Source organism: Ochotona curzoniae, unplaced genomic scaffold (genome assembly GCF_017591425.1).
Source record: "Ochotona curzoniae isolate NIBS_2020 unplaced genomic scaffold, NIBS_Ocur_1.0 contig_1014, whole genome shotgun sequence".
NCBI classification, from domain to species: domain Eukaryota; kingdom Metazoa; phylum Chordata; class Mammalia; order Lagomorpha; family Ochotonidae; genus Ochotona; species Ochotona curzoniae.
The window spans coordinates 49,499,934-49,568,772 of record NW_024464920.1 but is presented as its reverse complement, the minus strand read 5'-3'; the positions used below and the strand labels follow the sequence as shown (position 1 = coordinate 49,568,772).

The window sequence follows — 68,839 nt, the reverse complement described above, 5'->3', positions numbered from 1 at the left end:
TCACAGTAGCAGGTGTCACAAGGCTCCGAGCCAGAGGCCTTTATGCTAACTGCTTCAGGAAGCAGGAGGGTGGGCAGGAATGCCCAGTGTCACTGCGCTGGCACTGTGGGGCGCAGGCTCAGTGCTCACCATCAGCAGCGAGCCCCACTGACCGAAACAGGAAGCGACAGCATCGTTGGGCAAAATCGAACACAAGTTCATGTTTGGAACTTGCCCAGGCCTAAGGAGCGCGTGCACTTGGCTGCACCTGCTTTCCTTTGCAGTGAACCTTCCTGGTTTCCATGTTGATGGACTTTTGGGTGACGTTCTGAAAGGGGAAGTGTGCTGTGTAGTTTCCAAATGTTTGCGTGTTTTCCCAGTTACCAACTTCTCCCCGTGACCAATTTCTTCTCTGCTACCACTTCCATTGCCGGTTGTCCCACAGGCATGTTATGATTTTAAGTTCTCATGCTTCTCCAGTAGCCCAGCATGATGTCTGCTTGGGGAAACGTTCTGGGGGTTCTGAGGGACTTCAAGACACGCATGGAAGCGCCTACGCTGTGCAGCAGCCAGTGAAAGGCTGACGCCTGTGGTGCCAGAAACCCAGATGGGTTCAAGTCCCAGCTGCTCCACTTCCCGTCCAGCTCCCTGTTCATGGCCTGGGAAACGAGCAGCAAATGGCTGTTAGTGCTTGGGACCCTGTACCCACACGGGAGACCCGGAAGAAACTCCTGGCTCCTGGCTTCAGATTGGCTCAGCTCTTTCTGTTGTGAATATTTGGGGCGTGAACCAGTGGAGGGGAGAATTTTCTCTTTCTCTCTGCATTTAGTAAGATAACTTTTGAAAAGAGAGAATTGACTTTTTAAAAAACATTTATTATTATTATTTTTAAAGATTTATTTATTTTTATTGCAAAGTCAGATACACAGTGAGGAGAGACAGAAAGAAATATCTTCTGACCGATGATTCTCCTCAAGTGGTTGCTGGTGCTGCGTTGTTCCAAAGCCAAGAGTCGGTGCAGGGTCCCAAGGCTTTGGGCCATCCTCTGTTGCTTTCCCAGGCCGCTAGCAGGGAGCTGGATGGAAATGGAGTAGCTAGGACACAAACCAACCCCCATCTTGGATCCTGGCGCTTGAAGAGGATTAGGCAACTGAGACATTGCGCTGGGCTTGAGTTTACTTTTTTTTTTTTTTTTTTATTATAAGAGAGGAGTTTAAGAATTTTTTTTATAAAGATTTATTTTTATTATTTTTTCATTGGAAAGGCGGATATACAGAGAGAGGAGAGAGAGAGAGAGGAAGATCTTCCGTCCGATGATTCACTCCCCAAGTGAGCGCAACGGGCCGATACTATGCCGATCCGAAGCCAGGAGCCTCTTCCGGGTCTCCCGCACGGGTGCAGGTTCCCAAAGCTTTGGGCCGTCCTCCACTGCTTTCCCAGGCCACAAGCAGGGAGCTGGAAGGGAAGCGGGGCTGCCGGGATTAGAACCGGCGCCCATATGGGATCCCGGGGTTGCAAGGCGAGGACTTAACCACTTGCGCCACCGCGCCGGGCCCTTGAGTTTACTTTTGATGCAAAAAATGTTGACATCCATGCAGAGTTTGCCCACACTGTGCATTGCCTAAGAATTTTGGAAGACCTGCACCCATTCTGCTGGTGTTGGGCAACGTGTTATGCAAACGTCAACTGAACCACGTTTGTTGACCAGACTGGGTTCCTCTGCACAATGCCTGGCTTGCCATTGACGTGGTCTCTGAGTTACTGAAGTCAGGATGCTGCTGGCTCCAGGCAGGTGGTCACATGTCTCAGCCCTGAGTCCAGTGTGGCCATGTCTGCCCCACACTTGACTTCAGGGAACCAAAATTGGCACAGCCAAGGACAAGCCCGAAAGAGCAAGGACAGGGGCTTTGTCCTTCGCTGCTGCATCCTCTGTGGGGCAGGCGGCAGCAGAAGACGGCTGAGGGCTAGGGGGACATAAGAGCCCAGCAGCCCCGGGCCTGAGCACTGGCCGTGGGCAGGTGAAGCTGCAATCAGGGCGGGGCTGGCCACCAGGTGACCTGAGATGATCCCGGGGAGAAGTGGGACGGTGGTCAGGTCACTCCCCTGATGCCCACGGTGGCCACAAGCAGAAGGGGCTGGAGCTGGGAGCTGAGTTCCCCGGGGCTCAGGAGCCCATTGAGCCGCCACACTGCCTTCAGGTCTGCAGGAACAGCAAGCTGGCGTCCCCGCCTGGCCCAGTGCTGGCTCCTGCTGTTGGTGTTAAAAGTGAGAAATTGGGCCCAGCACAGTGGCCTGCCAACTGAAGTCCACCTTGTACACGCCAGGATCCCATATAGCCACTGGTTCTAATCCCAGCAGCTGTGCTTCCAGTCCAGCTCCCTGTCTGTGGCCTGGGAAAGCAGCTGAGGATGGCCCAAAGCCTTGGGACCCTGCACTCATGTGGGAGACCTGGAAGAAGCTTCTGGCTCCTGGCTTTGGATCAGCTCAGTTCTGGCTGTTGCAGCCACTTGAGGAGTGAATCATTGGAAGGAAGATCTTCCTCTCTGTGTCTCCTCCTCTCTGTATTTCTGACTTTGCAATAAAAATAAATAGATCTTTTCAAAAAGTGCCACATTATAGTGTCTGTCCTCTGCAGGAGAGGAGCATTTGGGTTGAGTGTTGGGCTCGGTGCGTCGGACTGGAGCTGGCCAAATGGGGCTCCTGGCTTTGGCCTGGCCTCGCCCTGGCTGCGTCAAATATTCGGGGGAAAAGTCAGTGGTGGACAATGTCTCTCTTGCTTTCTCTCTGTTGCTTTCTTTCTTTCATTCACAGATTTATTTATTCTTATTGGAAAGGCAGATTTCCACAGAGGAGTGATAGAAACATCTTTGATATGCTGCTTCACTCCCCAAATGGCCATGAGGGCCAGAGCTGAGCTGACCCAGAGCCTGGAGCTGCTTCCGGGTCTCCCATGTGGGTGCAGGGTCCCAAGGCTTTGGACTATCCTCTATTGCTTTCCCAGGCTGTAAGGATGGGAAGTGCTGCAACCAGGACACGAACTGATGCCCATATGGGATCCTGGTTCTTGCAAACAGAGGATTAGCCAATTGCGCTATTGCGCGGGGGCCCAACTCTGTCTTCCAAGTAGACGAAAATAAGTACATTTTGAAAGTTCATAGAAAATGAAATTAAAAGGTAACTTTATGTGGAAAATCCATGCACAGCTACTATTATAGCATGAATCTTTGACAAACGTGTTAAAGACCTCTTCTAGATACAGGGAACGCAGCATGACCAAGGCCCACCAGGAGGCGTGAAGTCAGCTGCCACTGGCCAGGGAGGGACACAAGGTGGGGTGCCAACAGAGCCCCTTCCTGAGGAAAGAGCCTGCTTAGGCCCAGTGGCCCCAGCACTGGGCAGGGCACTGGCCCCTGGGGAAGGCTGTGATGGTCCCTGTAGGAATGGCACCGCTCAGCCTCAGCTCGCCCTCGTGGGGAAGGCTGGACCCAAAGCCTCTACTGCCTCCTCCCGGTTGCCTGCAGCCCTGCAGCGGGACCCAGGAGCCACACAGCAGCTCTGCTCAGGGAAGTGGTACCCAGCCCTGCCAGTGAGGCTGTGGGCAGGGTCAAGTCGGGCCTTCCGCAGAGCCCTGCCTCTGCCAGTTCTCATTCGTTACAGTTCCATCGGCATCAGGAGGCTGTCCCCCACCCCGCCTGGTTAGCAAACGGTTTTTACAATTACTTTTATTTTAAAAGAAATGAAGAGTGTGGGTGTGTCAGGAGGTGTGGTGGTTTGGATCTACCCATGAGAGTGCCTGGTTCAAATCCCAGCTTCACTCCTAGTCCAGCTTCGTACTAACACAGGTCTGAGCGGTGGCTTGAGTCTTTGGACCCCAGCTGCCAATGTACGTAGGAGACCTGGATGGACTCCAGGCTCCTGGCTCCAGCCTGCCCAACCCTGGCTGCCGTGGACACCTGGAGAGTGAGCCAGCAGATGGAGAGCTCCGTGATTGGGGATAGCCTCCCTTGGCTCTGCCAGCCTGGCATCCGCCCCGGCCCCTGGCATCCGCCCAGGTCCCCTGGCTTCCTCCCCGGCCCCATGAACAGCCCTGGTTTCCTGTGAGGGCTCCTCCCTTCCTAAGGTTGTCTGCCCTGCAGGGTCTGCACTCCCAGCGATGTTCCTGCAAAATGGGAGGCGCCCAGGGGAGGGATTCAGGGTGCTGCACTTGCAGTTAGACGCCCTGCTGTGGCCGGAGGTGACCCGGAAGCCGCAGAACTGCAGGGAGCTGAGATGTCACCCTCTGCTTCCACCTGACCCAGGCCCTTGCTGGCGTTGTCGTCTTCTCTGCTTTCTTCCTCGCCGCTGGGGGTTCAGGTCTTGCCCTGTGCCCTGGTCCAGGCGGGGGCCCCCACAGGGCCCCACGTGGTGTCCCCCAACCTGCCCAAAACTCCAATCTCCCCACCCCCACCCCAGATTGGGACAGAGCAGCTGTCAGAGCTGGCTCTAGCCAGTGAGAACAAGCTGGCAGCTCCTGACCCTCTGTGGAGACGTAGGCTAACCCCCAGTCCGCCCAGGGTATGTGTGTGGCGGGTGTGGGGGGCACTCTGTCGGAGGGGAGAGCGCCTGGGGCTGCAGGTGTCAGAGAGCAGGGCAGGCCAGGGCGCCACCCGGAGGGTGCAAGACCCAGCTCAGCTGGCTTCCCGTGAGTTCTCAGAAAATGGATGAAAAGCCTATTAGATAGACGTGTGATGGAGTGGAGCCGGGTTGGAGACAAAGTGCGGGCTGGATTCGTTGTGGTGGAGCAGGAAAGGGGAGGGGGAAGGAGGAGAAGAATGAAGGTGGGTGCTGGTAGAGAGAGAGGGAGGGGAAGGAAGAAGAGGAGGAAGGGGAGGGGAGACTCCTGGCATCCACCAAGCCTGACAGGGAAATGAGGGGGAACCCCTGGATTCTGCCGATGTGGGGACCTGGCCAGCCGGGCAGCGCACTGACTGCCCGAGGTCACAGGATCCGGGCAGGAGGGGTTTGCTGATCAATCATGTCGGTTTTAGCTGGGCTCCTGAGCCAGGCCCCGGGTGCACCCCAGCCAAACCCCTAGTGAGGGAGTCCCCAGCTGGCAGCTGCTGTGTCCAGGAAGCGGGGGTCTGTTCTCCCCCTACTCAAGGGGAAGGGAAGGGAGGCAGTGCCCTGGAGTCCCAGTTAGGGAATAGGGAATGGTGGCAGTGGGCTCTGCACTCCTCTTATTTGAACGGCTGCTGCAAGGCAGAGGCCAGCCCTACCTGGAGAGGCCAGACCTCCTCCGGCCAGCAGGGCAGGATGTACCGGTAATGCTGGCACCCCAGACTGGAGTGCTGGTTTAAGTCCCAGCTGCTCCACTTCTGATTCAGCTTTTTGTTGTTGTTTATTTATTTGAAAGTCAGAGTTAACAGAGAGGTGTGTGGGGGGAAAGAAAGAGAGAGATTTTCTGTCTGCTGATTAATTCCCCAAGTGGCTGCAACTTCCAGGACTAAGCCAAGAGCCATCCTCCACTGCCTTTCGCAGTCCATTACCAGGGAGCTGGACTGGAAGTGGAGCGGCCAGAACATAAGCTAGCGCCAAATGGGATGCTGGTGCTGCGGGTGGTAGCTTGACTCGCTATGCTGCAACGCTGGTCTGCTGATCTATTTTTTGGATGTGTCTGGGAGGCACAGAACAAGGTTTTAGTCTCTTTGCTTGGCCTGGCTCCATTCTGGCTATTGTGTGGCCATACTGGGGAGTGTGTGTATGTGTGTGTGAGAGAGAGAGAGAGAGAGAGAGAGAGAGAGAGAGAGAGAGAGCGCTTCCATCTTTCAAGTAAACATATCTAAAAAGGAACTACACTGGCAGGAGTCTGGCGGCCGTACCCTCTCCAGGGCCACCGCGGAGTGGTCCAGGGCCCCCATCTGCTCCTCCAGCATCCCTCCATGAGAACGGATCCACTCCTGTCTGTTCTCACACCTGAACTGCACCTGTAGTGTGTTCAGTGAGGCCCGGCCACCTCCGGGGTATGTGGCGGCAGCCGGCCAGGCTGTGGCCATTGTGGGGGAAAGGGGCCTGGGGACACCTTGGGCGTGGGATTGTCCCCTTGGTCCGTGCTCAGAGCTCTAGCTGGGGTTGATCAAGCTTGGGCTCCCTGTGTCTGTGGGGTGAGCTATCGAGGCCGCCGGATGATCCATACAGAAGCCGAGAGGGCTGCTGGCTGTTTGGGACGCTTACTAGCTTTCTAAGATCTTCAAGGTGTGAGAGAAGAGTCGGGGCCTTGTCTTACCCAGCGCTGAGGCCAGGGTCCGCCAGAATTCAAACTAAGAATTCAACTGCGCTTTCTCGTGGCTCTGCCCTTCCATGCCAGCTTCCCTCGTGGCGCCCGAGCCCACCTGTCCTGATCCTGCCATCACTTCTGTTCTTCCAGGCTGCACCCACACACCCTCCTGGCATGTCCTTCTCTCGGTTGAGGGACATCTGGGCTTGCCCTGAGGCCTGCCGGCTAGGTGCCACCTGGGAGGGAATCTGTTGCAGTGCAGCAGCGAGGGTGACAGAGAGCACCCCCTCAACCTGGGCAGGGAGTGGCAGGGGCCAGCAGCCCAACAGGATTCAACCCCACCAACCTGCTTGGCTTCGGGAAATACCTTCCCACTTTTTTTAAAAAAAGATTTATTTATTTTTATTGCAAAGTCAGATATACAGAGAGGAGGAGACAGAGAGGAAGATCTTCTGTCCGATGATTCACTCCCCAAGTGGCCTCAACAGCCAGAGCTGAACTGATCCGAATCAGGATCCAGGAGCTTCTTCCAGGTCTCCCACGCGGGTGCAGGGTCCCAAGGCTTTGGGCCATCATCAGCTGCTTTCCCAGGCCACAAGCAGGGAGCTGGACCGAAAGTGGGGCTGACAGGATTAGAACCAGTGCCCATAGGGGGTCCTGGTGTGTACAAGGTGGACTTTAGCTGCTAGGCCATCACTCTGGGCCCAATACCTTCCCACTTTGAGCTTCATTCCTCATTATAGAGTGGACCCTGCCACCCACACCCTGCAGTGTGGCCAAACCAGTGTCTTCTCCTTGCTCCTGCCCACCCATCAAGCCACTGGCAGCTGGCGATGGGGCGTGGCACGTGCACCCACCTTCCCAAGGCGCTGGCACAAGTGGGTCTGCTAGACTCCTGCAGGCTCAGGTCCTCTCTCACCCTTGCCTGTGGGTAGCGGCGTCCAGCTGCGTGGCACTTGTCAACCACCATTTGGGAGCGTCTTCCTGCAGGGAGAGCCCCGTCCAGTATTTTTTTAAAATGCAGATTCCCGGGTCCAGGGCCCACCTCTCACAGTCAGATTCTGGGGTGGGACCGGGAACTGGCATAATCAGTGTTGCTCTGCCCGCGCACAAGGCTCCGTGGCAGCACGTTCCAGGAGCTGCGGGTGACCAAGTGTTGGCCAGCCCCGGGGGAGGCTAATTGCTTCCTTAATTGGCGAGTCCGCCCTGGGGCTCCCTGCCCAGAAAGTCCCAGTGACTGCTGGCCCGGCAGCCCACGCGGCTCTGGCGGGCTCCGGGCGGTGGCCACAGCCGCCTCGGGACGCACAGGGTCCCGCTGCTGGCCAGGCCTGCCTGACCCTGACCGGACGCGGGTGATCCCCGCGGCGGAGGAGGCGGCGTCCCCGCGCCGGCCGCCAGGTGGCGCCGTCGTCACGGGCCAGCCGCAGGGATGGCCAGCCTGGCCCAGCAGGGTCCTTGCTGGCCCCCAGGCCAGGACTTGATGGCTCTGGCACCAGCCCTGGGTGTCCCCAGCGGGTCAGCCTTGAGCCTCTGCGGCCTGTGCCTCCCTGGGCCTTAGTGCTCGATGCGCTGGGGATGAGTGTGGACCCCGGCGCCCTTTTGTTTTTGTTTTTGTTTTTTTCCAGACCTTCACCAGGTGCTGAAGTCTTGTCTGTTCTGTGTGACCCTGGTCCCCTCTGTAGCCTGCTTTTCTCTGCGGAGTGAGGCTGTGGAGTCGCAGGCCAAAGACAGTGAACCCGTCAGGTCCCCGTCTGTAAATTCCACTTTCCCTGCGTGTGGGGGCCACCCCACCCCTGGCAGCTGGACTGAAAGGTACCTGGCAGATGCGGGCAGGGCTCTCCCAACCGCCTGGGCAGGTGGGCTTCGCTCATGCCCTCCCAGGAGCCGTCACAGCGGGGGTTCCTCTCCCCTGTGGGTGGCCTGTGCTGGGAGGGGCCCAAGCAAGCTGACTGGAAGCCCTGTGGTCAGGTCCTCTCCCGGAGGGGTGGCTAGCACCCAGCTGCCAGCCAGACTGTGGACTACTGGGAGCCAGAGGGAACTGGCTGCAAGCTTGGGGGCTTCTAGAGGAGAAGGCATCAGGGATGGTTCCTCTGGGACAGAGGATTGGACATTCTGGTCTCAGCTGCCAGTCAGTGCACAGTGCGTGGGAGAAAGTAAGTGACTCCTGCTCCTAGGACCGGGGTCTCTCACGCGGGTCCTCAGGCTTCCGGAGCCTGGCCAGGGGCAGCAGCGGTGCCTGGATGGGAGCCAGAGAGCCTGGGCTGAGCTGAAGGCCCCTCACCCATGCTCCCTGGAGCACCGGAAGCTGTGGGGGGTGGTTGATTGGAGGGGATCTGTTCTGTACCCACGCTGCCTGGTGCCCCGCAGCAACTCCACAGTGTGTGTGGAGCCAACTGAGCACAGAGGCCGTGGCCCCACTGGGAGGGTTTGAGTCCAGCGTGGACGGGTCTCTGGGGACACTGCTTCCCCACCCAGCTCCCTCCTACCCCCCAACCTCCACGCTCCCCTTTTTGCCCCGTGCCTCTCTGGGTGCTGTCCTGCGGCACAGTCTTCTGCTGGCTTCTTCTCATGCCGGGCCACCAGACACGGGCTCCTGCTTCCCCACCAGCCTGGAGAGAGATCTCTTGGCGACCCCCAAACCCACCCCTGCCTTCTGCTCAGCCACGGCCGTTTAGGTGACTCCTGTGCCAGGCTCGAGGGGCTCAGGGCAGGTGTGGGGACAGCAGCATGCCCCAGCCAGGCCCCCCTGGGTGCAGAGCTGGCACAGATTGTGCCAGGTGGGAGAAGCGGGGCTGTGTGTTGTCCGGGGAGGCCTTGGAAAGCGCTGGGTGACACCTGTCTGTCCTGGGGGGACCCGCTCCCCCGGGAGCCAGGAGCAGCCTGAGCAGACTATCAGCGTCTTGCGGTGACATCTGCGACCATGCATCACTGTGATGGATCAGCAGTCAGTGGCACCGGGGTCCCGCCTGCCCCCCCGCGCTCTGCTCATTCATCTTCCTTGTCTGGTGGGTGGTCGGCTCCTGCCTGCCGCCCCTCCCCACCCCCCACACTGCCGGCGGCCGGCGTGGGTCTCCGCTAAAGGGAAAGATGTGGGCAAGGGAGTGAGGCTGGACCCCAGGATGCCAGTGTTGGAGGAGGCAGTGTGACAGCGAGGACAGCGACCAGATGGGGAAGCAGCTCCTGATCCCGTGGCCTGGGGGTGGAAGAGTTTGGCGTTGGGGCAGCTGGGGAGGGTTGGGGGACCTGGGCCTCTGCCGGGGGCTGGGCCGGGATGGGCAGCCCCAGGGGGCGGTGGGCTCTAGCTGAGGCTGGGCAAGGCAGCGCTGGGCTGGGCTGGATGCCTCCTGCCCTTCCCCCTCCCTGCCCACTGCACCCCTGCCCCTTCCCCATCCTCCAACCACTCCTGCCCCCTTCCGGGTTGAAGGCTCGCTCTGGGGAGGCGGGGTCCAGGCCCTTATGAGGCAAGGGGAAGTTGAGTGTTTTGGGAATCTGTGGCTTCTGAGAAGCTTGTGGCCTCCCCTGCAGGGTCCCCACTGTCCCCTCCCCTGCAGGGTCCCCACTGCCCACTCCCCACCCCTCCCACCCTGGCCACAACGCTGGCCCCTCCTGCTCTCGGGCTGGTGGGGGAAGGAGAGGGCTGTCCCCCCCATTTGGGAGGAGGAAACAGAAGCTCAGTGGGGAGGGGCCCTGAAGGGGAACTTGGCTGCTCCCTCCCTGAGGTTCAAGAGGAAGGAGGGCTAGACCGTGGCAGCCCCCCGATGGAAAGGCGGTCCCCCTGCCCCGCCAGCCCCTTCGTGGCCGCAGTGCTCCTGGCATTGTTCCTGTCACCCTGGACCCCGCAGCTAGCAGGTAACCTCCCGAGGCAGTGCCCAGCACAGTGGCCGAGGGGAGACCAGCCATTCCGGGCAGGCCCTGGTGCCAGTGGAGGTGCTGACGCTCCCTAGGCCAGGGGACTCCTGGTGAGTGGAGTGGGGTCGGCCTAGAACTCTCACTGCTGGGTTAGCCGGCCTTCCTGCCTGTGCCCCGGGCCCTTAGGGAGGTGGGCCTCATGTGGTCAGGGGGCGGGGGGCGGGGGGCGCGAGAATCTGCCCAGGTACTGTGGGCTGGAGCCGCAGGAGGGGCAGAGATGAGGGTTGGGGCACCCAGTGGAGCACCGTGTTCCTAGGCACCAAACTGTCCCTCTTAACAGAAGGGCCCCCCCGCCAACTTCCTGAAACACACCCAAGAGTCTGCTGATGCTCGGGTCACCTTCCTGGTCCCAGCTGTCCTGGAGACACAGGTGACCTGGATTCATGCCACATTGGGGAATGGTCTGTGGGGGCTTGGGCAAGCTCCTCCTGTCCAGAGAACCCCCAGGAGTGACCCTCCCCAGGAATGTGGGGCTGGAGCCCTACCCCTCACCTCATCCCATCTCATCCTCAGCCTCTCCCTCCCAGCTGAGCCTCTTGCTCTGCCGCAGAGTTCAGAGAGTTCCTCCTTTCTTTATTACCTCCCTTCTTCCCTCCTTCCTTCCTTTCAGATTGTATTTGTCTATTTATTGGAGAGAAAGAGATTTTCCAGCCACTCATTCCCCATATGGCCCCAGCAGCTAGGGCCGGGCCACGCCCAAGCCGGGAGCTAGGAGCCCCATCTGGGTCTCCCATGTGGGTGTTGGGGCCCAGGCCTTGGGGCATTTTCTGCCACCTTCCCAGGAGTGCGAGCAGGCAGCTGGATCAGAAATGGAGCAGCAGGACTCAGCCTGGGAGCTGGTATCACAGCGGGTGGCTTAACCTGACATGGCCCCTCACGTGGCCTTCTATGAGGCTTCTAGAAGCTGCCCCCAGCACCCCTTTGTTAGCAATTTCCCTGATAATCATGAGCTTCACTGAGCCCTTAACGGGCACCCACTGTCCGCCCTCTCAGTACCCCCTGGGGGACCTGCTGTCCTCCAATGGAGGCCCTGGGTCTAGAGGGTGAGCCAAGGCCAGCCTCTCCCTAGGTCAGCCTTGCCAGGGCCAGGTTGCCGGATCCTGGGCTCCTGTTGTCCTTCTGGGCAAGGAGTATTTATCACAGGAACATGCTCCCCAGGAAGGCCAGAGCTGACCTGAGTGGACCCCTCTTGCAGCATCTCCCCCAGAGGTGGCCAGCTGTGTGTAACCCTGACCCGAGTGGTCCCACAGCATCTCCCCCAGAGGTGGCCAGCTGTGTGTAACCCTGACCTGAGTGGTCCCCACAGCATCTTCCCCAGAGGTGGCCAGCTGTGTGTAACCCTGACCTGAGTGGTCCCCTCCCGCGGCATCTGGTGGGCAGCTGCTCCTGACGCAGGTTCCCCAACTCGCCCATTGGCTCAGCAGTCACCACATCCTGTGTTGGTTAGAAGATGTGTGGGAGCCTCTGGCCGCCTGCTGGACCGGGCGCCGGGCTGAGACAGGGAGGTGGGGAGGCCACAGGCACAGCACGATGAAGGCCGAGGAATACGGCATGCTGGCCTGCTCTGAATGCTTCAGGCCTCAGGGTCACCCCTTCCTCAGGGTCACCCCTTCCTCAGGGTCACCCCTTCCTCAGTGTCACCCCTTCCTCGGTGTCACCTCTTTGGAAAGTCAAGTTCATGCCCAGGGGAAAGCAGCCCTGTGGGGTGGACACCTCAGGCCAGGTCCTGTGCGAGCACCGTTTGGTCAGGAGAGAATTGCCAGGGTCGCAGGGCAGCGCTGACCTCGCCTCCCACGAGGCCTCTCCTCCCTTGGGCTTCCACTGCCTCCTACCACCAGACTGGGGCCATCACTCACTGTGTTTCTTGGCCTTGGGGGAGCTGGCGGGAGGCCCCTGGTTCCCGGGGTCTACCCAGGTGCCCGCCTCCTCCCTCCACCTGTCTCAGGGCATCTGTGAGGAAGGGAGGGGCTTAGAACAGGGGACAGGGTGTGTATATAAGGCAGACATGGCTCACCCTCCAGTGTGGAGCTGGTGTGTGCCCCACCTACCTGGCACCTGTGCTGGGTGATGCCCAGTTCCTCGAAGGTGCCCTCTTGCCTGCTGTCAAGGTCTGGCTCGGGGCGGCCTTGTCTCTAAGTCCCTCCCCCAGAGTGTGACCTGCGGTCTGTGCACCACAGCAGAGCCCCCCCCCCGAGAAAGGAGAAATGGGGCAGCTGGCAGTGTACAGGAAGTTCCTGGAGGAGGAGGGGAGGTCAAAGAGGGAAGGTCATCAGGGTCAGAGGTCAAGGCCAGAAGCAGCCAGGGGCCTCTGTTTAGTCCTACGGGAAAGTATCTGCCAGGGCTGGGAGCAGGCAGGAGTGGGGCGGGAGTAGTTGTGGCCAGCTGTGCAAAGGGTGGGGGCACTGGGGGTGGATGAGGGGGGCATGAGGAGGCTGTGAGAGTTTTGTGCCCGCGGGCGCGGGATCTGGTGGAGATTTCAGAGAAAGTCAGGATGAAAGTGGTCCGCCTCGTGCACGGGAAAGAGTGAGAGTGTTGACAGGCGAGCCTGGGTTTTCAAAGGGAGGCGGGGAAGGAGTCGCTGGGGAAGACGCTAAGGCCTGCCAGGAAGCCTCCGGAAGGCTGGGATTTCTCTGTCCTCTTTGTAAACGTGAGCACGTTGGTGGCCAGAAGCCCACAGGGATGTGCCAGGTTTTCAGCACAGTGGGACTCCCCCTCCCGCCTCTAGGGCAGCCCAGCCCAGCTCACGGCTTCTTGGAACTTCACCCAGGAGCTTTCTTGAGCTGCACACCCCTCTCCACACCCTCTCCCCCAACCCTCCTCTCCTTACAGAGCGTGTGAAGAGCTAGGGATCAAAGGGCCTGTAGCTGATGTCAGGTGGCAGAGCAGCGTGCAAGTCCGGCTGCCTTCATGATCCCGCCTTTGGGTGGCTTGGATTTCCTTGGCGAGCTGGCTTCACCTTTATAAGGCTGGAGGGATGGCAGAACCCTGAGGGATCCGACTGGGGTCACCTCCCCTAGAAAGCCCCTGCTCTTTTTTGCTGGGGTTCTGCAGCCCCAGCGACTTCTCCCAGCTGTGGGACTCAGTCTACCCAGCGTGGCTTTGGGCAGGTGGGTGTGGGCTCCCTGTGGAAAGAGGCATCCACCTCCACTCAGAGGCAGAAGCAGAGAGCACTGTGCCCACACTGTCCTCATGCTCCTCCTTGGGAGTGGCAGGTGGGCACAGGGGGCAGGGAGAAGCCAGCCTTCTCATCCAATCTAACCTGTACACCGGCTTGCCAAAGGAGCCCAAAGGGAGGCAACTGTTCAAAAACCATTCCTGGGACCAGACCTTGGGCATTCCACACTTGCTGGGTGTCCCCATCTCGGCCTGGGGGCGTGAGGACAGACGTGGACAGGCTGTGGAAATGGCCCCAGAGCGAGCCACGTCCCTGCGCATCTTTGTGCTTGGGAAGTGTTGAAAGATGTGACAGCCAGGCTGAAGGCCTTGTCGGTGCTAACAGCTCTGTGAGACGCACTGCGCGACGGTGGCTCCCGCACCTGCTGCGCTCGCAGCCGCTGCCCCCTTGGCAGCCACCTGGCCATGTGCCCGTGAGGGAGGCCCGCGCCCAGGGCTGCTGACCTGGGATTCACTCCGGGGCTTGGGAGTAGGACCAGCCCTACTCCCCAGGTGCGTTTCTCGGCAAGTAAGGCACCCAGAGGTGCCTGGGTTCTAATACTTGCTGTGGTCCCGAACCCCCTTGCTCTGGAAAGCAGGTGATGGAGGCTTAGGACCTAAGGTTCCTGCCATCCACGAGGGAGATCTGGCTCCTGCTCTGGCCTGGACCAGCCCCTGCAGTCATGGCCTTTTTGAGATAAATCCACAGATGGGGGATTTCTCCTTGTCTTTCTATCTGTCAAGTAAAATGAAAATAGATACAAATGTAGATACTAAATCAGGGAGGGCGCCCCAGGCCCACCAGGCAGAGCGTGGGAACGGCTCCTTCCAGGGGCTGGGGAATCAGTGTTTTCCTTTAAAATCGACCTCAGCCGGGATGGACGCCTTTGATCAGCCTTCTGGGCCCCTCGCGCCCGGCTGACAAGCCTCCAAGCCTGTGAGCGGAGGGGGCTCCAGGCAGAGTGCCGAGTGGGCTGAGGTGCTCGCCCAGGAGGTGGTGTGTGGACCAGCGAGAAGGCAGTTTTGAGGACTCATTAGCCAGCCTTGTCACGTGGGTCTTGGGGACCCCTTCCTGCTGTTCTGCTCAGGGCACATGACAATGGCAGTCTCTGCAATGTAAAACCATGCGTGCCCTCCAGGTGACCCACCTTAGGGTCTCAATTTCTGACTCCGTGTGAAGGGTGTTTGCCTGCCTTTGGGAGGTTTCTTAAAGCTACAGCTTTAAGAAAATACACCAAGAGGCAGCAGGTGATAGGGTGTGGGTGCACAGCTGGAGAGACCCATCTCCACCGCATTCCAGCTGTGCCACTTGGACAAGCTCCTTCTGGCCTCTGAGCTGCGGTCATCTCACCTTTAAAAGGGGGGCAACCTCAGGGAACACAGGCCTTTCCCATCAGCTGCTGCTGCCGAACCCGGGGGTCACTCGGGACAGGAGCCGGGACCTAGGAGCAGCTCAAGGCCAATGTGACCCCAAAGCACCTGTGGGGAGCAAAGGAGTCAGGGCTAGAGGCCAGTGGGACTGGGTAGTGCAGAGTCTGGATCCTTCAGGCCAGGGATTTGGTAACGGGTGGTATGGAGTTGAGGTATGTGACCCCGGGGAGAAGAAGCCAGCAATCTGGATGACGCAGGAACCAGCAGTCAGAAAGATCCCTATGACATGCCGTAGTTTCTTAGGTTCTTTTTTCTTTTTCTTCAATGTATTTTATGTAAAAGACACACACACACACACACACACACACACACACACACACACACACACACACACACGAGGGAGCGAAAAGTCAGAGCTCCCGTCCCTTGGTTCAATCCCTGAATGACTGCAGTGGGGGGGGGGGCTGGTCCAGGAGAAAGTCGGGATTGAGGAACTCGGAGTCTCCCACTGGGTGGCAGGTGCACCTGCTGTTTCCCAGGCACATCAGCAGGAAGCTGGAGCAGCCAGGTGCTGTGAGAGTTAGGAGAAGCTGATGTGGCAGGTGGAGGCTTCACATGCTTTGCCACAACACCAGCCATCCTTGTTGTATTTCCCAACCATTCATCTCACCTGGACCTTCTTGGGGCAGGGGTGGGGGACCTGAGCAGGTTAGAGTCGAGGTGGCCCAGGCCGGGCAGCAGGGAGCTGGGTGGAAGCTGGTTGGTGGGGGCATCAAGCCATGGTGGGGTGGGGCTGATTGTCAGTGTGGTGGCCCAGAGTGAAGCTGCCGGGCCTTACACACCCTGACCAGCAGGGGTGGGTGCAGAACCTGCTCCCTGCTCTCAACCCTGCAATGCATGTGGCCACAAGTTTGTAGCCTGTGTGTAGCAGCTGTGGGCCAAGGGCTGTTCCTGCACAGGCCTGTGGGCACAGCAAACACGTGACAGTTAGAAAGAAGTGTGGGGACCTGAAATCATGATGACCCGCAGCGCTGGAGGTCATTTCTGTTTGGCAGACAACTGGAGACTTGGGAACTGGGTCCCTCCGCCTGCACCCCAGAAGGCAAGGGTCCAGGGGAGGCTGGAGCCAAGCATTTGCCCTGGGGTGCTCACAGCTCTGGAGCGGGAAGAGGTGGGGGAGGGAGGCAGCCCTCTCCAGTGTGGGCCATTGCCCAGCTATGCCCTCCTTCCCTCCCTGGCTCTCAGCGCCCAGTCTCCAGATGGGGAGTTGTTGTGACCACGCTCAGCCCAGGCAACCCCAGCCAGGGCCATGCATTTTCATGATCCTACCCCCTCTGACCTTAAAATAACGAATCCCAGAAGAGCAGAGAACAATAGCTGCCTATTTTTATGGGCTCCTTCAGAATTGTCAAGATCGACTTAATTACACTAGCAGATTCCTTTTCTAGAAGGAGTCCTGGATCAGGGAGGAGTCCAGACAACAGGATGGATGCTTTCCTGCCAGGACAAACAGGAAGGCAGCTTCCTCATGCAATGTGGCTGCCCTCCCTGGGGTCTGGTGGGGCCCCTTACATGTGCTGTGAAGAGGAACAGCCCCTACTGTGGCCTTCCTTCTGCTGCAGTGTGGGGAGGGGCAGGTTCCAACCCGGCTAAGGCTGAGCAAAGACAGCCCAGGGGCCAGTTGCTCTGCTGCTTCACAATGTCATTGTGACAGCCAGGCAGGAACAGGAGGAGGCACAAGGTGGCCCGTGGCCACAGAGCCAGGTCTGGGGTTTCTGTACGAGCCGACCGGCTGGGGAGATGGAGGCTGCAAGTGGAGGTGGCCCCTGGCGGATGCACCAAACAGGAAGGGGCTTTTGCATGCGTGGGGGTGCTGCAGGCAAAGGGATAGCCATCCGTACTCCATCCCACATTCCCGGCCTCCTGTGCTTCCCAATCCACCTGGTGAGCCCCCTCACACCCTGCTACCCCATCCCCCTTCCAGTACTGGCATTGCTGCACCTTGACTGCAACAAGATCCCATGCTAGTTTTGCATGAAACCAATACAAGCTCCTTGCTTTATGATAAAATGACTTATGTGCATGCTTCCAAAGTTCATGAAAAATGCACATTATGGAAAAACTATGCATGGACTTCAATTTTTGTCTTGACCCCCAAATAAGCATCTTCTAACTTTGTTGTGTGTGTTCCCTCCGAAGCACCAGCGACTGTGAGTGTGAAACACGGCAGCAGTGGTGTGGTTGTATCCAGCAGCTGCCTGCAGGTGCCAGCTCGGCGGATATCCCGCAGTGAGCGCTGTGTGAATTAGATTCTGATTCTCTGGAAGTGCCTGGAGCCCTTGCGGGAGAGGGCCATCCCTTTAGGGGCTCAACAGGAAGCTCTGACAGTAGGCGAGAGCTGCCAGCGATGACCTGGCCCTCCTCATGCTTTCCCAGGACTGGGGCTCAGCCTGGAGCTGGAGAGCCTAGCCTGGCCGCCCACCAGCTCCACACCCCGGGCACGAGGCCCACGCCTGCTTTTCCCCAACAAAATAAATCTTGCAGCTCCTCTGAGCGTCTCAAATGCACGATCTTCTGCCGGTTAACAACCCAGCCTGCGTGTTCTGGCTGCTCGCCGTGACCTCCATTCAGCACTGGCTGCTGTGATGGGGTGGTGGGAGGCAGGGCCCGGGAGACCCCGGGATATTGACGAGGAGGGGGCTTATGACCCCAGGTCAGATTCTCAGCAGTAACATGGAAGCTGGCAGGAGGGTGAGAGGTCCCACGAAGGAGGGCTGTGGATTTGGGGGCAGGGGTGGGAGGTGGATTTCAGGCTGTTTGTGAATTGCCTCTGATGAGCCCAAGAGGCTGGGGCGGGGGGGGTTTGCTAAGAGCTTGAACGTCATGGTCAAGTTGAAGCAGCAGAGCTCCTCTGTGTGGCTGGGAGACTGCTGGGTTGTGGGGAGGGAGTGGGGGCATTGCTTATTCTGTGGAGAAATGACCACTCCCCAGGTGCCCTGCAGCCTGGACTCTCCTGCTGCCGGTCCAGTGCCAGGCAGACCTCCCCCGCTCCCGCCTCTGCTGCCAGGAAGCTTTCTGCCTTTCTCCTTTTGTTTTCCTGCCTCTGTCACCGCGTGTTCTTACCTCTGGGCTGTCCCAGACCTGGGATCTTATTCTTCTTGGTCTGTGGGAAGGAGGAGCAGTGGGGGGAGGTCCTAGCCCTGGACGGTGGAGGGGGTGCAGCTCCAGCAAGTAGCTGTTGAGGGTTTGGGAGTTTGACCTCCCTGACCCTCAGGCTTCTGCCCTGAATGCAGTGAGGGTCTCCCCTTGTCTCCGGCTGCACCGGGAGAAGCGTGGTCATGTGTGTGCAAGATGTTTGTTGCGGCCCTGTGCACGGGAGCACACAGGGGCTGCAGGGCACCTGATCAGAGCACGGGACACAAACACTGGGTGAGCCCGAGGTGACCTGCGGCTCTCCCCCTCTGCAGGACAGTTGGTGACCCACATCGGCCCCCCCATCGTGGTTTCCCTGGCCAACACACCGGTCTCACTCCACTGCAGATTCACTTACCCGTTCACCCTCAAGCTCAAGGACTTCACATTCAGCTACTCCTACATGGATCTCCAGGGTCGCACCGGCTCTGAGAAGCCACTCACCTGCCGACCTGTGCCATCCAAAGACAATCAGACCCACACCCTGGAGTGCAGCGTCACCACCAGGCTGCCCAATGCGTCAGCCACCGGCACCTACTACTGCTCCGTCCATTGGGCAGGCTCCGCTGTGCATGGCCACGGCACCTTCATCCTGGTCAGAGGTGAGGCTTTCTGGGCAGCTCTTCTAGGACCAAGGCTGCAGCAGGGTTTGGAGCCCTGAATATGGAGAGGAGAATGAGTTTCCACAGGCAACATCCCCAGAGTGCCCCTGGCTGGCAGGTGCACCTAGGCTTCCCGCCCTGTGTGGAAAAGCTGGGACATTGGATCCATCTCTCATCACCTCTGACAGGTGACCCGAGAGGATGCGTGGCCCCCAGTCTCATTCTGGGTGGGGTGACCAAGGTTAAGTGCATCCTTCAGGGAGAGAGTCCTGGAGCTCCCCTCATTCTCCTTGGAGTCGGGACTCCGAGTGTTAGGAATGAGTTCATCACCAAGGCCACGGTTGTCTAATTGCTTCTGTGGTTCCCATGGGGAGGGGGCGGAATCCTACAGACCTGAGTTTGAAACCCAAGCCCAGTGCTTGCCTGCAGGTGACCCTGGGCCTAGGCCCTGTGAGGATGACCAAGGCCATGCCCCTAGAGCTGGCATCTGCCCAGGAAGGGCTCAGCCCACCTGAGGGGTCTGGCATGTGCTTCACATTCTAGAGACTTGCCAGCCAGGGGAAGAGAGGAAGGATGAAGAAGGAGGAGAGCCGTGCCCTCACCCAGCTCAGGTGCTGCCACCTGTGGGTCCTGGGCATACCCGGCTGCCTGTGTCATCACCAACCAGCTCCCTGAGGCAGGGCCACCAAAGGAGTGGGCCTCGTGGACTTGGCCTCGGAGAGAATCAGCAGGAGACCTAGCAAGCAGGCGTGGGCACAAGGACCTGGGGTGTGGCTCCGGAGGCCTGGAAGGGTGTGTGGGGTCTGGGGTGAAGGAGAACATCCAGGATGCTGTGCAACAGGGCAGCTCCGCCTCCTCCAGGACCTCACGCCTGTGCTCTGCTGCCCTCCCTCAGACTCAGGGTACCAGGAGCCTCCGCAGAGCCCCCAGAAAGCCCTGCTCTTTGGCTTCACTGGCCTCCTGACCGCCCTGAGTGTCTTGGGCACGGTGCTGCTGCTGCTCCTCTGGAAAAAGGTATGAGACACGTTTGCCTGTGGCGCGGTATCTCTCCACACACCCCACCTTCCGGGGAGGCCTCTCAGGTGCAAGGGAGCTGAGGGTGACCTGTGGCTAGCAGACCCCCTTTAGATGTCATCGCAAGAAACCAGGGCTGGCCCAGGTCTTGGGTCCCTTGAAGAAGGCACTGGAAGCCACATTTTCTTGCCACGCTCAGCGTTTCTAGCTTCCAGGATTAGCATCCACAGCTGGATTTTCTTGACCCAGTAACCTGGCGGGGAAGGAGCAGCTAAGAGCCCCCTGGTGCCAGGCTGCAGCTCTGGCACACTCTGATCTGTACTCCTGCCTTCCCTTCCCCTGATTCCGGAGACACAGCAGAGCGAGCACAGGTGCAGGTGGAGGGGGCAGCTTCTCCACTCTTAGCCTGGAATGCAGGAGTTGGCACCTCTCTGGGCTTGCCCGATCCTCAGCCTGTGCCCTGCTATGGTCCCAGGCTTCAGCACGGGGCCTTACACATAGTAAGGCCTCGAGAATCATGTGCTGTTGGGCTGCTGGGCTTCAAGCCTGCACAGCCCTTTCAGGCCTGTTGCCCCACTCATGTGTTCCTTACTTAAACAGACTGTGGCTGAGTGCCCACTTTGCGCCAGGCCCTGCAGGCCAGGGAGCATATGGTCTGGTGGGAAGGAAGTGGCCGTTGGAAGGAGCTTGGGCTCTGCCTCTTTCTGACTCTAGGAGCTTGTCCCGTGCTGAAGTCCCCCATGCTGGACAAGGCAGGGAGACTGCCTTCCATAGAAGGCAGCTGGTACGGCCATCCCTGCCAGGAGTAGCCCCAGGGCTCAGGTGGGCTCTGTGGGGCAGGCGCCGCCCTCCCCTGGCCTGACACCCCAGGCCTGGCCTCTCCCTTCCCTGCAAGCTCCTTCCCTTGGCTCCAGGCCTCCAAGGCCCCTTCCCTTGGCCCACCCCACAGGCTGCCCTTTGCTGGGGCTCTGTGAGTTGTCAGAGCCCAACTCTATCCTCAGAGTACTCCTCTGCTCCTGGGGTGCCCTACTGGGGTGATGGACAGCACTGCCCCCTGGTGGGCACAATGCCCTGCCCCCCAAGGATGCTGTCCAGCCCTTCCCTGAGTTCCAGACCTCTGTCCATGGGGGCCCCCTGGGCGTCTTCACCCAGGATGTCCGGAACAGCACTGCGTTCCCCGAGGCCTCTGCCTGTTGGCAAACGGCATGTGCACTGAACATTCTTCAAGTTGTGTTCGCTCCTCTCTCACCCCCGTGCCCAGGTCCTGGTGAGTCCTGGCCTCAGGCAGCCCAGGGCCAGTGCCCCTGCCCTGTGTCCCCTGGGCTCAGGGTTCCAGCACCCCCAGGCTGCTTCATTGTGTGCTCACTCTGCTGCCCACTGAGGGGCATCATGTGGCCCAAAGTGCAATCCTTGACGGCCCCGGGAGAGCCTGGCTCAAGCTATGGCGGGATGCAATCACTGCCTGTTCGGATCTGAAAGACACGGAGAAGTGGCTGAGGTGTGAGGTGGGCAAGCTTGCATTATCACTCCGATTTTACAAAGCAAGAAATGGAACATCAAGGGGCTTCTGCCGACAGTACCCCAGGGGAGCAGGGCGAGGTCTTGGCCTAGAGAGCCCTGTCCACTACCTACCCATGAGGAGGGCTTGGGCAACAGAGAGCAGCATGCAGTCATGCAGAGGGAGAAGCCAAGCTGTTGAGTTTATTCATCTGACCATCGCAGTGGGAAGGGCAGTGTTGGCTACCTGGGATGCAGTCCCTGTATGGGTGGACCTGCTGCAAGGGGCAGAGCACCCCAACCCCATCTGAGCTTTCAGAGGAGGCTGCCTCTCTGCCCCCCCGGGTACCCCGGCCCTGCATAGGCCTCGGCGCCCCTTGAATGGACCTCCTCTGCAGCTGGAGGTCCCTGTCCTGCCCTCAGTAGCCCTTGCAGGTGCAGGGGCAGCAAAGGAGCCTCAGGAGATGCTAATCCCACTGGCCTAGGGGACTTTCTCAGCTGCAGCAGGCAGCCCAAGGCAGCCTGGAGCTCTGCCCAAGTCCCCACCCCACCAAGGAGTGCCATGGGGCTAGCACCCTGGGGTACTCAGCGCCCATCTCAGATTGGCAGCTAGAAGGCTGGACCTGCATGTCTGCAGGTGCCTGAAGCTCCAGGGACCTTGATCTGTAGCCTCAGGAGAGCTGACCCCAGGCTGGACCCCAGGAGAGTTCACAGCCTTCACTGGGGAGGTGGGAAACCTCAGCGTAGCAGGCGTTCTGGACAAGCAACCCTGTCAGGTTTGCATTTCTCCTCCATGAAATGAGTTATTCCAGGCTCATCTTCCCTGGCCTTTATTAGAAGCAACTGGAGATGAGCACAAGCCCCACCGAGGGGCACCCCCCCCCGGGACCCCAGCTCCCAACTGTGCACACACTAATTGGGGGTGGGGCACTGCACAAAACCCCTAGGAACTGTCATGGCTGATTGCAATCCCCAGTTCTGATCCCACCTCCCCTGCCTCCTAGCTGGGTGACCTGAGCAAGCCTCCTCACCTCTCTGAGCCTCCTGGCACGTAGAGCAGAGAGCTGATGGAGACCTGTGGGCAGGTTTATCATACACTGGGCCATTGTGATGGCACTGGGGCTGGGGTAGCTGGCTCTTGCCAGAGCAAAGTCCTTCTCCAAGCGCTAATCCTGGGTAAATGGGCTGGGGCCTGGCAGGCAGCCAGAGTGTGTGATCAGCAGAGGCCGTGGTGGCTGCTTCACTCTGCTGTCAGCAGGGTGGTGCCTGTGATGGGGGGAACATCTCAACCATGTCTCCCTGCACACCGAAGCTGCCTGTGCGGTCTTGAGTGTGGCTCAGCCTTGTGCTGGCCTAGCGGGCCTGTGCCGGACGAGCGGCTTTGTGCAGCAACCCCTGTGAGCACTCAGACATGGAGCCACGAGGCAGGCACCTCCTGCAGGAGGACCTCGAACCAACGCAGGCAGGGTGGCCCTTTGCTGGTAGGCCGGTACTTCTGAGGTCCCTGTCACATCTGAGCTGAGGGCCACAGTCCTTTGCATCCTCTGCCGACCCCGTCCACCAACCGCTTGCTGAGGAAACACCCTGTGTGCAGTGCAGCCTCTTGCCACCTCCCTCCCTTGGCTCACTCCGTGCAGGCTGGGGGCTTCTGTGCCTGCTGCCGACACTCGCATCCCTTTTGGAAAAAGTACAAGTTGACAGTACAACATATGGGACCCTGGACATCAGCCACCACTCCAGGCTGGCTTCTAAGTGCCACTGGCACGAGAAATACCTAGGCCCCCATACCATTGTGGAGTCCTCAGGGCTGGGGTTGAAATCTGGGGCACGGGGCAGAGCTAGAAGCAGAGCGGGGTGGGGTGGGGCCTGGGCTGCAGCCTGCTTGGTGTGCACCTGCAGCCCGTGCCCATGCCCTGCCTGGCGGCTCCTGCCTGTGCAGAGCCAGGCCCTGTGTCCTGGGTCCTTTCTGCCTCCTTAGCTCCAGGCACACGACAGGTTTGCAGTAAGGCCTGGAGGCACTGGTCATGTTTCCCCAGAGAAGGGGGCAGCAGAGGCTGGTGTCTTGGAGGGGAGGAGTCTGGGGGCCCTTGGCCCCGCTCTGAGGGCTCTGGCTGCTTTCCCCATGCAGAAACAGATGCAGGTGCCAGGGAAGCGTTCAGATGCAAGACCAGCCGGCGCCCCCAAGCAGCCAGTAGCTGAATCTGTCTACACGGTGAGTCCTGGTCCCTCCATCTGTCCCGGACCTGTGGCACCTGGGCGCTTCCCTGGCTCAGCCACGGGTCAGCCGTGGGAGCTGGGTCAACCTCAAGTTCCCCCACCTTGCAGTCTACAGGAAGGTAGAAAGAGTTGTGTCCCCAGGGAAGGTTCACAGGCAAGGGGCTGCCCCAGTAACAGCAGAAAACACAACAAAGAGGAAAAGGTCACGTCGCCTCGCACCCTTAGCGCCCTAACACTAGCTCTGTGTTGTGTCACAACAGACTGTGGCCCTGTTGCCTCCACCCCCTGTTGTGTGGGAAGCGTTTTCTGCTAAAGCCTTCATAATTGCATGGAGGCTGCAGCCCCAGAGGAGGGCCTCCCAGCACCCTTAACCAGGGCAGGCAAGAACCCACCTTTCCCAGGGATGTTCCATGAGCCTGACTTGGTGCCCTCTGCCCCTTGCCCCTGTGTGAGTCACAGGGTCCCAGGTCAGGGCAGTCAGGGTGGGAGGGTCGAGGAATGGGGAAAGTGGATGAGACAGCTGCCTCCAGTCTCCTTTTTCCTTCTGGTAACTGGGAAGAGTGGAGAGAGAAGAGGGAGAGAGCTGCTCCCAGCAACCCAGCCACATCCGTGCTCAGGAATGGGGGAAGGCTGTCCGATGGCACCCCACGGTCCCCAATGTGGAGCATGTTCTGAGGGTGCTGCTTACGTGGCTTTGATAATCCTGAGGTACTGTTGATTTTGTTACTCCAAGGTTGAACTATTCTATTTCTTCTTCCTGTATCTGAGGGAAGAAGGGAGATAATGGGAGAAGCTGGACCCAATTTCCCAGTCACCTCAGTATCCAGGGAGGAGGAATGGCTACCTGGTAACACCTCAAGGTCCCCGAGGTGGAGTATGCTCTGAGAGTTCTGCTCAAGTGTTCTCAATAGTTCTGAAATATTGTCGATTTCATCAATCCAAGGATGATGAAATCCTTCCAAGGTCAATTTGCTGACACAGTCCATCCCAGAGTCTCCATTCACCATGCTGTGAACTGGCCCAGCCTGGACCACCCCCAGACCCGACCCACATCTATGCCAGCGGGTACCATAACCTGGCGTGGTCTGGGCTGCTCCTAGCCTTGGTTCTTGCACTCACCTACAGGGACTGCATCCTGACAAAGGAGTTCCCCAAGTTCCTCTATCAGGTCTCTTCCCAGTGGCAGTTCTCGTGCACACTGGTGGGTCCTTGGTCCAGACTAACTTGGCCCACCTCCTGTCCTGGCAGGAACAATGGCCTTGCTCAACTGGTCCACACCCATTCTGGCTCTTACCGTTGGGTGCTATAGCCCAGCCACACATGGTCCATGCGCAGGCACAGCTCTCGTGTGGTTCAGCAGGTACTGAGACCTAGCCCAGCCCATCCTACTCCCAACCTGGCTCTCACAAGTACCAGTGGATGCTGGAGCCTGGTCCAGTCTGGCACACTCCAGTCCACACCAATGCCAAGGAATACTGCAGTCATGTCCATTCCAGTTCACCTCCCCCATTCCAGGTCTTGTGCCTACCAGTGGGAACCACTACCCAGATAGGGCATCCCCCTAGCTCCCCAACCAGGCCTGTTCCCAGCTACAGATCTATAGTGTGCCAGTGGTTGCTCTGACCAGCTCAGCATGTAGCCCATCTCCTGTCTTGGCCTTTGCTGTCAGACGCTGCAATCTGGCCTGGCTAGACCCACTCCCAGTCCCAACTCTTGTTGACAGCAGCTTAAGCCTAGACATGCCCAGTCTGCTCCCACCCCTGGCTTATGTAAACCAGTAGGTATAATAGCTGAGCCCGGAATGACCAGTACTCTGCCCTGCTCCTGCACCTGTGAGTGGGCTAAGGTTGAACTGACTTTGCCTGGTCTACCCCCTCCAGAATCAACCCACACACTTGCTGATGGGTAGAACTGTCTTGCCCAACTTGACTAACACCCAGGCCAGAATCACATACTCACCAGTGGGAGCTATGTCCCACCAGGGGAGTTTCCCAAGTTTCCCCATCAGGCCCACTCCAAGACCCAGGTCTCACGTGTTCTTGTGTGTGCTAGGCCCTTGCCCAGCATAGTCTGCCCATCCCTCCCCACATCCCGGCCTTTGTGTGTTGGTGGATGTTGCAGCCCAGCCTGCCTCACATCCTGTTCTTGGGTGTATATGTGTGTGCTGGGCCTGATCTCAGCCCCAGCAGTCATGTGTGTCAGAGGGTTCTGTGGTCATGCTGAGCTCAGCCTGTCTCCAACTCCCAGCTTTTAAGCGAATCAGTAGAAAGTGCAATCCCAGTAGGGTGTGCCCACAAACCCCTGCAGAATCTACCCCCAGACCTGGTTCTCTAGCGTGCTGCCTAGTGTCATGGCCCAGTCTAACTTGACCCATCCCCTGTTCCAGCTCGCACTGGTGGGTACTGTGATCTAGTCCTGCCAGGTAGACCCTCAGCCCCAGCTTTGGTGTAGACTGGAGTGTGGTGGTTTTCAGTGAGCCATGCTTACTAGCTCAGCTCAGGTCTCCCACGTGGGTTGGTGCATTAGTCTGACCCATAAAGGTCCTCCAGCTTCCCCCCTCCAAACCACTCTGTCTCAGCCCTCTTGCTTCCTTGCAGGTACAGTGGTTGATACAAGTCCCTCAGAAGTCCTTCCTCACCTGCAGCATATTCCCTCAGCGGTCCTCCCTCCCACACATCTCCTTGTCCATTTCACTGATCAACCCACAGTCCTTGCACTTGGGAACGCATGGGTTCCCCAGCCCCGCCTTCCAAAGCCTACTCTTTCGGTAGGGTGGCATGCTGGCCTGGAGCTCTGCCCATCCACTTGGGTCCCAAGCTCCTGGCACGTGTGCCGGTCTGGGACCTTACTCCGCCATACACCCAAGATCCAGGCCCACTCAAAGTTCCTCAAGCCCAGTCCACCAGCAAACCAGGCCAGCATGCCAGCCTAAGGGCTCTCCCCTCCTCCACCCCGTCCAGAACCATGCATGTGGAAAATCCCTAGGCTTCTCTCTGCCTGGACATGAGCCCCCAGGTTCCTGCACATCCCCACCAGCACCACCCCTGAGTCTGCCCCGCAATCCTGCATCCCCAGGCCTCAAAGAACCAGCTGCCGGGTCCAGGCACAAGAAGTGGTGGCTGACGACCCTGGGCACCCGTGACGCAAAAGCCGAAATCCCAGTTCTTGACCCACTTTGAGTGCCTCTACCCACGGTTGTCCTGGTCACGGATGGCAGCCACTCCACCTTCCAGCTGCACAGGACAAACATCCTGAGGTTGTCCTTTCCATCTCTTCCAATCCCTGCCCGGCACTGGCCTGTCAGACCTGCCCTAGCCTCTCACACTCCTCTGGCCACTCCACTTCCTGACCCAGAGGCCCGTGCCTGACCTCCGATGTCCCTGCAGAGTTGCCATTGCTGCACTGTCTGTTTCACTCCAGGGATTCCCACCTCACCCAGGTGTGGGCTCCCTCGGCTGGGGTGCGTCCTTCCCGCGGCTGTCCCCGGGCTCTCCCTCATGCCTCTGCTTGCTGTTTAGCACGGCCTCTCCCCATCTCAGCACTGCAGCGCCCCCACCCCATCCTCACCCAGCGTCCCCTCAGGCTTCCTTCTGCTGCTGAAATCACTGCCAACCTTGAGCTCACTCCCTTCCTGCTGCATCCTGGCCCGGTGCACACAGTAGGTGCATAGCCATTACCTGTCCTCAGAAGGGTGCTCAGACCCTGCAGGGTGTCTGGGTCCTGTGGGGCCCGCACCAGGCAGAAGGAACAGGTGACAGGCAAGAAGCATCAGGCTGATGCCCACCTGCCCCCCAGGTGGTCCTAACGCCTTCCCAAGCCTTCTGCTCCCGGTCTCTGCCTGGCCTGTGTTCCCCTTCTTGTTCTCAGCGTCCCTGCCCCCACTCCTTGTAGCCAGAGGAACCTCATTCCTGACTCTAGGCTCCTGTTTGCAGTTGAGCAAACGCTCCCAGCTCTGCCTCCCTGTGCCTCTCAGAGCAGAGGGCTGAGGTAGGTCTTGCCCTTGGCCCAGAGCCGGAGTGCTCCCTGTCCATCAGGTATTGCCCCGCCCTGATCAGCATGCTTCCATGGACCTGCTGGTGCGGTCTAGTCCCCAGGCAGCTGACTCCAGACCTGGCCTCCGTCTGACCATAGAGAGCCCTTGGCACTGACTCCACACCCTTGCCAGAGCTTCCCGGGCAGCAGGAGGGCAATGGGTCTGGACATCCCGGGTCTCAGACAGTCAGCTTTAGCTGAGTGCAGAGCAGGGCCACCCAGCCCCAGCTTGGATACAGCAACCTTGTGGGAACTGCAAAGGGAAACCTCCCAGCAGGTGCACCTCAGGGAAGCTGCCAGGTCAAGCTGGGAGGAGAGCTGCTGACATGGCTGCACCCTGCATTTCACAGCTAGGTGACGCAGGTCACAACCCCAGTGCAAATACAGCTAGCAGGTCAGAACTTGGAACAGGCCTCACTCGGGGCTGCTAATTGGTGTCCTCCCTTGGCCCCAGCTCCCAGCTACTCCTGCGCTGCCCTCTCCTGCCTCCAGGGTCCTTGATTCTGGCTCTAGAAGCTTCTGACCAGTCTGGGCTCATGTGTGCAGGGCAGGGCAAAGAGCCAGACTTGTGGGCGCAGGAACCACCTGCAGGTCCCAGGAGGTTAACCTTCCATGCTGCCACGCAGGCAGGTGCTTCTCTCCTCTCTGCCGGTGACCCACAACGTCTAGCTCTAGGGGCTGTCAGATGGATTAGATCTTGGAGCCATCTGGGGCTGATGGGCTGCCAAAGGACATGGCCTTCCCTGCACGCTGGGGCTTCCCGCAGCGCAGGTTGCTGCTCTCAGACCCCACAAGTTGCCCTCCTCCTGGAAACAGGCTCCTCTTTGGGGAGGAGGCAGGTTGGATGCCCCTCTCCCAAGACCCTCCCTTTTTCTGGCCTAAAGGCCTCTTGAATGGGTCCCCAGGGCCGCCCCATCCTGTGTTTGACACCCCTGAAGCAAGGGTCTCCCAAGCGCCAAATGGTTTATTACACGGGTTTTCATGCCCTGCTGCCTCCCGATGTCTTCCCCTCCCCTTCCATCCCCGCCTCCCCACCTCCTCCCGCCTCTGAGCACCACCTGTCTCTCCACCCTGCACGCGGCAACCCCTGCTTGACTGTTGCCAGGGAAACCGCCTCCTTGGCAACCAGCCGGCATCTATATGACACACACACTTGGGAAGCAGGGGATTCTGCTGCTGGCTTAGGCTGTTGGTAGATTCTGCCCTGAAGCCCAATAGGGTCTGAATGAGGGTCCAGGTTGTGCACACAGGGAAGAGAGAGCGGGCACCCCATCTTCTTGAGTGGTCATTTTACAGGTGTCCATTAAGCACCTACTGTGGGCATGACTCTTCATAGCCCTGCACACCCAGCATCTCATTTAATCCTGCAACGTGGACATAGTCCTTCCCGTTTTGTAGAGGGAGAAACTGAGTCAGAGTGAGGTGAAAGGGTTGCCTGTGGCAGACAGATGCCAGAGCCAGGAGCTCAACCTTGCCTTGTCTGACTTCAGAGCCCTTCTGCTCAGCGTGAGGTAGCTGAGAGGAGCCAAGAGGAGCCCTAGGACACAGCCAAGTGAGGGAGATGTCTGTCCCAGGCCAGCGGGGACTCTCCGGGGCGTGGTTCTGAGCTGCACCAGTGCACCTCATCTGGCCAGGCCCACCGTTCCTCCAGCTTCCCCGGGAGGAGGCCTAGCCTGGGTAGGGCTGTGGTCAAAGTGGGCAGTGAGAGCCTTAGGCTTCCAAGCGGAGAGGCTGGGTAGTAACTGGGGCCCAAGTGGTCAGGGATAGGTGGCTGACGGGGATGAAAGGAAAATGATGGGCAGGGTGAGGGCGAGGGGCATGCTGAGATCCAAGGTTGGACTTGGGATTCCCTCTGCAGGGCCTGGCCTTGGTGGGTGAAGAAAGTGACCCCGGTGAGGGCACTGACTGGATGCTAGAGGGTGTGGGCGGATGGGGCAGAACCTTCACCGTGTAGGGGCTTTGAGTCAGGGATGCCAAGAGTAGCCTCAGGTGGCATGCAACAGGCTGCTGGCTGCCAGGCCCTTAAGGATCTAAGTACAGGCGTGGACCGCAGAAGCAGGCCTGGGTCCTGCCTCTGGCCAACCAGGTGGGGCAGAGTGGTCCTTGGTGGCACCAGGTGGGAGATGGGCAGGAGTTGACTTGGACAGACAGAAAGGGGCGAGTGACTGTGGGAACAGCAGCTCATGCACAACGTAGCATACACAGCATGGCTGGGCACAGGGTCCCACCTCCTGTGGGCTCCCACAGTGTAGGCTCTGGGGCCCCAGGCACTGCCCCCTGTTTACCCCCATCTGACCCCCATGCCCTGTCTCCTACAGGCTCTGCAGCACCGAGAGACCGAGGTTTATGCCTGCATTGAGCAGGAGGCCCACAGCTCACCTTTCTCCTGGAGCCCCGTTTCCCAGGTACACAGGGCTCTGGGCAGCAAGCCTTACCCCTCCTTGGGCCTCAGATGGCATCAACAGGCCCTGCCTGTGGGCATTTCTGCCTGGCTGCTGAGTGCCAGCCCCTTCTGGTGGAAAATGCCTGCTCCAGGCCTCAGCAGCTATGCTGTCTGACCTGGGGCACCTGTCTCCTCTGAGCCTGAGGGTCTGCCCTGTGAACTGAAGAGCTCCATCTTGTAGACCTGCCCAGGGTGGGGAATATGAGGCTGGAATTACTGCCTGGGACCCAGCAGGCACACGGCCGTGTCATTGGTCCTGATTGTCACTGGGCACAGTGCAGGATCCCCAGGCACGGCTGTTAGGTCTCTGAATGCCCCAGGCTAGTGTTTTGACCAAACCTAGGGCTTGAAAGTGGTGGGCCCCACGGTCATGATCAGGACCAAGCCTCGGGGGTGTCACTTAATTATTTTGCTAAGATTTATTTATTTATCTAAAAGGGCAGAATTATGGAGAGAGCAAAGGAGAGACAGAGGGATCTTCCATCTGTTGGTTTAGGGTTAGCCTCCACCCGCTCTACCCCTCAAATGACTGCAGTGGCCAGAGCTGGGCCAGTCCAAAGCCAGGAGCCAGGAGCTTCCTGCAGGTCTCCCTCACGGCTGCATGGAGGCAGAGTGAGACAGGGTTCTTCCATCCACTGGTTCGCCCCCCAGATGTTCACAGCACTGGGGCTGAGGCAGAGTGAAGCCAGGACCAGGAACTCCATTTGGGTCTCTTATGTGGGCAGCAGGAATTACCCACCCAGCTGTCTTGGGCTGTTTTCCCAGGCACGTTAGCAGGGGCAGCTGGGGCTTCAACCAAGGCTCCGATGTGGGATGCAGGCATTGCCAGTGGCAGCTTCATGTGCTACATGACATGTTGGCGCTATGTTTTCTATCTCAAGCTGTGGTTCAGGAGTGTGTCTCAGCCCCAGCCATTGTGGCCATTTGGACCAGAGGATGAAGATCCCTCTCTCTGCCTTTTAAGTAAATGAACAGATCTGTGTACAGTTGGCTCACCTGTGGAATGGGGGATCAATGATGGAGAAACATGAGGGGCTGGGGCTTGGCCTCCCCTGGCTGTGGCTGGCGCTGTTTGTTCAGCCTGCTATTGTCAGGGCCCTGCTAGAGCCAGCCTGCAGGTGGGACCCTGAGGATGTCAGGGGTACCTCAGGCAATGCCCATCCTTGGCAAGCCCTGGGGCATCAGGTCCACCCCTGCCCTCTGGGAGCGGTCCTCTGGAGCTGGGGCCACGGAGGTATTTGCAGCTGTGGTATAAGGGGCAGGCTCTGTGCTGAGGGTGGGCAGGCCAGGCCAGGCTCCCTGGGACAGGAAGATGAGCCCCACAGAACCTGTGGGGAGGGGGTTCTCCCAGCCAGAGGAAGAGCCCGAGATGGGGGACCCAAGCAGGCAAGGAGGTAAGGGAGACTGTGAGGCTAGAAGGCAGAGGACAGTTGGGTGGGGGAGGGGCTGGCCAGGCAAGACTGGGGTCAGAGGGCAGTCCCCCTGGGAAAGCTGAACCCCAGGAAATCTCTTCTCCCCTGGTTGGAGCTGAATCACTGTAAGCCCGCTCTCCTCCTTCCCTAATGCTTTCTTCTCTGATTTGTGATCCAGGGGACATCGTATAGAACAGAGGATGACAGCAAATTCAACCAGGTCTATGAGAATCTCTAGAATGCAGCCGCCAGCTGGGGGTCCTGTCCTGGCTCAGAGCAGCCTCGCCCCCAGAGGACTTGCTCTGAGCCAGCCCCAGGTTCAAGGCCCCAGGGGCGGCAGCCACACACCTTCACAGCAGGGACCTTCCAGCACCTTCCACACCAGGCTCTTCCATTCTTCCACGGGCCCAGCCAGCAAAATGCTACTTCCCACTTGTTCCTGGAGCCCTCCTGCCCCGCTCACATCCCGCACAGCGGTGCCCGTGGCCCTCTCAGTGCCTGCCTCACAGCCAGCTGTCCTGGCAGACCCACAGATGCCCAGCAACTACCCAGCAGGGGTCCCTCATCTGCTGTGTGCAGGAAGGAGCACCGAGGTGGGGGACAAGCAAAGCAGTGACCCAGCGGCCAGGCTGAAAGTACACATCGCCACCGCGGGGTACGTGGTAGGGCAGGAAGGGAGGGGTTGGGGTGGCCAACAAGGGGCTGGATTGAGCCCAGAGACCGATGTGGGAGCCCTAGCTGAGTGCTGGGAGCCTAAGAGCAGGGAGGTAGAGAGGCAGAGGTGGTGGGGATGGGAAGGGAGTTGGCCAGACAGGACCCGAAGCTGTACCCCCCACCACACTTGCCTCTCCTCTTGTGGCCCAGCTGCGCCTCCTCCTTCTGCCCAAGTCCTTGCCCTCTGAGTGTCCTGACTGGGTCACCTGGGCGTTTCTCCTGTCCTCTCTGTCCTTCCTGCCTTAGATCCCGCCCCTGGCTCCCTGGAGCCATGCCCATGGCAGCTGCCTCCCTCCCCTTGTGGTCCAGCTGTGTGACATGGTGCCTGGATGGGCAGATGGGGCCCTCTGGGTGACAAAAGCACAGGGTGCCTGTGCACAGGGATTCCCCGGTGCCTAGCCCTAAGCCATGGCTGCTCCATGTGCTCCCGTCATCACTCGTGTCATCCAGGGACAGCTTGTGGTGTGAGCAGAAACGTCTCCAGGCAGACAGCTCAGGGTCCCCGCCACCCAGGCAGAGGGCTGTGTGCCCTGCTTAGCCCCTCTCCCTGGCCTGGGGCTTTCTTGCTGTCTATATGCTCCTTTGTGCCATGGGCTGGTAAGACCTTCCTCTGACTGCCCCTACCTGTCCTTGTAACTCCAACCCCAGACATACTCAGATATACTTAGGGAATGTGGGGGGACCTGAACATGAGCCACAGTCCCGGTTCCTAGGCAGCCTTGGGCCCCCAGCTCCTGGGCTGCAGGTGGCACCTGAGTTCTACCTGTAGGTCAGGATAGAAAGGCTAGGGGTGGAGAGTGGCACAGGCTGACCTTAAGTCCCCAGACCCTCTGCTAAGGTGGCACGGGCCTTCCTGGACCTTGCTGGGCCTCCCAGCACACACAGCTAGGTGGGCTCTTAGTGGGGAACCCGTGCCTTCCCCACAAGAAGCCGGGGTTAATGAACTCCATGCAGCAGGCTCCTGACTCCTATTACCTGAAGCAGGGAGTGGGCAGTGGCGAGCTGTGAGGACCCCCGGAGAGCAGGAGCCAGAAAGACCAGGGGTGGCCACCTCACTAGCCCCTGCTCCTGGGGCTTCACAGGGACCCTGGGCCAGGCCTCAACCACAGCAGCCTCGCTGGAGCCCTTGTCCCCAGGCTCCTCTGCCAAGTGACTGAGGAATCACAATAAAACTGCCTTTGGATCTTGTTTCTGTTCCTTTCCCCTCCCAATCAAGACTGTCCCTGTTCCTACCTCACTTGGACTAAGACCTCCTCCTGACCCAGCACCCTCTGGTGGACACACACATTGGCCGAGCCTGGTTTGAGACGAGACTGGGAGGGTGCTGGGTCTCGAGTGAGGCAGGAGAGGCAGGGAGGAGGTGAGGGTGGGCAGAATCTTAGAAGGGCTTTGATGTAAGGCAGCTGGGGCAAGAATATCCTAGGTTTCTCCCTGGACAGGAAAGATGGACGCGTAGGCTAGACTGAGCGAGCACCTGCTTGGAAGAGGGAGGGAGGAAGGGCTGAGAAGGCAGCGGACACAGGGCAGGCTGGGTCTGACTCTAGGGGCTTCCCTGTGACAGTGTGGACATGGGCCAGCTGCTCCCCACCAGCCTGGGGAGTGACCATCGAGCGGCTCAGCAAGTCTTCAGAGGGCACAGATCTTGTGCAGGTTGGATGAGGTTATATCCTCTGGAGGAGGATGAAAAGGCTGCCTGGTGCAGAGTGGGTGGTATCTACCACAGGAAGGCAGGGCTGAGACTCTGTACCTGCTCCCAGGGAACCCCCGGGCTGCCCAGAGCAGAGGGTAGGGGTGGCGGGAGCATGTTCAGAGCCAGAGGGGCAGGGCAAGCAGAGTGGGGAGGTGGGGGCACAGTGGGGCCAAGACAGGGAGAGGTGAAGATGACTCAAGGGTACCCAAGGGAGGCTGGAGTGGAACCAGAAGCTGCAGAAGTGCAGTCTTGGGCCTAGGGAGCCCCCAGGCTTAGTGTAGGCAGAATCCTTATCCCTGATGTCCCCATTCTCCCCGGCCAGCCCAGATTCTCCTCCCAGGATCCATTGGTTTTGCCCACCCCTGCTGGGTTAGTCCACTCTCTCCTCTGGCCCAGCCTAGACTGCCCTCCCTCCGCTGTCTTGCTCAGGTCACCTTTGGGGCATAAGATACATTTTGGCCACCAGGCCACTATGACACTGTATAGCATCCTCTCTCACCCTTCAAGCCTTCAAGGGCAGACCCCTGCCGGCCCCTCTTCCCAGTCTGGCCTCCAGCTTCTCCATTGGGCTCCTGCTTCTCCCAGCACTTCTGTGTGAAGATCGTCTCTGGAACCAAGCCCAGGACTCCAAGCGGGTGTGGGAAGTGGTGGCCCCTCCTCAGCAAAAATTTCCAGAGGATTCTGTGCAGCAGGGTTTCCATGGGAACATGTGCAGCTAGGCACGCCTTGGCAGGGCTGGGCCCCTGCACACCGAGATCACGGGTTCTTGGTGTGGGGGCCTCAGCTGGGGCAGCCCTGGCTCCTTGGCCACCAGCACTTGCTACCTCGAAATCAAGTTACAGGCAAGCCCACTGCCTTCTTCCTTTTTTTTTTTTTTTTAGCATTCTAATTTAAAGGCCACGCTGCCTTCTAAGGATGCCTCTGGGATTTCAAGGATGGATTTTTATGTAGTTCAACAGTTTTCTAGGCAGACAGCTCCCCTCGCACAGGAGGCTGCCGCCTTGGCTCAGCCAAGCTGGTGGCACCTCTCTGGCCCTCCCAGATGCCAGTGGATGTCACTGGCCCACCCGAGGGGCTCCTGGAGTTGGGCTCCTTCCTTCCTGGGCTGTGCCCTGGCTCTCAGTCCCTGCTGTTGAGGGTAGCATGTGTTTTGCACATCTGCATCTAGCAGATAACATAACACGTGGCAGTAAAACAAACTACAGCAAAGTGACAGTCCCTGAGATGCACCTGCTGTCTCCTGCCTCCATCCTGTCCTCTTCCCAGAAAACAGGGGAAACCACTTGGACCCTTGGGAGCATTTTCTTCTGCGCTGTTTCACCAGCCCCTGGGTGGGCACACACAAGTGTGTGGACCATGCCGTGTTGGGGTAGGGGTGCTCTGTCAAGCTGTGGTGCCTCCAGCCTGCGGGGGGGTTGTGCTTTGTTCCTGTAGCCTGAGCAGGCGTCCGGGGCTGCTGGACTCTGATTACAGCCAAGGGTTCCTCAGGACAGGGATGCTAACTCAGGCCCCTGGGAGTTGCTGATGTTCTTGCAGGCTCACAGCAGGTGCTGCAGGGCTCAGCTGCATTTGCAAAGAAGGCATTCCTGCGGCCCAGGGTGTGACTGAGGGTTTCAGCCTCTGTGGCCAAGCCCCTGGACTCAGAGTGGTGCTGGCTTGTTCCCCAGACCCTACCATGCACTCTCACATGTGGTCCTGCAAGCAAGCCTGCAAAGTGGGGGACAGTCTCCCTGCTCGTAAAAGGGTAGCCTGGGTAAAGGCCACACAAGCCACTAGTGCTAGCTGGGTCCGCTCTGACTATACAGTCCTCCTGCCCCCATAGGCAACAGACCTGGGGACACACAAAGAACCACTGAAGGCCTGGGTGTCCCTGGGACTAGGGAAGCCCATGCAGAAGGCAGCCTGTCACCTTCATGTGGCTCGCATTCAAGTTCAAGAGGGGACTCTCCTGCCTCTGAAGGCCCAGTGCCTTGGGGAGAAGGCGCAGTGCCTTGGGGAGATGGCGGTGGGTGCGTGGGATCCCAGGCCTCTCTGGAAACGCTCAGGCCCAGCCAACCTAGAGGTGTGAGTACCTCTTAGAAGCTACATGATCTGAGACAGTGCGGTGGTAGTGGCATTGTACTGCCTTAACTGTGTGGACAGCCGTGGGTTGATTTCACCTCTTTTGGAACCTTTGGAGATCCAGGGGTGTCATTTTTTTCTGACTCCTCCTGTCTGCCCCGGTGAGTGCCATGGGCCCACGTGGGCCCCAGCTTGGGCCCCAGCCTCAGACAGGGCTCAGGACCCTGGGCTTGGCCGATCCAGAGGCAGCCTTTCTCCCTTGAGCCCCCTATTCCTCCACTGGAGCCCTCCTCCTTCCAGCCCATCCAGACTCTGTGCCAAGTGGATCTCTTCAGAATGACTACCCCATCTGCTCCCAGAAGCTGGCACTCCCGTGGCCCAAGGTCTCTTGCTGGAGAAGGGACCATCTCTCAACACTCCAACCCTCGCTGGGGTTTCCACAGGTCACGGACTGCACAGAGCTTCACCGCTCAGCCTGCTACCCAGAGCACTCTCCAGCCCCTCACTCTTGGAAAGACGTTTGTCCATCTCCGACCACATGCTAGCCAACAGTTCTGCCCTTACGGAGTTCACCAGCTCATACCCAACCAGCTCTGCTGGCCCAGGGTCACACCCTGCCCCACACATGGTTATTCTTTTCTAAGATGCCCATGGCTCCACCTCTGAATCTGTGCTCCTCCCACTCCGTCTGCTCCAGTCTTTGCTGGAGGAGGCCCCGCTTCAATGCCACCACCTCCATGCAGTCTTCCCTGACCCTCCCCACCCAGCCACTACTACTTCCACTCTTGCTCTGACGCCAAGCGGCAATGTCTTCACACACCCGTCTCCCCAGGAGGCCCTGAGCTCCCCGCTGCTCCCTGCTCTCCCCGCTGCTCCCCGCTGCTCCCCACTGCTCCCCACTGCTCCCCGCCCCAGCCGGTGCCTTTAGTTGTCTCTCTGCTTCACGGTGTGGGCTCAAGGGCCCTTCGCTCAAGAATGAATGAATGCATCTTGTCGCCTGCTGGCATTTCAGGGCCCATTCTCTCTGATAGAGGGAGAAGCATTCTCCCCACCCCCCAGTTTCTAGAAAGTTAGCTCTAATTCATCTGCGACCCATTTCACGTGAGTGAAGATGGAGGAGAAGCCCTAGGCTGCAGCCACAGCAGCTGGAGGGGCAGCCATGGTGGTGCTGGCTCCTGCAGGCCAGGCCCGCACCCCTCCCCGCTTCTCGCCTGGCTGCGGGCGACACGTGCCTGCGGCCTGGGCATCAGGGGCCGCGAGCCTGCGAGGGTGGCTCTGTTAATTGATCCCAGCAGCCCCTCAGTGCTGAGGGATGGCTCGGCCATGTCCTCCTCGCTGTCTCTCGCCTCACCAGATGGCTTCCGTTCCACCCCAGCTGCCTCGGCGCTGGCTCGTACTCCTGCCCTAACCACGTGGGGACTCCGAGTGGCCAGCAACACTCAGTACAGCTGGGGGTGCGGGTTCCCCTTGCTGCCGCTGAGCCAACGCTACACTGAGGCTGACTGGATCCACGCGCTGTGCAGAGCTGCCCACTCAGGTCCAGCCTCAAGGCACTCCTGCCGCCAGCAGCCACAGCACAGACCCTCCTTCCCACCCCCTCCGGCCACCCCCTGCCCGCTGGCAACCCAAGTCTGTGCAGTGCAGTCCAGGCAGGAGGGCACATTTGCAGCTGAGCGACCAGGCCAGCAGTGCATGCGATCAGAACAAGCCCTGACTTGCTCCCGTAGGAGGAGTTGGCCTGCCCTGGGCAGCGTGCAGCACTGGCCCTTGAGCCTGCCCCCTCACCGCCCACATCTCAGTGCAGGCTTCTTGCCCAGCAGGAGCTGGAGGGGCGGGGGTGTGGAGAGAGCTTTAACCTCAACCTGTTGTGCACTGGGGAACTGCTCCTGAGGATGGGGCTTGGTGAGGCGATGAGAACATTCTAGAATCGGAGCATGGTGACCATTGCACAATCTTGTGAAGTTGCCAAAACCCACTGAGCTGTGCACTTGAGGGGGTGGGTTTTAGGGGATGTAAATTACACTTTGAGAAAACCAAAGGAAATCAAACAGAAAACTGCCTTTTACAGTCCCTGTTTTCACCTCTTACTTCAAGGTATGCACAGTCACACACACACTGACACCTGGCCCAGCTCTGCTGTCTGCCCCAGTCTGCCCTGTCCTGTCTCCTTTTCTGCTGCTTCTCTCACCTCCCACAGGGGAACTCCTTGGGGTCTCCCCAGGTCCAGGTTTGGCATGGGATGACTCCTTGGCCTGATAGATACAACGAGGAATCTTCACAAAGAAAAAGTGCACGCATGTCACAAATATTTTGCATCAAAATAAACATTTCAATTTCATTTTCCATGAGCTTCTTGATGTAATAAAATATTCATTTATGAATAAATAAGGAGGGCCAGCACGGAGGCTCATCCTCCACCTGCAGTGCCAGCATCTCATATGGGCTCTGGTTCTAGTCCCAGCTACTGTACTTACCATCCAGCTCCATGTTTGTGGCCTTGGAAAGCACTGGAGGACGGCCCAGGTGCTTGGGACCATGCACCCATATGGGAGACCCAGGAGAAGTTCCAAGCTCCTGGCTTTGGACAGGCCCGGCTGCAGCCATTGCGAGCATGTGGGGAATAAACCAGCAGATGAAAGATCTCTCTCCTGCTCTGTAAATCTGTAAATAAATCTTTAAAAAGAAAGAAAGAAAGAGGGTAAGTAGCAACTTGTCACCTCACTGGGGCTGAGTAGAGGGAGATGGCGCACCAGGTTCAAGCCCCAACAGTGGCTTCAGAATCCACAGACTGGGCCATCTTGTGCCCTGACCTTCTGCAGCCCCCGTCATGGCCACAGCTTCACCCCCTGACCACGGGATGAAGACTTCGCCAATGTGAGGAAGGGTCATAAGGGGGGGAGGTTACACTGGATTATTCTGGTATCACAAATCTTTTTTTTTTTAAGATTTATTTATTTTTATTACAAAGTCAGATAGAGAGGAAGATCTTCCGTCTGATGATTCACTTCTCAAGCGACCGCAACGGCCGGTGCTGCACCAATCAGAAGCCGGGAACCAGGAACCTCTTCCGGGTCTCCCACGTGGGTGCAGGGTCCCAAGGCTTTGGGCCATCCTCCACTGCTTTCCCAGGTTACAAGCAGGGAGCTGGATGGGAAGCAGAGCTACCGGGATAAGAACCGGTGACCATATGGGATTCCAGCGCATTCAAGGTGAGGACTTTGGCTGCTTGGCCACTGCACCGGACCCCTCTGGTCACAAATCTTACAAGAGGAGATGCAAAGGGAGATGGCAGGCAGAGGGCAACAGGACTGCACATCCGCAGGACCCTCTGTTGTGGGCTTGGAAGCGGGAGGAAGGCACCTGGGCCTTTGCAGCTCTAGGAACCGGACAGGGCCAGGCCCCAGGCTCCCCTTTGAGGGCCCAGGGGAGGAAGGGCCCTGTAGACACTGGGATCTGGCCGCTGACGCCGATTCTGGTTTTCTGGCTTCCAGGACTAAGAGGATAAATGTGTGTTGTTTTAAGCCACAAAGCCTGCGGTAATTGGTTTCAGCAGTCGCAGAAGGCGTGCATGCTTTCCCTCCCGGGAGAGCCCGGCTGACTCTGAGCTGATCTCTCCCCGCTGTCCTCTCTCTCCTCGCAATCCAGTTAGTGGCTGCCTCCTGCCCCCTGGGGATGCTTCTCCCGGCTCTCTGCCCGCCCCGTCCATTCCCGGGCCTCTTCTCTCACCCATGGCGCTCATCTCACCAGGCTGGCATCACCCTCCATGCCCAAGGACAGACACCCAATTCTGGGGAGGTGTCACAGAATGGGGCAGGGAATGGTCAAGGTCACTGGGCTGGCATCTGTGTGACCGACAGAGATGACCAAGCCACCCAGATGCAAGGGCTCTAGAGCCAAGTCGCCAGAGTGGCTGTCGGTGGGCTCAGCTTCAGGGAGCCCAATAGCAAATTCCAAACCAATAAGCACCAATAAATGGGGGTGATTACTGACAACGGGAGAGGGTGTGCTGCAGGAGGCTTCCAGCTAGCATCTCCTCCAGTATGTTTTAAGTGCTTTATAGGTCATTAACTATTTGACAGAGAGCCCGACACTTAAAGGAAAGAATTTGGCGCCTCTGCCACGGAAAATCAATCAGAAATGGAGATGGAGTGTGGTGGTGTGAGGAGGTACTGGGTGGCCGAGCGTCATTCTCTCCGTTGTGCATAAGCCAGGCATGCTGTGACCAGGGCATTCACGAACCAATAACCTCTTTGTGGTTTCTGTAATGAAAATATTCCAAGGGGCTGGCCTTGTGGCACAGGGAATCAGGCTACCACCTGCCACACAGGTATTCCACATGTGAGTTGGTTCGAGTCCTGCATGAGCCACTCCCCAACCAGCTCCCTGCCAATGTGCCTAGCAAAGCAGCCAAGGACGGCCCGAGTGCTTGCTCTCTGTAACTGTGCCTCTCAAATACATAAATCTCCAAAGATGTGAAAAGCACGGAGACCAGCTTGAACACGTCAATCTCCACAAACAAAACAACACATCACAGCTACAACTGAAGCACCACTCTTCAAAAACGCTGCTTGTTTCCTTGCTGTGTGTGTGAATCTGGTTGTCTCCTAGCCCCACCTTGTCAGGGAGACCTGAGCTGACCACCCACCCCTGCCCAAGCCATTGCTCCTGCCTCTGAAATTGGAGTGCAATTACTGCCTCTTTAATTAACTTGGTGATTAATCACCAGCTGCTTGTGAAACAGCTTGTATTGTCCTTGTCCAGCCTGCATGTGGGTGGGGGTGGGGACAGAGGAAGAGAGGCAGGCAAGCAGGCCCTTCTCGGGACACCAGGATGGGCAGGGTCAGCTGGGAGGGCAGGCCTGGTATTCAGAAGGCCAGGGCAACTCCCCTCTTGGCTGCGGGGGGTGGGATGGGGGTCCTGAGTGGAAAGGAAGCTGAGGAGAGGGAGCAGCGTGTGGCTGCTGGGCCCAGGCAGCCCTAGGCTGCTGCTCTGGACACCCCCTTCTTCCCCCAGTGCGTGGAATTGCCTGCCCAGAAGCTCTCTGCTGAGACCTAACCCGACACCTGTGAATCTAGCCCAGTTTGCAGACAGGGTCCCCTGCTGGAATGGGGCTGGTGCTGAACTCAGCCCCTGGTGAGTCTGCGGGGACGCCCACAGAATCCTCACTAACCAGCGCCCGCAACCTCCACCTCTGCCTGCCTGATGCTGACTTCCAGGAGGGAGAGCCGTTCTTTCTGGTTGATTAACCCTCTGTGGCCCAGCTCCAGCAGCCTCCCCACCCTACCTTCCATCAGATGCCACCGCTCCACCCTCAGTTTGAGTGGTGGAGGTGGGAGAGGGGCTCAGACTCCCACAGCTGGGCTTTCAGCTCCCCCGGAGGCTTGCGTGTTGGGGTCTTCGGAAGAGAGAAAGTTCAGCAGGTTACCTGGGATATGGGGCTAGAGCTGCTGTGCTGCTCCGACTCTCCATCAACATTTGCAAAACTGAATGGAGCCCCCTGCCTACCCCAACCCTCCATCAGCCTGTCCTGGCAGCTAAGTTCTCCATTCCCTGGTGACGAGGGTCCCCTGCAACCCTCTTGTCCCGGCAGGTCGCCAGCATTAAGTACAGCTTTAAAGAACCTGCAGGTGCAGCTCCCGCTAAATCCACCAGCAAGCACGGGCTGAGGGACCCACTTGTGCCAGGTCTCCAGGAACAGCGCACACCGTGCAAGTTATCTGGAAGAGAAGGACAAAGGAGCTCAGCGGCCACTTGAGGTGCCAAGTGTTGTGATGGGGAACACGCAAGCCGAGCGAAAAGGCTGCGGAGTTCAGGAGGGCCCAAGAGAGCAGCAGCGGCTCAGGCCAGACAAGACGAAGAATGAAGCGTGCGATCGCTCGGCTCCACCGCTTCGGGCCCCCTTCCTCGCCCTCAGCCAATCAGACACCAGAAGCACCAGCCTGCCGGCCAATCAGGAGCTGGAACAGCAGCCCCGGTCGCAGACCACGGCTGCCCAGGAGGGGGCGGTCGGAGCTCGCCGCCCCGCCCCTGCCCCGCCCCTCACGGCTAAGCCCTGCCCCGTCTCTTCCCCGCCGCGGCCATGCCCCGCCCCAGCCCCGCCCCTCTACCGCTAGGCCCTGCCAGGCCCCGCCTCCGCCCAGCCTTGGCCAGCTCGGAGCTCCGCCCCCGCCCCGCCCCGTTGCGGGAAGGCCCCGCCCCCGCCCCGCCCCGCCGCGGCCAGCCGCGCCGCTCCGAGCCCCGTGGCCAGCGGCCGGCCGCTGGGGCCGAGTATTGTCCTAAAGGCCGGAAAAAGCGGGGAAGGAGGTTGGGGGCACCAGCCACGTGGCCGCAGGAGGATTTATAACATTTTCTTTCGCCGCCCCCGACAGCTTTGGAAAATGTGTGAAAGACACCGCACGGCCAGGACAGGAGCCTGAGGAGGCGCCGCGAGGTAGGCAGCCCGTGGCCGGCTTGGGGCATTGGGGCATCCCCCTCGCCGCGCGCTGTCGCGGGCTCCGTGTCCCGACCGCCCTTCGGAGGGTCTCGGGAGCGCCGAGCGGTGTGGACGCGGTCCCGGGCTGAGGCGGTGTAGACCCGGTCCCCGGGCTGAGGCGGTGTAGACTCGGTCTCCGTGCTGAGGCGGTGTAGACCCGGTCCCCGGGCTGAGGCGGCTCCGGCGTCCCCGGGGCTATGGAGGCTGTGTAGACTCGGTCCCCGGGCTGAGGCAGTGTAGACTCAGTCCCTGGGCTAAAGCGGCTCCGGCGTCCCCGGGGCTATGGAGGCTGTGTAGACGCGATCCCGGGCTGAGGCGGTGTAGACTCGGTCTCCGTGCTGAGGCGACTCCGACATTCTGGGGATTGCGGAGGCAGTGTAGACGCGGTCTCCGTGCTGAGGCGGCTCTGACATTCCGGGGGTTGCGGAGGCTGTGTAGATGTAATCCCTGGGCTGAGGCGGTGTAGACGCGGTCTCCGGCCAAGGCGGCTCTGGCGTCCCCGGGGCTATGGAGTCCCCAGACTGATGCAGTGTAGACACAATCCCCGGGTTGAGGCAGCTCCAGTGACGTGAGTACCGCACTGTGAAGTTGGCCCCGGGAGGCGTCTGGGAAATCTGGTCCCCTCAGGCTGGGGTTGTGAGCCGGTCACTGTCCCAGGAGGCTGTGGAGAGGGCACCTGTGGCCCAGGCAGCCTGCAGCGCCCTGCGGGCCAGTGCGGCTGTGTAGACATGTGCTCGTTGAGGAGGTGGCACAGATTGGCAAGCAGGTGTAGACTCGGAAAGTTTGCCAGAGCAGAGCAGAGAAGGCTCGCTGGGGGAGGGTCCCTGGGCATCCCTGACCAGCAGGATGCTCGCCCTCCCCCAGTCTCCTCTGTCTTCCCTGGGCGTGGGGGCCCAGCGGGAACCCCAGCCCCTGCCTGGAGGCCGTGCCCTGGAGCTGGGGTAGCCCTGGGAGGCAGTGAAGCACTGGGCTGGCTGTGGGGCAGAGCAAGCGGGGGAAGAGGCTTTGGGACGTGGGCTGGGAGCCGGCCTTCTCCATCCCAGCACGGGGCAGGGAGCCTGAGGGTGTCCCTTGGCAGGCTCCAGGCACTCAGACAACAGGGCTGGCTCCCTTCCCACCTGCAGGTCTGTGAGGCCGGCAGGCAGCAGGGGTGGGGGCACCCCAGGATCTGCTTCCACTGACTCTGTGGGCTCAGGTGCCTGCCCAGCAGTGGGCAAGGCATCCCTGGTAGTAGGGAATGTGGTGGAGAGAGAGGGGTGCCCAGCTGCTCTGTCTGCAGGGGGTGCTGGGCCAGACGACTTATGGGACCATCCCTCTTACAGGGCAGGTGAGACACCCCCATCTCTGCCCACGGGAGGGGCAGAAAGGTGCCCTGAGACTGGCAGGTGCCCCACTTGGCCAGGCTCCTTCTAGCAGAGTCTCCACCTCCCCTCCCTCTGTGCCTTCTGCCCCGACTCCTGCTCCCACAACCCCCAGTGTCTGTTCTTTCTCGTGCCCCAGGCCTTTGCCGCACCTGCTGCCTGTCAGGAGGATCAGGCAGCTTAGCGGTGACTACACAGGGGACAAGACAGTGAGGGTGTGGAGGGGCACGGGCGTGAAGGTCAGTGAGGCTTCTCTGAGGGGACAGTGGATCAGAGTGCTTGGCATTCATCTTTTGGGCCCAGCACCAGGTTACCTCCTCTAGCCTTGCACAACCTGGCACTTGCACTGTGATAGCCAGGGGTCCAGGTCTAGGATAGCTTCTGGGTGCCTGGTGGGCACAGGATGAGCAGGGCTTACTGAGAAGTCTGCTTGCTGTTCAGCCAGACTGAGGCGTCCAGATGGCAGGGCTGACCCTTTGCCCCTTCCCTGGCCCTGTGCCTGGGCTCCACACCCCACCTGCCATTCACAGAAGCCCAGCAGGCTGATCAGGGAGCGAGCAAGGAGAGGCCCGGGGCAGACAGAGTGCCCGCTGTGGGCGGGTGGCGCTGCCTGGGTTCACGCTCTCTGTGCTCAGACTGGCTTATCCCTGTCCCTCTGTGTCACCTCTCGGAGACCCTCTGGGAAGAGTGACTGTCCCAGGATGGCCAGGATTCAGGATTGCAGTGGCTGCTGGGCTTCCTCTTGTCCCAGGGTGGCGGGAGCCTGCCCCAGCCCCCTGACCAGCGGCAGGCAGCTACTGGGGTGACCCAGCTCATGGAAGAAGATGCAGGGCGAGGAAGCAGGCCCCTGGCCCCTGGGACTGCCTCTTATTTCCATTTTCCATTGCTTCTCAGCGCTGTGGGTTTTCCCTCCCCTGGTTCCGTCAGACCTGTGTGCCTGGCACCTTGCCTGTGCCAGATTACGCTCTCACTCATGCCCGACAAAGCTTTCATCGCGGCCCCCTTCCCCCGCCCCGCTTCAGGGGATTGAGCTCTGCCACGCACGACTAGAGAGCCAGAGAGACAGAGAGAGCAAGAGCGAGAGCCGGCTGCATGCCTTCTGCAGGCTCTGGTGGGGATGGAATAAAAAGGGCCTCCTTACCCTCCCACCCACCCTGCCAGCCAGCCCTCCTGCCTGCAGTGGCTTTTAAGAAAAAATTAATTTGCAGGGATTTACTCCCTTCTGTTCTGTGGGGATCACCAGCATTTAAAATACGTAGTTAAATCAGATTCACCACTCCTGGTTCCATCTCACTGGCGTCCCCCGACCTGGCAGCAGCAACCCTAGATTGGAAATCGGGTGATGCACAAGTACAGGCCAAGTTCTGCCACAGTCACAGTCAGCTCTGTGACCTTGGGCCATTGATTTAACCTCTCTGTTCCTCCGAGGGCTTCTCTGGACACCAGGGTGATTCAGGATAACGCCTCCCTCTCCTGGAGGCTGCCTGGTCCCGACTGTCCTGTAATTAGCCCGGTGTCTGGGCACCCCAGCCTCTGTGCCCTCTGTAAAGCATGGGGGTACTGAAGGAGATGAAGGCGCTGACTCCCAGCCCCCTTCTGAGCTGGGATGGCCTGCCCTCAGACTCCCTGTGAAGTCAGCAGGGTCCTCCCTGCCCCTTTCTGGGGCAATTAGCTGTGTCAGAGGCCCTGGGAGGTGGCCACCAGGAGGCCAAAGCCCTGGGCATCCAGTGGGGCTCTCCTGGCGGGGGGCTCCGGTGGACAGCAGGGAAGTGGGGAGACAGGTTTGCAGGCAAAGGCATTTCCATCTGCTTTTCCGACTCCTTGAAGCCCAAATGAGTTCTGCCCTGCGCCTTTGTTGGCAAGTGCTGCGGCCGTGGAAGCCAGGGCCTTTGTCAGCAGGAACAAAGCTGTGTGGTGTTTTTTCTCACTCGGGGCGGGGGTGGGAGGCGGGGGGGCCCACTCCTGGATCAGGCGATGGTCCCTCAGTGGCAGTCTCCTGTCCTCAGACTGGCAGTCCCTGTCCTCGGATGGGTCGGCTTTGTTTGGAGCTCCCAAGTCCTCTGGCTTGCGTAGTGTATTCTGTGGATGCTAATTTCAAGCCCTGAACTTTTCAAATCCTGGCTCTGGCAGCTCTTAAAAATCTGGACCTAGTTATTCCTGTCATCCGTGTGTAAAGATTTAGAAGAGAGAGAAAGAAAGGGGGGGGGGGACCACAAAACAAAACAAAACAAAAAAAACCCTCCCAGCCAAGAGTGGGCAGCTGCGAGGCAGTGCGGCTCCTGGCAGCGCAGCCCTGAGGTCCATGCTGAAATGTGTGCCTCCTGGGAGCCAGGGGCCCAGTGCTGGGTGCCAGACATCTGGCTGCTGGGGGAACATCTGGGTGGCTGGGCTTTTCAGGTTTCTGCCTGACATTTAATATCACAGCCACGGAGCCCGCCTCCTCCCCCACGCAGCCCGCGCCTTCCCCCGCCTTCCTGACGGGGGAGAAGCATCCATTCTCTGCAGCTCCCCTGCGTTTTCCCCCTACCGGAAATCTGATGGGCTTATGACATCATGGCTGGCGGCTGAGAGATGAAGTGGATGCCACAAAGAAATCCGACATCTCGGATGGATGCCGGCTGGGGGAATGGGCGTGAAGTCGGGAGAATTGGAGCTCCGTTTAAGACATGCAAGGAACCAAACTAAGTCATGCCCTGCCTTGCCATCTTCTTAGAAAACAAACCTGCCGTCTAGGCAGCCGCCTCTCAGGGCGGTTCTGGGTTTGATGAGACAAAAGTGACCCAGTCAGTCAGCCCTGAAGTCCTTGCTCATTGACTGCCAGGCAGCTAGCACTGGGCTCTCTTCCTTATTCAAATGAGATAGTGTCATGCGTTGCTTTTTCTTTCTTTTTTTTTTTCCAAGCCAAGAAAATCCATAGAGTAAACTCTTGGCTTATATTTTTTCCAGGAATGCATTTTTTTTATGAAGTGACCTTGCATTGAATCTGGTCTACAAGCTGTATTTCCCTCTACCTAGTTTCCTGGTGACAGAAGTCCTTAGGGGACACAGGGAAGCCGTGTGGACCCTCTTCAGTGTCCTCTCCAGGCGGAGGGGCCTCAGGTTCTCCTTACTCCCAAATGGGTTCAGGTTCAAGTGCCGTGTGTATGTGCTGTCTGCCGTGTTCCCAGCTCAGGCATTTGGAGAGCAAATCCCAGCCTGGAGTAGCAGTTGCTCCATGGACAAGCTGTGGGGCTCAGGCCTGTCACAGCACCTGTCTTTCCCCGTCTTCCCTTGCTGCCTAACCCGGCAACCCTGCCCTGCGTGCTGGGAGAATCAGTGGTGCTGGCCACCCCATGCGAGTTCCGGCCACTCCCAGAGAGCTGCAAGTGGGCTCAGTGTCAGAGCTGGGGGAGGGTGTATGTGACATTATGCACTGATCGCATCGTTTGCCAAACTGCGAGTGCTAGTACCAACCTGGTACGTGAGCCCCAGGATGTAGCAAGTGCTTATCACCCTGTGTGGCTGCTGGGACTGTTGGACCTGGAATGAGGGGTGCAGTCGGAGGATGGCTAAGGACAAACAGGAACACATCCCTCCACACAGAACTCCACGTGGCTCCCCGTTGCCCAGAGGGCCCTCCTTAGCCCGGCTCCAGGTCCCTCCCGCTGGGCCTTGGTACTCTCTCCTTGCTCCTCTGTCCTCCCAGGAGGCTGCGGCCGCTTGCTTTGGACACAGTGCTGTTGAGCACCTGCTACTCCGTGTACTTTACAGAGACCGTATTCATTTTATTTTCACCCCAGTTCCTGCTTGGGGAGCAGTGTAACTCCGAGAATAGCAACAGAGACCTCGGGTTAATGCATGCCTTGCCCAGAGTCCCAGCTGGCTCCTGGGCTACCCACTAACCCCTGGTTGCATGGCCTCATGCCACTCAGGCTGAGGTGCCTCCTAAAGTGATGCCTGAGGAAGGCTGCTGATGCCACGTGTGCCCTGCAGGTGTGGTGCGGTGTAGGTGGTCCCAAGGCCCCTGTCCACCTCCCCCAGAGGCCAGCGCTGGGCTGAGAGCAGAACTGTGAGCCCAGCTCAGCAGGGATTTTCTGAGGCTCGATAACCTGAGGCATGAGCTGTCTGACAGCAAGCTGCATCTGGTCTATCCCCGCTCACTCACCTTCTAGATCCACCAGCCAGGGTCTTTGCTGCATTGCAGCTTGGCCCCCCTCCTCAGCTGAGCCCCTGACATTCACCCTCAAGCCTGCCCAGCCTGCAGCCCTTCCTGGTCTCCCTATCCATATCCATTGCTTGTTCAGATTTGTTGCTAATTTGACTCTCCCTTCCATATCCACTACCTCTACAGGGGTCCTGCACCTAGACGGATTCAGAGACCTCCTGGTAGCTCTCCCTGCATTCTTCTTGCCCCCTGGACTCTACTCTTTACACAGTGGCCAGAGTAATCCTGTTAGAACTCCAGTCGGACCCTATAATCCCTGGCCTGGAACCCTGCCGGAGCTTCCAGCTCTCCATCCTCAGCCCTGCTGCTCCTTTCCCACCATGGAGCTTGCTGGACACCCATGACCTCATGCGTGTTCTCACCCTGGGGCCTTCGCACCTGCCACTCCCGTCCCTGTGCTGAACTTGCTGGACAACCATCACCTCTCGCGTGTGCTCAGCACAGGGCCTTCGCACCTGCCGGTCCTCATCTCCATGTGCTGTTTCCTCTGAGACTTGTCTCACTTCTTTCTCGCGTCTTCAGAGCACTGATCACAGGCCACCTGTCCAGGAGCAGGCATTTAGCCTTGGGATTAAGACGCCCAGCTCCCACATCCGAGTGCCTGAGTTCAAGGCTTCAGCTCCCTTTAGACCCCAGAAGGCAGTGGTGATGGCTCCTGCCACTCATGTGGGAGAGGAGACGTGGATTAACTTCCAGCTTTGGCCGCTGTCTCTGTGTGTGCATGCCTGTCTCTGCATCTCAAATATATAACTGGCACTGATATTTTAAAAATTCATTTGCTCTTAGATCTCTGCCCTCTCCTCCCCCAAATGTTGCCCTCTGTCTTTCTTTTCCCTTTGCTTGTCGTTACCCCCCGGCTTGGGCTGTGCTTGCATGTGCTTGTGACCTGAGCATAACCTGCATTAGAGCAGGGCCCTGGTGTCTTCTCACCACTGCATCCCCCGTCCCTAACACAAGACAGATGCTCCCTAACCATCTGCAGGGTGAAAGGAGGGGTGGAGGGAAGAAGGCAGGGCCAGCAGACACTGAACACCAGGCCTGTGCCAACCTCTGTCCTGGTGCTGAGGTGACGCTGGTGAAGCAGGATTCGCTACCAGTTGGAGTGGGTAGTGTCTGTTGCTGGTTTCATGGGAGGAAGTGGTCCTGTTGGTCCCAGAGAGCTTGCCACAGGGAGCACCTAAGCAAGGTGACCTGGTAGTGAAGGGAAATGAGATGGGGAAGGAAGTCAGGATGGCAGGCAAACAGGGTGCTGCAGCAGCTGAGGTCAGAGAGGAGAAGGTGGCGCTTAGAGGTCCGTGAGAACAGCAGGTGTTCCATGCTGGGGCCATAGCTTGGGTAAAGCCCTGAGGTGGGACGCCCAGAGTGTGTGGGCAAAGCCTTGAGGTAGGGGACACCCAGGGTGTGTATGGCCAAAGCCCTAGGGTGGGGATGCCGAGGATGTGTGTGGGGGCCATAGTGTGGCAAAGCCCTGAGGTGGGACACCCGGTGTGTGTGTGTGGCGGGGGGTGCAGGGTTGTGGGAAGGTCTTCAGGGTTTCCTGTAGAGGAGCTGGGAATCCTTGGCAGGGAGGGCTGGAACCCAGGCTGGCTGACCTCCAGGCATGAGCTGCACACTGCTTCCCAGCTGTGGGACTCAGTCTCCCAACAGTGGACTCCTGCCCATATGCTCTTCAAACCCAGAGGGACCGGAGTTGGAGAAGGTCCTCTAGGAAGAGGAGGGTGAACAGGGAGAACAGACTGTGCCAAGACACGGACCCTTCTCCAGTGAGAGGCGATCGGGGCTGGGGGCTGATGAGGGTGACTTGGCTGTGCCCTTGAGGGGTCCCATCTTTGGCCTCTGGTGAAGCCACTGCTGAGAGCCGAGGCAACAGCAGCTCCACAAGCCACATGGCTGACCCAGGCCCGCCTGGACCCCAAGCTCCACTGTCCTCCAGCAGGACTGAGCTGAGCGTGTCCGTTGTCCTTCTTGTGAGCTGGTGCCAGGTCTGTGAAGCTGGCAGGAGCCCAATCCCAGCCCCTACTGGGGGGATACCCTGGTCATAGTCACTTCCTCCTGTCAGGAAGGGGAGTGGCTGGATCCCCTGAGAAGACTGGGCACTCCTGGAATGTCTGGGCCCAGCTCCCTAAAGCCCCATAGCCAGGCCTTGTGGCTCAGAAGGGCGCAGGGACCTGAGGGAGGCGTTAGGGTTGCTTTGGGGGCAGGGAGCCTGGCTCTGCATGTGGCACAGGGCAGGTGCCCAGGCCTGAGGGGCCGGTTTCAGGGGCCAGGATCCGTTCATGCTTTGGGCTTTCTTTGAGGTAGACATTTCTTCCTCTAAGTGAGCCCTGGTCAAAACAAGCCCGGAGGCCAGTGCAGCGGGACGGTGGCTTGAGCAGCTCTGTGTGAGGCAGAGATGGTAGCATGCACCTGCGCGGTGTTATGGGGCCCTGGACACTGCCAAACACCCAGCCTTTCTCTGACTGCAGAAGGTGCCAGCGAACACCTTCCCCGGGTCTCAGAACATCCCCCCTGACCTGCAGCAGTCAGGCACTGCATCCCTGCAGGCCCCCTGTCGGCTCCTAGTTAGCAAAGGCGAGGTGTCCAGGCCCAGGGTGAGTGGCCTCAGCTGCCTCCAGCGCTGATATGTCAGCTGGGCTGGACCATGGCTGGCACTGTGGATGACTGAGAGCTCCTACAGCGACTCTAGGTGAGCCTCTGGGAGAAGCAGCACTTGGAATAACATCCCTGCTTGAACCACAGCCCTGGCCTGTCAGAGCTTCTGGGCTCCCCAGCTAGGTGGTGGCTCTGCGGCAGAACCCAAACTTCTAGGGGACTGTCACCCCGGTGAGCTCCGTGACAGTGCTCCAGGCAGGTGGTGTTGGTTGGCTGGAGCAGAAGTCTAGCCCAGGGCTGTGGCACCTTGTGGCCAGGGACAGTCTGTGCCCTGCCACATCCTGGTCAGAAGGAGCATTGGCTTCAGAGTGCAGGAGTGTGCTGGGCAGAGGGGCAGACCCAGGCCCAGTCCTGACTCGTGCCTTTGCACAGCCTCTTCCTCTAGTCTTTTCCTGGCAGACTCTTCTCTGCCTTCGGCCTCTCCCGGCAGGACAGCGTGCTGAGAACATGCAGTGGGCCTGTTTGCAAATCCTGCCCCATGCCACTGAGCCTGGGGTGGGTCGGAGGTGGGGAGGGAGGGCAGAGGAAGCAGGAGAGCAGCAGGCAATGTGGGGGGTGCAGCCTGGGCCAACGTGGGGGTTACATGCTGCTGCCTGGGGAGCTGGGTGGAGCTGCCCTTTCCCCACCTTGGACCTTTGCCCAGGCTGTCTTCCCTGCCTGGCTCATCCTCGCCTCTGCTTGCCCAAGCCTTTACGGTTTGAAGTCCCTGCTCACTGGTGTCTCTGTCAACCCCTCTCTGAGCCACCACGTGCTCACCACTGCTCTGTTCCCAGAGTTGTCCCTGTGGCTGCACGTGCTTCCTCTGCCTGAGCAGTTGATGGAGTGGGCTGTGCGGCTTCTGTCCTGCCTGCCAGCGATGGCGGCTCTTCTGCTGCCCTTGGCCTGCTGGGTGACCCTGGACAAATGACTTCATGTCTCTGTTTCTCCATCTGCATAGTAACAGTTGCAGCCCCAATTTGCAGGGCTCTCAAGGAGACTAAATGAAGTTTTGCTTCTAAAGCAGCAGCTGCCTGCGACACACCTCGGCACATATGTCAGTGTTACGATCTGCAGATTGAAAGCAGGGCCTTGTGGCTGGTGCTCAGCTCGTGTTGCCGTGTTGGGCAATGAGGGGGTTCAGTGGTCGCTTCTGAAGTGAATGGACTGCCCATTCTGCTCAAGTGATCTCAGAAACAACCCACATCCCAAACAGTGATCAGCTGTTGGTGTCTGCATCTGATGTAGAGCCATCTTGCAGGTGGTCTAACTGAGGCGTAGAGAGACGAGCTGGCTGGCTCAAACCCAGCAAGCCCTTCAGCAGCCAGCTTTCCCCGGGAGGCTGGCTACATAGTGCAGATTCCCCGGGACCGGGGTAAGGAGGACTGGTAAGGATCTGGGGCGAACATCCGTGTGTTGTGCACACACATGCACAGGCACCCACAGGCACACATAAAAGGGCACTTCAAGTGATTTGTGCAAAGTGCAATTAAAAGCTGTTTACTTTGGGAGGGGGTCACCACTGAGACTTAGCAGGGTAACCCACCGCCTACAGTGCCAGCATCCCGCAAGAACACCGGTTTGGGTCCTGGCTGCTTCACTTCTGATCCAGCTCCCTGCTTATGGACTAGGAAAGCAGCGGAGGGTGGTCCTTAGGCCCCTGCATTCACATGGGAGACCCAGAAGCAGCTCCTGGCACCCCAGCTTCAGACCAGCCCAGCTCTGTCCATTGCAGCCATTTGGAGAGTGACCCAGCAGATGGAAGATTTCTCTCTCTCTCTGCCTTGCTGTCTGTGACTGACTTTCAAGTAAAATGAATAAATCTTAAATAAGTTGTTTATTTTGGTACAGAACAATTTTGAAAGTTGATTTTTTTAGAATATTGTTTCCTTGAACTTTTTAAAAGCCTCTCATATTTCAAAATTTTTGTATCTAAATAACTAAATTTTACTTTGCATGATTTTTTTCTCATTTGAAAGAGATTTTTCATCTAATAAGTTCATTCCCCAGTGCCTGCAACAGTCAATAGACAATATCCAGGAGCTGGGAACTCCACACAGGTCTCCCGTGTAGTGGCAGGGACCAGAGCACTTGAGGTGTCGCCTGATGCCTTGCAGGGTATAGCTTCCACCTCCCAGGGAAGCCGCGTTAAAGCAGAGGCCGGACTCATCCTAGGCACCTGCTGTGGGATGTGGGCTTAACTGTGCCCCAGCTTCCACTTCTATTTTACATGCATATGTATTTGTATTCATGTACTTGAAAGGCAGGATGAGAGAGAGAGATTGGTGTACTCCCCCCGCATGACTGCAATGGCCAAGGCTGGCAAGGCTGCGACCAGGAGCCAGGAGTTGCTTCTGGATCTTGCACGTGAGCACAGGGCACACACATTTGGGCCATCCTCCACTGCTTTCCCAGATGCATTGGCAAGGAGATAGAGCAGCCAGGACCCCTGTGGGATGCCAGCATTGCAGGCTGAGGCTTAGCCGTCTCCCCCCAGTGATCTTTCTGAAGGCCTCCTGTGCACAGTGGCTCCCCAGCCAGCAGGTTCCTCCAGATCCCCAGGGCTCTGTCTGACTCCATGACTGTGAACCCACAGGAGTTCTCTGTGGAGTGCTGGCACTGCTCATTCACTCACCAAGCTGCTTGCTCCCTGTGGATGGGATGGAGCTGGGGACTGTCGGTTCCCCTGCCTGCCTGGTGCTGCAGCAGCGTGGAGGCAGCAGCCTCATCCAGACTCATCAGGCAGAGGTGTCTGTCCACCTGTCCTCTAGACTCACTCATTCAGTGACCCCTGTCTACATGGCCAGGCTGCACTGATGCTCAACTCAGGAAAATGAATGTGAAAGATTAAGGTGGGGGAGTTGAGGGAGAGCAGGATCCATGCCAAGGGGGCAAGGCTGGTAGGAAGCATTTGGCACCTGGTTGCTGGAGAGGATGCTGTATAAATGGTTTGGACCACATAGGGGATGGGCAGGTCCCAGGCCATCTTCTGTTGAATGCAACTGAGCTCTAAGCCACTATGGCTGTGCCCATCTGTCAGTGTCAGAGAGGATGGACAGCCTTTAGGTGGGCAGTGCGGTTCCTGATGGGTCCAGGAAGGGGAAGTTCTCTCCTGTGGCCGTGGTGGGTGAAAGCAGCTGGTGACAAAACCCTGTGGTGGGAGAAATGCGCCCGAGCGTGGGGCAGCAATTCATTCATGCATGCACGAGTTCCCTCTGTTCAGCTCCACGGCACCTCACGTGTGTGCCACAGTTGCAGGGCGCCGTGCCAGGGAAACGGCCACCGCAGCCCTGCCCACGTGGGGAGCGGGTTGTGAAGGAGGGCTGTGATTAGAAAGTGACAGTGTGGTGGGGAGGGAAGAGGTTTAGGGGAGGGGGCAGGGTGAGTTTTCCTCTTCATTATGGATAGGTGTCCCAGGCAGGGCTAACCTGAAAGTGATGTTTGAGCCACGGCTGAAGGAGGGATTGGAGTGGTTTAGGTGAGAAGGGGGGACGCCTGCCAGGCCAAACGGAAAGCCAGGCCGAGGCCCACAAGAGAGTGAGCCTGGCCCAGTCCAAGAGCGGCCAGAGGCCAGTGTGGCTGAGGGAGGGGGCCGGTGAGAGCAGATGAGCTGGGAGAGGAAGTGGGGGCCAGATGGCGAGGCCTCCTGGACGCAGCATTTCAAAGGATCCCTCTGGCTGCAGAGCGGAGAATAGATGGGGGAGGGGCCAGGGCAGAAGCAGGGAACTGGAGGCTGTTGAAGACAGTCGAACAGGATTGGCTGATGGATTGGATGTGCAGGAGAGAGAGAGAGAGAAAACAGGGGTGTCTTCCAGAGTGTTCTGTTTTGCTGGGCTGAGACTCAGCTGGATTCTAAAATTAGAGGTTGGAGGCCTGAGGATGGGCTGGGACCAGGACCAGCAGGGAGTAGGGGGCAGTTGTGCCCCAGTCAGATGCAAATGGCAGCCCTGTGGATTCTGCACCTTCCAGCTATAGGGGCGTAGGGTCCCAGCCTGTCCCTGGGAAGGGCCATGCTCTGTGTGCCCTGATCAAGGACGCGTGAGCGTACAGCCCTCCCGCGCACTTGCTCGCATGTCTCCCTGTGTTCTTTGTGTTACCACCTTCTTTTCCAGCTCTCTGTCCACTGTCTCCCACCCACTCAGCTCCACCTCAGCCCCTGGGACTCGCAGCATCTGTGGACAGGGCAGACGGCATTGCTGCCCTCCTGAATTGGGCACGCATGTGCCTGGGCTTGCAGCACCTCTTCCACGGGCAGAACATGGGCCAGAGGTGCTCTTCTTTTTTCTTTGCGTTTGATGTCACTCAGCAAGTTTGTGATTCCATTTGGCTCCATTGTCAGGCATTTTTAGAGCGCTCTTGGCCAGGCCGCACCTCCTGGCTTGGGTTGCAGGCACATGCTGTTGAGGCTCATTTGGGGTGCCGACCCTGAGGAAGGCCCAGGGCTAGAAGGAAAAAATGCTTAGGGTGGGAAACACAGAAGGAACAGGGTGCAGGGGGAGAGGAGGTGGGCAGAACCGAGTGGGTTGCAGGGAAGTTGGGGGAGGCCCAGTGCTGACCTTGGCTCCGAGGGCAGTAGGGAGCCATCGAAGATGTCTGGCCTGGAGATTGACCTGCCCGTGCTGGTTCTTACCCAGTGGTTCCGTGGAGGATGAGTGAGGGGAAGCAAGTGGCCTGAGGCAGGGTGGGGGGGCCTGTGGCCTCAGCCTGGAAGGTGGTGCTGACATCTGACTGTGGGCACGGGGTGGACATGGCTGTGTTCCAGGAGTGAGTGAGTGAGGCTGGGGCGGCACTGCCTGCTAGGGTCCCAGAGTTAGCTGCCTCAGATGACCACGTCCCATGCTTCTGCTACAGTGCTCCTTGCTTCAGGAGATGTCCTGTCCCCACTCGGCCTCTTGAATCCCCAGAATTCATGGCAGCCTCGGCTCTCCCTGCCCCATCTTGGTGCCATCCCCAAATTTTGGCTCCCCAATTCCTTCCGGTGTGGCCTTTCCCTCTGCCTACGCAGCCCTGCCTCAGGCTGGGCCTTGGTGTTTCAAACTTGGGCAGACTTCAGGCTGCTCCTGCTCTCCCACTCTTAGTGTCACACTGCAGAACAGCCAATGGGATCCTTCTAGAAGCTGAGTCCAGTGGCCACTCTGATCATCTGGTTTTCTGATTTTGGCGGGCAGAGGCCTGCTTGCTCGGCATGGCCACGCCTCCTGACACGTCCAGCCTCACCCGCAGCTTCCTGTTCCTGCCTTGTTCACGTGGCTGAGGTTTATTCCGCGTGGAGACATGTGCTGGCAGTGCGGGTGGGGAGCTGAGCTGGAGCAAGAAGAACCAGCACCCTGCGGTGCAGGGTCAGGCAAGGCCTCCCTGAGGACCACAACACTGGAGCTGAGATCTGGAGGGTGTGCAGGACTGCGGTGGGGTCCTGGGGGGCAGAGAGCAGAAGGCCTGACCAGGACAGACGGGTTCCCTTGGAGAAGCAGGGCCCACATCAGGGCATGCCCTGCCTGGTGCCCCACCGCTTGCTGCATCCTTTGTCCTAGGATGGTGGCTTGGGAAGGGCAGGTGGCTTTGCTGCTTCTAGGGCCTTTGGGGTAGATTGGGGCCTGGGGAGCCCTAATTTTTTTAAACAGCTTTATTGGTATATAATTCACAGATTGGAAAATTTTCTTTAAAAAATTATTATTTGAAAGAGTTTCAGAGAGAAGAGACAAATTTTTTTTTTTTTTTCATTTGCTGCCTCACTCCCCAAATGCCCACAATAGGCAGAGCTGGGCCAGGTTGAAACCAAGAGCCAAAAGCTTTGTCCAGGTTTCCCGCATTGGGCTGTCATCTTTTACTTTCCCAGGCACGTTAGCAGGGAGCTGAATCGGAAGTGGGGCAGCTGGGACCCGAACCAGTGCTCATATGGGATGCCAGACTTGTAAGCTGTAGCTTAGCAGTATTAGCCCGCAATTATTGTGTCTCTTCTGTGGAGAAATAACTGTTCACATTGCTCACCCATTTCCAAGGGGGCTGTTTGTTCTTTTACTGTTGAGCTGTGAGGGCTCTTTGTTTTTTTTAAGATTTATTTATTTTTTATTACAAAGTCAGATAGATAGAGAGGAGGAGACAGACAGGAAGATCTTCCGTCCAATGATTCACTCCCCAAGTGACCGCAATGGCCGCTGCTGTGCCGATCTGAAGCCAGGATCCAGAAACCTCTTCCAGGTCTCCCACGCGGCTGCAGAGTCCCAAAGGTTTTTTTTTTAAAGATTTATTTTTATTATTTTTTTCATTGGAAAGGCGGATATACAGAGAGGAGAGACAGAGAGGAAGATCTTCCGTCCGATGATTCACTCCCCAAGTGAGCGCAACAGGCCGATACTATGCCGATCCGAAGCCAGGAGCCTCTTCCGGGTCTCCCACGCGGGTGCAGGGTCCCAAAGCTTTGGGCCGTCCTCGACTGCTTTCCCAGGCCACAGGCAGGGAGCTGGAAGGGAAGCGGGGCTGCCGGGATTAGAACCGGCGCCCATATGGGATCCCGGGCGTGCTAGGCGAGGACCTTTAACCACTTGCGCCACCGCGCCGGGCCCGAGTCCCAAAGGTTTTGAGCTGTCCTCGACTGCTTTCCGAGGTCACAAGCAGGGAGCTGGATGGGAAGTGGAGCTGCCGGGATTAGAACCGGCGCCCATATGGGATCCCGGTGTGTTTAAGGTGAGGACTTTAGCCACTAGGCCACGCTGCCGGGCCCATGAGAGCTCTTTATATTCCTGGAGACAAGTCCCTTGCTGGGGGAAGAACTGGGATGCCAGGCCAAAAAGCCAGACCCTGGAGCTTTTCACACTCTGTCCTGGGGACTGTGTCCTCTGAGCTCTCCCCAAAGGACTCCAGGTCCTCTGCGAGGTAGGGACATACCCCACAAGTTAGCTCTCATCCCCAGCTCCCTCTGATTGACGGACTTCGGCCATCACTGGGCAAACGCTTGAAGCCAGTGTGGGCCCCTGACCGTGAGCCTTCTGGCCTCAGCCTGTGGGCTCTGTGAAGGCTGTGAAGGGACAACACAATATCCGTTCAGAGGTGACCGCAGAGAAGCCACCACCTGCTCCAGGCCAGCTGTCACACTGCCACAGTCGCCGCTGGGACAGCCCAGCCGCTCCTGTGGTCCCGGGGGTCAAGCCCGAGGCTCACGGGCGGCAGGCATGGAGGCCGGGCCCGTACTGCGGGAGGGCGGCTTGCCAGGGCAGCCGCAGCCCCCTCGGGCCAGGCCCTCCCACACCCTGCTTATTTAAACTTTCCTGAACTTTCCACAGTTTGTAAATCGAGCTCCTGTAACTCCAAGAACCGGGAGAAATGTTAGAAAACAAAACCCAAGCATGGCTGCTGGTGGAGTCAGTTCCGACAGCTGGAGGATTCTGCCCCTGGGGCTGCCCGGGCCGGGAGTTGGGCTGATCCCATGGGAGGAGAGCTAGCTAGGCCTGCCAGGTAGGCTCTCGCCTCCCACTGCAACGTCCCTGCTTGTGAGGCTGTCATCTGCCTGCAGGCGCCTCTGCCATGTGCCTGGGACTCGGCTTCACTGCCAACATACCAAGACACAGCCCTTGTTCTTGGGTAGTGCTCCGGGGACCCAGGGGACAAGGGACTTAGCAGTTCTGGGAGCAGGGATCCAGGTAGAGCTGGGGCCTGAGGCAGGTGAGGGAGGTTGGAACTGTTCTTCGTGGAAGTTTAGGGTCTCAAAAGTGTGAGAGCAGCATGCGCTGAGGGCAGCCCACGGTCAGGGGCCCACACTGGCTGCAGGCCGCTCTCTGGGAGGGGGACAGACCCAGATGTTGGCAAGCTGACGCTCACTATTCCTGGACCCCTGATGCCTGGCCAGCAGTCTCCTGTGGTGCTTCTGGGGCTGTGCAGCCCTCCAGGTGCCCCTGCAGCCTTGCCCTGCCCCTCTGACCGGGTCCCCCCAGCCCCTCCCCTCAAGACCTGCTGGCTGCTCTCCCAGGAGCTGGTCTGGGTTTTTTTGTTTTTTTTTTTTTCCTTTGCAGGATTGGGCCTCAGGCTTGCTCACAGCTCCTGCGGCGCCCCAGCTGGGCCTGCCACCCGCCACCTGCCACCCGCCCACGTGGACCCCCCTCTGCCCCTGCTGGCGCCGCGTTGGCTTTGGCAGGCTCTAGGCCCCGAGGCCTCTCAGCTCACTGATTACGCAGCAGCGGCAGCCGGTGGGCTCCCGAGCCAGAGCGAGAGATTTATTGTGGTTTTTAGGGGGGCGTTTAGGAGCCTACGTGATAATGTCTGTGAACGCACTCTGCAAACTGTAACGGGGGAGTGCCGCACACGTGAGGACTGGGGCTGCGGCTAGGGCCCTGAGCCCAGCCCCAACACGACGTCTCTGGGGTTCTGGCCCGGGGTGGGCAAGCAGGAGGAGCCTAAGAGGCCTCCAGGCTGGGCCTGCAGGGCCATCTGTGTCACCAGGCAGCTCTGGAATGAGCCGCGAGCCAGGACATTGCCCCGTCCCTCTTTCGCCCAAGAAGCCTCCTGCGCTACAGAGCTGGCGAAACAAGTGGACATGACTCCTGGCCTCCTGGTCCCTGCAGTGGGGCCCAGCTGCTGGACGGGGCTGTCTCCCAGCAAGGACTGTGTCGCCGGCTGAAGACTCTTTTCAGGGTCACATATCTGCTGAGACCTACTGTGCGTTGGCATTGTTCTAGCTGCTGGGGTTGGAGCAGAGATTGGCGGACCTGCGGGGGGGGGGGGGGGGGCCAGTCCATCCAGGGGGGAATTACAGGTCATTGTAAACCATGGTCATCACTCTAGCGACATGGGGCAGCTGGGGGCTGCTGGGGAAGGCCTCCTCGAGGGACCCTCTTCCTGTTTCTGGAAGGAACCCCTTGAGAGCCTCAGAAGGTTTAGCTGTTTACTTCACCACCTGCTAGCCCATGGCCTACAGCCTTGGGGCTCCCACACCGCCGTGGGGAGTTGCTCTGGGTCAGGTGTCCCCGTCTGCCCCCCTGCATCCCACGGAGCTGTCTGCACTTGGTCCTGGAGCTGGTGAGAGGCAGCGGTGGGGCACATCACAGGAGCAGCTTGCAGAAGTGGCTGCCAAAGGTGCTACCGTGCTGACAGCCAAGGGACCTGAGGGTACAGCCTGGGCCCCAGCTGGTAGGGCAGACCCTGAATGTGGGCCTGCCTGATAATTTGGGGAACTGAAACTCGGGCCTGTGATCTCCTGGAGCTTGAAGTGGTCCAGATGCCGGGCACCGTTCTAGGCAGGGTCTGCATCTTCTCATTTAACCCCTAGCACAGTCCGATAAAGAGGAGCTGTCATTGATATGCCCATTTTATAGAGGGTAGCCGAGGCCTTGTGTGGCCAGCTAACTTGTCCAAGACCACACAGGCTACTGCAGTGGCTCTTGGGGAGCTGGGCAAGACTCCCCAGGGCACCCGGCTTTTAACTGCTCCCTTTCCTGTCTTCACCCGTGGAGGTCACAAGTCTTGAGGTTTATGACCACACGATCCAGTGTCAGCCTCTAGAGTCTGTTAAGCTCCTACTTTTTACAGATAAGGAAATCGACATTCCAAGCAGGTGAATCACAGCCAGGGGCTGGAGTTAGGACTTTGGGAAGTTAGGATTTGAACCCCGGGCAGCTCACCCCAGACGCTGTCCTCCTGGCCAGTCTGCTATCCTGCCTGCTCCCAAAAGCCCACTGAAGCTGTGGTTGTCTCTCCAGCTCACAGACGGGCACAGGCTGGTAGGATGTGACTTGCTTGTGGTTGCCTGCTTCCTGGCTCCCTCACTGAGATGGGCGATGGCAGGGCTGTCTAGGTGAAGGCCTGCTTGAGGTGGGCAGAGGTACCTGGCATGCTTGCCAGGCAAATCATGCGAGGCTCCAGGGAGGAGACCCTTGGTGCCAGCTCTGGGGGCACAAATGCCTGTTTTGTCATAGGTCAGTTGTACCTCCTGTGCTTAGCTGTGGATCCAGCCTGGAGGGGTGCCCTTCCTTGAGGGTCAAGGTGCTGTGGAAAGCCATGCAGGCTCCTGGCTTAGCTGTCATACCTGTTTTGTGATCTGGACAAAGTTAGTCCCTTTGAAGCTGTTTCCTATCTATATGGTGGGTTCCTGGGAGCTAGCTGGGTTTGTGACACCATGGTGACTGATGAGATGTGCTCTGTGGCCAGGAAGGGGCAGTCCTTGCCTGGTTCCTGGTCAGCCTTGCCTTGCGAGGCAGCAGGGCAGGGGGGGCCCAACCTGAGGGGTGCCTTCCCACATCCGGGTTACCGTGCCCTCTCTCCTGTTCCCAGGGACAGCAGCAAGCTACTGCCCTAGGCCCTGAAGCCCTGCGGCCTGAGGAAACCCAGCTGGACCTTCCCACATCTTCCTGGACACCCAGCACCTTCTGGCAGGGATCTGATGCCAATCTGAGGGCAGTGGCAGCAGAGGGGCCTTGGCAGTGGGATTAAGGTGGAGAAAAATGAAGCATGGAAATCATTAGCCTCTCTGGTTGGCAGGAGCTGTTCTGAACGAACATTTGGGGTTTTAAAAACCGAACGTCAGCTGCAGGGACCAATGCTCTGTGCCCGCCGCGGCCCTGGCCTCCTCACGGAATCCCGGGCCTGGCAGTTCTTCTTCAGTTGCCGCTCAGCCAACACTTACTGAGCGCCTACTGTGGGCCAGGCCTGGAGCCAGGACAGAGGGAGCAGCCAGCCAGCAAGCAGCAGCTATGTGGCGAGCACACAGCCACAGGCCACGGTGCCAGCCAGCGAGGGAGCAGGCCACAGGGCAGATGCCATCCCCCAGGCCCAGGGGCTGCAGGCAGAGTCTTCCCAGAAGAGGTGGTTTCCGAGGGTGTGTGTGTGGAGGGGTGGGCATCCCACAGAGGGGGACCTGAACAGGCACGAAGGCACCAAAGTCGGTGTAGGAGTTGAGAACACAGACGCGGATGGGTGAGCAGGTGAATCAGGTGGGGACCCAGGCCAGCTGCAGGCCGCTGCTATGACAAGACAGCCACCAAGGAGCAGTGCGGGAGGGGCACATCCGAACCTCCTCTTTTGCAACCTGCGAGCTGATATGTGGGTTTTTCTGTGAAAATTCCCAATTTTTAAATGATAGGAATTAATTCTAATTAAAAACAAAAAAAATGCTATGGTGCCAAACCAACCATGGATTCAGGCTGGATTGGGCCCGTGGGCCAAGAGTTCTGATCTCTGGTGGCTGCTGTGACTGGAGGAAAGGGGGTGGTGCAGACCGGTTAGAAAAGGGGGGCTGGGGGAGACTGTGCCAGGGAGAAGGGAGCTCAGGGTGGGCCGCTGGGCAGGCGTGGGGTGCGGCGGGCTGGAGAAGGGAAGCCGGCCTACCCCAAGCCAGCGGCGCCGGTGCGTGGGGGGCTGGGCGCGGGTGGGCGGGGGCTGGAAGCAGGGCCCCCCCACCCCAGCCCGGCGCGCCGCGGCCGCCCGCCGCCTCCATCCGGGCCTCTCCCCACCTCCCGCCCGCCCGCCCCCGCCCGCGCCCCTCCCCCGCCGGCGCGCACGGCTCCCGCCGCCCCTCCTCCGCCCGCCCGCCCGCCCGCCCTCCGCCCGCTCTCCCCGGCTCCCTCCCGGTCTCTCTTAAGTGCCATCGAGGGGCGCCGGGAATTGCAGCCAGTAAATCGCGTCCCACTACTCAGCAGCGGGGCCACCGCAGCGGCGCCGCCCGCGCCCGCCGGGAGCCCGCGCCGCCCGGGCGCCTCTCCAGGGCCCGTGAGGCCCGCCCCCCACCCGGCGCCGCGCTGCGCAGGGCCTGCCCCCGGGCCGGCCGGGGCGTGCGGGGCCCGCGCTGGAGGCGAGGACGCGGCGGCCGCGGGGCGCACGGCCCGGAGCGCGCGGCCCGCGCCCCCGCGCGCCCTGCCCGCGCCCGCGCCCCGCGCTCCGGAGCCCGGCCCCGCTGCCCGGGCTCTCCTGCGGGACCGATGCCGGCCCTCCGGCCGCCAGGGTAAGAGGGCACCGCGGGCGCGGCGGGGGCGGGGGGAGGGTGTGGGCACCCGTCCCGGGACCCGGTGCCCGCCCATCACCAGCGTCTGGCACGTGGGGGCGTTTCAAGTTCCCTCTGGAGGCCGGACAGGTGGCGAGAGCGCGGGGGGTGTGATGCTCAAAGGCTGGCGCTTGCTGCGTGCCTACTGGGCGCCAGCCGTGACCTCCTGGGCTCAAGTGGGGCTGTTTGTCCCCAATGTACAGATGAGAAAACGGAGGCCGAGAGAGGGCAAGTAGCTGCCCAGGGGCCCCAGTGAAGAAGTGGCCGAGCCAGGATTTGCCCCTGGGGCTGCTGGTGGCGAAAGCGGACCTCTTCCCTCCAGGGTACACGCAGCAACAGAGTGAGCCTATGAATATTTCATTGTCAAAAAGAAGAAAAAAATCATCCATTGTCCCACCCCCATAGCGCAGCCACTGTCAGTGTCTGGATTTTCTCTTTCAGCCTTGTTCTTTTTCCTCCTTGGGGGTCCGTTGGCCCTGGGTTCCTCCAGTGGAGGAGAGGTCTTAAACACGTCTCAGCTCTCTGGGTCTGAGGCTCTAACCTAGGAAAAGGGGGCACTCCCAGGTTCCAGCGGGGATTAGAGGAGACAGCCCTGTGGGAGGGGCTGGAGGTGAAGAGGGCCCTGTGAAGTCACCCCTTTATTGGGGATTTGTGGAGCGCTCCATTTTAGTGTGGAACCAGGGCTGGGGCTTGACCTGGGATGGGTGGGGGCAACCCTCCCCAGAGCTTCCTGCAGAAGGTCTCTGTCCAGTATCCAGGGCCTGTCTGGGCCCCCACCCCACCCTTGGCTGGCCCCTGCTTCCTCCCGGCCTGCGTGGCTTCACCCCTGCCTGGCAGCTGCACCCCTTACAGCAGGAGTCTAGCCCTGTTCAGAGTTCCAAACCCAGAGCCACCCTCAAGATCTGACTTCTTCCAAGCCTGGGCCTGTAGGGACCTTCTGGCCTCCTCAGTTTAGCATCAGGCCCTGAGGCCTGTGGGTGTCACTGCCCCTCCAAGGACCCACATTGGAGATTCTAGGCCTCTGGCCTCCCGTGGCCCTCGTGTTGGAATAGCAAGACCAGTGCTGTCTTGGTCAGTGCAGCCCTGAATTTCGGAACGCCTCAGACAACCAGGAACCTAAAGCAGGCCCAACTCCTGAGCCGGCTGTCAGGGCTGGGATTTCCCTGGGTTGCCCCTGCCTGTCTCTTTGGTTTCGCCTGCTGTGAGCCGATGTCCCCTGGGTAGGGGTCTTGCCCTCTGGCACAGCTCCTCCATGGTGACTTCCAGCCCCTTTGGCTGCTCAGCCTTGGGCTCCTTCCGAGGGATAACCCTCAGCATGGTGGGGACTCCTGTGTTGGCCCCCCGCCACCACACTGCCAGCACAGGGAGCTGGGAGACCATGTCCCCAGGCAGGGTGCGGCACAGGGCTGGGCCCGGCGTGGCTTCCCTGTTGACGTTGGAGGCGTGAACATGGGGCAGGCTGGGAAAGGGAGATGACCTCAGACCGTCAGAGGCTCCAAAGCGCCATCGGGGTTGGTGAGGGGCAGTTAAGGCCACCTGCCTCTGTGCGATCTTCCCAGGGCACTCTGGCCTGGTGGAGCTCAGGACTGGTTCCCAATTCCCTGCAGAACTTGACCTGCAGCCTTTTAGTTTAGAGGCCAAAGCCTTCTCCCCACCTGACCAGTCCTGGGTGGGGCCCAGGTGGAGGGCCCTCCCTGCCCTGAGTTGGGGGCCTCCAGCCCCCTCTCCCCATCAGGCCCACCCCTGATGTCCTCCTGGGGAACCAGGAGAGTTATGTCAGGCCCTCTGGCCAAACGCCAGGGCTCCCCATGGTACTATAAATTGACCTGTCGGGAGTGGGAAGAGATTAATGTCGGCCATCTTCATTAGCACGTCCCCCGGGGTGACGGCGTCTGCCCTGAGCTGGTTGATTGGAGAGGGTGTGAGTGAGTTTGGGGGGGGACTTGGGGGAGACTGTACACCACCCCCCAACCAGAAAGGCAAGGGGCAGAGGCCAGGACGTGTCGGAGGGCTGCGGTCTCCTCCCACTGCTAGCAGGGCCGTCCCTCTGGCCTCTGCTCCTGGCAGCAGGCGTGCGCTTTGATGGAGGACCTGTGTGCTAATTGGGAGCAGAGATGCGCGCCCTGCAGCTCCGCGGGGCTCCCAGGCCGACACCGCCGGCTCAGCGGCATCTGCGGGGCCTTCATTAGAGGCTTTCCCCTGACCAGAAAGGAGCCTGCTGCGGGCTGGGGTGGGGGGCGGGGGCTCCTGCCTCCTCTCCCTCCCTCCTCCCTCCCCTCTTTTATGGCGTTGATGATGGGGAAGGAGGCAGCTTTGGCGCGTGCAGGAGATGACGAGGGATTGCAGGCGGCTAGCGTTGTTTTGCGTCCTGACGACTGACCTTGGCTTAGGCCTGTGACCGCTGTGCACTTGAAGGTCCTTGTCTGTAGAATGGGTATGGTCGTGCCCCTTGGTGTGGGGAAAGGGGATGGCTTGTGAGGACTTGAGATGAGAACAGGGCAGAGCCGGAGGCGGGCCGTGGACTCAGGCCCAGTTGCCTGGGTTTGAAGTCGGGTCTTGTCACGTCCCGTGAGGCCCTGGACTTTCCAAGCCTGCTTCCCTTGTCTGGGTTGTTGGGTGAGGGCCAGGGTGGTCTCAGGGTCCCTCCTGGTGAGCAGTGACAGAGGCTGCGTGCTGAGGGCCAGCTGTTGAGGGAAGTGGCTGCAGCCTCACATGGAGAGGCTTTGGTCTGGCATTTATTCACTCATTCATTCACCCATGACAACCTCCTGTGCCAGTCTTGTCCCACCAGGGGGGCTCAGCTGCAGTGCCTGCCTGTCAGAAAGCCCTCCTGAGGCACCAGACCGAGGGACAGACTACGGTAGGATGGGGGCGCTGTGGACGCTCCTAGGGCCCCTGGAAAGATGTTCCTACTTGCTGTGGGGTATCTGGAAGGTTCCAAGGGGACCATGGAAGCAGAAATGATGTGGTCTTTTCTTAAAGGCCCTGCTATGGGAGGAGCCTGCGTGTCACTGAGGTCTGGCCTCCTGGGGCGCCAGCACCGGGCTGGGAGCCTTGGCGCCTGTGCAGAGTGAGTCCTAGCTCAGAGCCACTCTTGTGCCTGCTCTGAACCTCTGCCCCGTATCCTGGGGCCATGCAAGGGGGTCAGGCTGCTGACCCGAAGTGTGTGTCTCCATCGGCTCTCTTGGCTTGCTCCTGTCGTGGCTGGTAGCTCCAGGCCTCCTGAGGTTGTGACAGTCCCCTGGTGAGGGTTACTTGCTCTCTTGGGTGTGTGGCTTTGCTTCTTGCTGACTCGTTTGCACAGTTGGGGTCCCGCCATGCCAAGTGCCCGGCGGCTTGGAGTGGAAGCAGTCAGTGCTGCTCTGTGGTCGTTTCTGGCGTCAGGCAGCTGCCTGGCTCCTGACACAGTGCTGCTGCCAGTTTGCTGCCTGGAGAGCCCCGGCTGAGTGGGGCATGGCCTCTGGGCAACCTCAGAGCTCTCTGCCTTAGCAGCAAGGAGGGCCCGTGGCTCCTTGTGCCCTGCAGGATGAACGAAAAGCACACGTTTTTTGGAATCTGAAGCTCAAGCTCTGGGGTTGTTGGTCTGCGTGGTGTGGGGTCCTCCCTCTGTGTGCTTCTGTGTGCTCACCTGGAGCGGCTCTGATGTGTCCTCAGGGGAAGGCCCCCGTATGGACTGCTTGAGGATGAGCACCAGATGAGGAGGGAGGCTCCCGTCCTGGTTAGCCCTGGTCCAGCCTCTTTGCGGGGTGGGGTGGGGGAGGGGTGTGACATCCACCTGCCTCACTCAGCTCACCTGGAAGTGCACAGATGCAGGGGAGGGGAGATAGGGGCTGATCATGGGAGGGCTCCAAGGACTGGATGCGTTCAGGAAGAGCCCATCCCCCACCCCCTGTGCAGGTGACCTCCTGGGGGCCCCAGGGCCCTGTCTGGGAAATGGGAGCAGGACCCTGGTTACCCTGGGTCTCAGAGCTCAGTGATTCTGTTTTAGGAGTGTTTTAGCCATGCTATTTATAATGCATCTGAATGGACTGCAGCCCGGTTTAATAGAGCCGTGTTGAAATCTCCTGTCATCTGGACTTTAACATATTACGATTGCCCTTTGGAAGTCACGTGTCGCCAGGCGGGTGATGCAGAGGTGCCTATTGTTGCCGCCGCGTGCTGTGCCCAGCCCGTCCCGCCTGGCAGCCTCAGTCACAGGAGCTGGCAACATGGCTGTCTGCCTCCGCCTTCCCCGAGCAGGCAGGAATCACTAACGCGTTAGCAGTTTCATTAAGCCTCTCTCGCCAGCCTCCCCACCTCCCTCTCGGGCCTCCTCGGTAATTATTTTCCCAGCCCTTCCACTCGCAGCCCCTGAGCGAGTTCTCTGGGATTGGTCGAGTGGTCCCCCAGGCTGGGCTGCTGGGCTTGGGCTCTGCCAAGGGCCCCCTGGGCACCTCCCTCCGACTTTGCCGTTTAAGCTTTGTGTCCTGCCGAGGCAGATGTGCTGCCTGCCGGGGGTGACGGTTAGCCCGTTATTACCCGCTCTGTACACTGCTGCCTCCTCCTCCTCCGTCCCTCTGTTCAGTCAGGTGAGAAGTTACTCAGGCCTCCTTCCCGGGCTGTCACAGGGTGGACACTGGGAACCCAGCTGTGAGGGATATGTATTCCCTCATGCTGCAAAACTGGGTACTCCTCAGGTGGATGGACGACCCTGTGGAGCTGTTGGTGGCTCCACAGTGACCCAGGGTGGAGGTGGGTGGCTGTGCCTGCGCTCAGAGGAGTGGGCTGAGTGGGGCTTCCCCGCAGCTGGTTCTCTCCCAGAGCACTCCCCCTACTGCTCAGGGTGAGCATGACACCCATGGGGGCCTGGGAGCCCCATCAGCCTGGCCACGGTGATTGGTTGAGAAATGGACACCATCTTGGCCAATCGGAGGCATCCCTGGAACTCTGAGCTGAGTGTGACTCCTGAGCCCAGTTTAATCTGGAGACTGTGAACGTGGCACTGCTGGCCGACCTCCACAGCCACCTCTCAGATGGGGAACTCTGGATTTGTTCACCATGTGGAGGGGAACAGAGCTGAGATGGAGGGACTGTGGGATGCTGTGTCCAGCTATGCCTGAAACCACCCCGCGATTTGTGGTTACATGGATGGACATGTGTCCTTTAGTGACTGATTTTTGAATTGTGTTTCTTTTGCAACTGATTTTAGAGTAACGTAAGAGAAGAATCAGGCAGGGTTCTCTGGGAGAGGTGACATATGGAGTTGGGTCTTGAAGGATGAGTAGGAGTTCACCCAGCTGGGGAAAGGAAGAAAAACGCCCAGGAGGAGAGAAGAATGAGGGCCAGAGGCTCGAAGAGATGACCGTAAGAGATGTAGGGAACCTCAGGACTGGCTGTGACCCCGGGGGTCATAGCAGAAGTGACCGAGAAGGGGGAGGAGTAGAGGGTGAAGCTTCTGAGGGCAGGGGGTGGAGGGAGGGAGGCAGGGCATAGAGCGGGAGGATGGAAGTGACCTGGCACCATGTGGGTGTGAGTTAGTGGGGCAGGCCCGACAGCAGGTGGGGCGCAGCAAGGAGAAGCCGTGAGGGCCAGACTGAAAACCTCGGACGTGAGGCAGCAGCATCAGGGTCCCGGAGGCCTCGACGCGGCCAGCTGGAACTGCACCATGCAGACGAGCAGTCCATGCACGGAGTAGATAATGGACTTGGATGATTGATGGGCTGTAGATTCCCAACCTAGTGTGTGCCAGGACCTGAGGACACAGCCTGCCTGGTGCCCCCAGCTGCTATCGTCCAGCAGCTCCTAGGTTCACACAGAGACACTGAGCAAGGAAGAGAGAGGACCTGCCTTGGGGAGCTGGGGTGAGCAGGCCAGGGCGGACATGTTGCTACCTCTAGCCAGGTGCCAGGGGAGGCCTCTCCAAGGAAAAACATGGGCACTGAGACAGACAGGGGGAGGAGGGAACAGGTTGTGGAACTAGAGCTGGAAGAACCCAGGTGGCATGTCAGGATGGGGGAGGGAAGAGACCCAGAGGGGGTACCCAGGGGTATTGGGGTATCATTTGGAGAAATAGGGTGGCTGAAGCAGGCTAGGGGACACTTAGGTGAAGGGTGTCCTGTGGTTAAAGCTCAGGAAGGTGGGAGCCAGGGCCTGGCCTAGGGCCTGGAGAGAGCGAATGCCTGGGGGTGGGTTGCTGCTTGCCCACCCGAGCTGTGGCGGTATGTGCCAGGTGGGCCCAGCATGGGAGGGAGAAGCAGTTTGCTGCTATGTTACCCTGGCCTCAGTGCTTCCTGCCCTCTACCACCACCTCCCACAGGCCCCAGCTAGTGCCTGAGTGGCAGCCTCCGCCCGCGGCTGTGCTGCCCTCCACAGAGGGGAGCTCACCCGAGCTGCTCTGTCTTTTGGCGCCAGCTGGTTTGCTCGGCTGGAGTAGACCTCACCAGCAGGGCCAAGGTCACAGGCTGCAGCCTGCACAGGTGGCGGGCTGGTTACTGGGCCCGAAGGGCAGTTCCAGAACGCTGCCTGTAGGCGGGGAGGGGGCAGTTCCAGGATGCTGCCTGTAGGCAGGGGACCCCCAAACCACAGTTGTGCACTGTGGGTAGGCGTGAGCGTGAAGGTGGGCTGGGGAAACTGAAGGTGGAACTGGAACCCAGACAGACTAACCTGAACCTTCTCCGACACCTTGCTGGCC

General features: G+C 59.3%; 1 protein-coding gene across 1 annotated transcript; it reads left to right on the top strand.

Moving 5' to 3' along the window:
• The first annotated feature begins 9,838 nt into the window (after nt 1-9,838).
• Nucleotides 9,839-32,971, top strand: NFAM1 (NFAT activating protein with ITAM motif 1). Its single transcript, XM_040987087.1, has 6 exons — nt 9,839-10,082; nt 18,131-18,459; nt 19,355-19,473; nt 23,099-23,182; nt 29,538-29,624; nt 31,253-32,971. The coding sequence occupies exons 1-6, from the start codon at nt 9,991-9,993 to the stop codon at nt 31,310-31,312; spliced, it is 771 nt and encodes a 256-aa protein (XP_040843021.1). The 5' UTR covers nt 9,839-9,990; the 3' UTR covers nt 31,313-32,971.
• The last annotated feature ends 35,868 nt before the right edge of the window (nt 32,972-68,839 follow it).

What these genes read in the sequence shown, in the direction of transcription:
- NFAM1 (XM_040987087.1), top strand. Translation starts at nt 9,991, where the DNA reads ATGGAAAGGCGGTCCCCCTGCCCCGCCAGCCCCTTCGTGGCCGCAGTG. An exon ending in CACCTTCATCCTGGTCAGAG is followed by an intron (nt 18,460 to 19,354) that starts GTGAGGCTTTCT and finishes GCCCTCCCTCAG; the next exon opens with ACTCAGGGTACCAGGAGCCT. An exon ending in CCTGGAGCCCCGTTTCCCAG is followed by an intron (nt 29,625 to 31,252) that starts GTACACAGGGCT and finishes TTTGTGATCCAG; the next exon opens with GGGACATCGTATAGAACAGA.